We start from the raw sequence: 72,089 nt of genomic DNA, 5'->3' as shown, positions 1-72,089 counted from the left end.
TGGTTTCCGACACTTTGTTGCCAACATAATGAGCCAAACCGGCGCAGGACATGGTGGAATTAGAGGCCTTTTTCACTATATGCCGCCTATCTCGACCGGTCAACTTTGTTTTTTGGAGCCCTTTATAATTTTTTTTTTTAGTTTTCTTTATTTTCCAAAAAATGGCGTACCACATTTCGCGATCTATTCATTTTCGTTGCGATTTGGCTCACATTAAGGCCTAAGTCCAAATATGCAAGAATTTTCCCCATTTCTTCATCCTTTAGTGCCGATCCACGGCCCATTTTAGTTTTATTTAATCAAAAACAAGAAAGGAAGCTAGCTTCGGCAAGCCGAAGCTTATATACCCTTGCAGTCATCAAATATGTCGAACAAAATGCATAAAGGCTAAACAACATCAAGGCTTAGACGATTTTTCTTTTCATTTTCCATATTTTCGACTATAGATGATATGGGAGCTATATGATATAGTTGTTCGATTTTGACCAAATTTAATTCGTTATTCAAGAGTTGTTAGAAAACTTTGTATTTTTTTCAAAAAGCATGCTTATCTAATAAAAAACAACGATGTTATCATTATATTTCCGTTATTTCGTTATAGATTTTTCGATCTTTCCTATGGTTGCTATCCGATATAGTCGGCCGATTTTTATGAAACTTTTTTTCAGTATAAGAGTTGTTAAAAAACCTGATATTTAAAAAATCATGCTCATGGGATAAAAAACAACGATATTATAAATTTATTTCCATTAATTCTATATAGCTACCTATATGATAGAGGTGTCCGATTTTGATCAAATTTAATCCGAAATTCAATAACAGTTAGAAAACGCCATCTTGAAGAAATCAAGTCGAACTGATAAAAAACCAGTCTTCGTCTATCTCTCGTCGCGAGCAGTCATCTTTCGTCGTTAGCCGATACCTTTTTTCAAAAGTGGTTCCCGAACCTTCTACCACGTGGTTCTCTTCGTGCGCAGACGTCAGTGCCTGTTTTCTTTCGTGGCCTCGTTCCACACGGTTATCCGCTAAAATAGTTCCTTTATATTTTTTCTCCAGTGCCAGTTTTCAAGCCTAAACTTAACAGTCTCAAGCTATTGAAACCATGCCCCCTGGGCCCCCAAACTTAGGGGATAATCGCTTTGCATGGCTTAGCGATAGCCCCAAATCAAAAAAAAAAAGACCTTTCCAAAAACTTCAAGAGGTGTTCCCAAAACTTCCCGAAACAACAAAAGAAAATCCAAAGTTTATCATCATATCTTCCAAAAACACAAGCAAAAAAATTTCCGAGTTTTCTTGCTTTGCTGTTAACCGTGCGTTAAATATTATAAGCAAAGAAATTCTGTCCATCTCCACTCTTCGGGATGGCAACCTTTTAATGCTCGTTAAAAACAAAAACGCTGCCGGTAAATTCACGAAAATAAATAACCTAGCAGGATTATGCGACATCGAGTGCAAATTACATGAATCCCTCAACTTTGTTAAGGGTACCATCTACGCCCCTTGTCTAATAAACATCCCCGAAGACGAAATTGTTAAAGAACTGGTCAGCCAAAACGTTCACTCGGTTTTCAAATTTACCAGGAAAGTTGACGGGACCCCAAAACCCTCTGGAGTTATTCTTGTAACCTTTGATCTCTACAACCTACCCAGCAAGCTTGACATTTCATGGCACACCGTCAAGGTCAGGGAGTACTTCCCCAACCCTATGAGGTGAAAGACCTGCCAAAAACTGGGTCATACAGACAAATTTTGCAAAAACTCTCCTACTTGCGAAACATGCTACTTTCCCCCCATACCCCATCCCCTTGCTCACGAACCCAATGCGCAAACTGCTTAGAAGAGCATGCTTCCTCTGCTCCCTCTTGTCCACGATACCAACAACAAAAAGAACTAATAAAAATCAAAACAACAAGAAAATGCAGTATAAGAGAAGCTAGATTACTTCTCAAACAGCAAAATCCTTCCATAATTACATCAACCAACTACGCACGTGTTCTAGCCAACAACGGCCCTGCTAACAAAACAAACGACCATAGCAATGCTCATCTAAGCACTGCCAACCAGTGATGCCAATTTGTCCTTTTTCCGGACAGATCTGTCCTGTTTTTAGCCCTTCATCCGGAAAAAATTGAAAATCATCCGCATACCTGAAATCTGTCCTTTTTTAGATTTTTCATCCGGAAATCTGTCCTTTTATAAAATCTAATATTATTTACTTTCAAAAAGGGTAAATTCTGCCTATTTTAAATATATTTTCAATAAATTCTAAGATTAAAAGCAAAATAATTTCACAATATTCCAATATTCACCTAATAAATTGGGAAAATATTGAAGATACTTCAACATTTTGGTCAGAAGGGAAGAGGTATCGGGATTCTGCAGGCAACAACCCCTATGAGGACCTCTCAGTCTGCTTTCATTACCATGGTCAAATGCTGAGGTAGAGAGTTTTTAGCCAAGTAAACTTGGTGAAAACCAAAATTAGGTACCGTTTGGAGGTAGATTCATTAAATGCCATTTTGGCAAACAGGTAAATATACATACATATATTTTCAAAAGCTTACCGCTTATAAATACATGTATGTACATGTGTTCTTTCTTGAGATTTGGATTGCGTCGTCATAAATTATGTTGTCATAATTATAACTTGCCTGCAAAGTCTCTCCAATTAATTGGCTCCATGCCTACTTATGAGGACAGCAATAATGACGAAGGAAAAAAATCAAAGATGCCTTAAAACTATTAATTTAATAATAAAAAATAAAATTACTGTAAAAAAACTTTTTGTCCTTTTTTTTTATCCTTTTTATAATATTTTCATCCTATTTTTCCCGTTTTTTTTCTCAATCTGTCCTTTTTTTTCGAAAAAATTTTGGCATCACTGGTCTGAGGTGTCTCCTTCACTGCGTTGCAAACTTCTGACTGAAATTATAATACCCTTTTGCTCTGCAAAAGTTATTAGCTTTTGAAAAAAATTTCGATTTTCGCGCTTTTTTTTCTCACTAATTATTTTCAATATTTTTGGATAATTCTAGTTTATTAGTTAAAGGAAATGTTCCTATAAAAAAAACTTGATGACGATTGGTTAACCCCAATTCAATTACATCCGTAAGGTCCGAAAACGTGGTTCCGAGATAAACGCGTGTTGGAATATGTTATCAAAACCAACATGACAAATGTGGTCACACTGCCTAATCCGTTTCTTTTATGAAGTTGTCGATATTTCTGCTTTAATTCTCTCTCTTCGTTCTGATCCCTTGAACTGGCTGGTTGTGTGCGCATTGAAATAAATTGAATATAAAATCAAAGTGAATATAAATACTGTCTTTTATTTAAAACAAAATACTATAACATCCAATAGGTTATGGGCCCAGTCCCCACATAAACAAATGATTGTTTGATTCTTGTGAAAATCCACATATACACATAGATAATTCTGCAGTTCCTGTGAAATATAATATTCCTGTGAAAAATAATAGCTTTGTGAAATATAATAATATGATGAAATATAATATTTATAATTAAATAAAAGATAATATAATATTCTGTTGAAAAGAACAGTTATAGTGAAATTCAGACATACACATTTGCATCCTTCAATTCTTTTTTCGTTTGTGCATTTCTTGTGTTTCTAAGGAAAATAACAGTTTTTGTGAAACTTACACATAGACATACACTGACGAGCAAAACTGTAACACGATTTCATTGTTTCAACTTCAAGGGTCTGTAAATTTTTTCTAATGCACGGATTTTGAAGATCTTAGTCTTGTTTTGTAGGTTATATAATTTACTACTATTAAGTAAAATTCAAAGCCATTTGATATCAGTAAAAGAAAATGACGCGCCAAAGTGTAAAAAAAGTCAAATGTTACAGTTTTGCACTCTGGTTATTTTTTTTAAGAAATATTTTTATTAAGGGGTTATATACCTTTTTCACCAGAGAAATACATGGTTTTTATTTATTTTTTTTAGCATGTTACCATTGTTTTATTTAAATTCAATAAAAATTTTATCAAAGTACGTGTCCTTAACTTAATTTGTATAAAATTTCGAGTGAAAATTTTGAGTATTGTGGAAGTTATAGTCCTTCCCGCAGAAGTCCTTTTTTCATTAGAGGCTTGCGGTGAGCATGAAAACAAGAAAACGGCTCAACTTAAAAAAAAATGAAAAAAAACTACGTTAGTATATAGTGTTACCTAGTTCGTGAACGAAGGATTTTACGAAAAAATTTTTTTACAGTTACAGCGATTGTTTTTTCAAAAAAATCGATTTTTCGAGGTCTAATAATTTAGTTTTTCGCCCCAAAAAATAGAAAAAAATTCGAAAAAAAAATCCTTCGTTCACGAACTAGCTATTGTATCTACAAACAATCCCCCAAAATTTCAAATCGATCGATGTAGTGGTTACCGAGATATCGTGCTCACCGCAATGACCTTTTCTCAAAAATGCGACTCCGAGATAATCGCGTTTAAAGTTTTAGGTGGACATTAGGTAGTCATGTTCACCGTGCGCTATGAACGGCTGTATCTTAGGTTCTAGTGCCCCGATCTCTACAAAATTTTGCAGAAAAATTGTTGAAAGTATGTACATCAAAAAAAATAATAAAAAAAATTTTCGATTTTTTGAACTTGAAAAAGGTATATAACCCCTTAATGATTTTTTAATAGTGAGTTCACATCTCCTTGGACTTTTTTAGCTCTTCTATGCGTCTGGGCATATTTTGGGTATACCGTCGTACCATTTCCGGGGGAATATTATTCCATACGCCCTGTTACCGCTCTCACAACTCCTTCATTCCACTTGGAGGAAATGCATATTTCTCCAGCTGCGATTTCACATGACTCCACAAGTCTTCTGTTGGATTCATGTCGGGAGATTGTAGTCGCCACTTCATAGATTAAAATTTCTGTTTTGAAATCCAAATTTTTACCAATATGGACGTGTGCTTGGGGTCGTTGTTTTGCTGAAAAACGCATTTTTCGGCAGAAATACCCAATTTTCCAAAATTCCTTTGGAAAATTTTCTTGTAAAATGGATAGATATTGCTCCTTTCGCATTATTCCATCGATTAACAACAAGGAACCAACTCCATTTAAATTAATGCACCCCCATTACTACATTAGTAGTAAATTATATAACCTACAAAACAAGACTAAGATCTTCAAAATCCGTGCATTAGAAAAAAAGTTACAGACTTTTGAAGTTGAAACAATGAAATCGTGTTACAGTTTTGCTCGTCAGTGTACATACTTCGTTTTTTTTTCTCAGTTCTTGTGATTCTAAGGAAACCCTGCAGTTCTGGCTGTCACCCGGTGTCTTTTGGCATTCAAGCAATCAATGTGTAGGAAAGGAAAAGGGATATTCCTAAGTTTCCCCCTCTTTCTCACTCTTCGAATACGATCTCGTTGCTTCCACCCGACGGCGGCCCGACTCCAAATTTGTCTTCTATTCTTTCGTTTTTCTAATTGCACTGTTGTCATTCTCCGTTAGAAACAAAAAATTGGTTTTCGATGGAAAATACGGCTAAGGGGCGCTCGACTTATGTATACTCTTTTGATGTTAAAGTTCTTAAAATATTAAATATAATATATATATAAAGTTATATACAGATATAATATATTTTATATATACAACATTATTTAAATTATTGAACCAGGATAACCATAACATAACATTAACTGCAAATATAGATATAATATAACTCGCGTGTCATTTATCGTCGGTTATACCCAAAAAAGAAGGGTATACTAAAAGGGTGCAAAATAAAATTGAACTGCTCATTCTTTTGCGTTGTGCGATGACAGTTAGTTGTGAAATTACTTAATTTGCGCAACGGGCAGCGGAATTGTTTAAAAATCATGTAAGTGTCGTTAAGATTACACAAATATTATGTCTTTTACTACAAACTTATTTAAATCTTTTTAGGATTCAGCCTGTATGTACGGTAAAATCGTTTGAAAGGTAAGTTTGCTTTAAATTAAAAAAAGTAATACATTTATAATATGTAATAATAAAAATATTTTTTGTTCCATAGATGGACGCAAAACAGCCGTTGTCCTGCAAATATTCCACATAAATGGTAAACAAAAACTTTTTAATTTCATATTATTTATGTACTTATCTCTTATGTTTCAAAATAAGATTAATTAATAAAATAAAAAAAAATATATATATACAAGTATATTGTTTTTCATATGAATTTGGGGATGACATTTTAGACATTGCCATAGATGACAACATTGCCTCCACGTCAGCAACGAAAGCATCAATAGCTTATACGAATTTTCTCCATACAAAATTCGTATAAGCCATCGATGCCACGTTCGATGAATCGGACAAAATGGTCATCGAGAGCGGCATGCATGTCAAATCCTTAAATGCTATACAAGAGCTTTATATGAAATGGCACCAGTGCGGCTCCAGGTGCTTCGGACACTCGCATCAGTGGGTAGTCGTACATGTCATCCACGACAAGGCACTTTTGGAACTGCAGGGAAAGTACAGTTCTTGTGAAATTCACTTATACACATATTCTTATTTTTTTCTCTTCTTACTTCTTACTTCCATTATTGTAATTCTGATAAAATAAAATAGTCCGGTGAAATCTACATACACAAGTTAAAACAAAAAATATACAGGCAGGCTCCGGTTTTCACTTTTTTTTCTCGTTTTCGTTTTTGGGCGAAAACGTACGTTTTCGTTTTAGGTGCTCCGGTTTTCACAAACTTTTTGTCATCGTTTCGTTATCGGAATGGTTCAAACAGCTGACTTTTTTTGGTCAAAAGTAAACAAACCCTTTTATATTTTCAATTGCCTGTTTTGAAGCCAAAAGAAGGCAGAAATTGATTGATTTAAGAAAATCGAGACATTTTAGATGCAGCAAATGAGTTTTTAATATGTCTGACGATCGGTAAATTAAGTTGTCTTACTTACATTTTTAAAAGTTCAAATAAGCCTCCATCAGAAATCAGCTGTTTCCCACAATAAGGGGCTGCCACCTTTTTTGCAGCTTTCATTCCACTATTCTCAACAACTTTTTTTCTGCACTTTTGCCATTTAAGAAATTAAATTAATCATATTTATTTATAAAAAGCTTATTTAACTTTTCTTTACAAATATTTTTTTCTTCGTTTTCATTTTATAATTATTTTTAAGTGGTTGTTTTGTTCCACTACAAGTACGGCTGCATTGACGATAACTTTTGGCAGTAGATTTATCGGCCCCTTAGCAAAACGAAAATTGTTGTTGCCGACGGCAAATATTTTATGTATGAAATCAAGGTGGGGTCAGAAAATAATTATTTAAAAAATAAATACGAATTAGATTGACCTACTGATGATGTGAAATGAACATCAATAGACCAAGGAGTCAACTATTTTTTTCCTTTTGCATTTAAGAACCGATTTAATGTAGAAAAAGGCATTTACTTTTCATTTCGACAAAAAAAACTTGCCCGTTTTTGAAAACGAAAAAGTCTTGTGAAAGTGAAAACGGGAGCACCAATTTTCGTTTTCGAAAACGAAAACGAGAGAATCTTGTGAAAGTGAAAACCGGAGCCTGCCTGATAATTAAATAAATGGATAAAACAAAGAATAATATTAAAGCGTTTGATGGACAAAAATATGGAATATGGAAATTTCGAGTTAGAGCTCTCCTGGAAGAGCTAGAGGTATTAAATGTTATTGATGGTGTAATGCCGCACGAAGTTGACGATAATTGGTTAAAAGCAGAGAGACGTGGAAATGGCACAATAATTCAATATTTAAGTGACTCATTTTTGAATTTCGCGGAAAGTGACAAAACTGCACGAGAGATTTTTAAGAGTTTAGATGCTACCTATGAGAGAAAAAGTCTTGCATCGCAGTTATCGCTTCACAAGAAACTATTATCTCTTAAACTTAAAAGTGAGATGACACTATCGAGTCACTTTATAATATTTGATAAAATAGTCAGCGAATTAATGGCCGCAGGATCCCGAATTGATGAAATGGGAAAAGTATCGCACTTATTACTGACCCTGCCATCTTTATACAACGGTGTAATCACTGCCATCGAAACACTAGCAGTAGAAAATTTGACATTAGCATTTGCAAAGCACAGATTGTTAGATCACGATTCTATGATAATGCATACAGGCAGTTTTTATAATAGAAATAATGTTAGAAATGGACCGTTTAAAAATAATTACAAGAAAGGAAAAGGATTTTGGGCGTAAACAATTTAAGAAAACAAATATTAAGTGCCACTATTGTGGAAAAGACGGATACGTTAAGAAGGACTGTTATAATTATAAACGAATAAATTCAAGTAAAAATAAAAATAAAGAAAATGAAAAACAAGCACAAGTCGCCACAACTCAGCCTGGTTTTGCATTCATGTTAAAACGTGCGAATCAGAATCTGGCTAATTCCAATAAGAATATCAGTTTCATATTGGGCTCTGGAGCCAGCGATCATTTTGTGAATGACGAACACCTTTTTATGGATTCAATCCAATTGGACCCTCCAATCAAGATTGCGGTGGCAAAGCAAGGAGAATTTAATTTCGGTCAAGCGACTCCAAGAGGCTGGGATGACTGTGGAATTTAACAATAAAGGTATGAAAATATCCAAAAATGAATTGATAGTTGCTGAGAATACTGGTATGTACAATATACCTATTATAAAATTTACAGCATTTACATCAAATATGCAAAATAAAATTAAAGATCAATTATGGCATGAAAGACTAGGTCATATAAGTGAAGGGAAATTTTTAGATATTAAAAGGAAGAATTTCTTTAATGATAATAAACTTTTGGACAAAGTTCAACCTGTTACAGAAATATGTGAAGCTTGTCTTAATGGGAAGCAAGCCCGATTACCTTTTGCAAAATATAAAAATAAAAGTTACATTAAATGAGCACTTTTCGTAATACATTCAGATGTGTGTGGCCCAATCACTCCTACTTCAATTGATGACAAAAATTATTTTGTTATTTTTATAGATCAATTTACACACTATTGTGTAACTTATTTAATAAAGCATAAGTCTGATGTATTTAACATGTATAAAGATTTTGTTGCGAAAAGTGAGGCACATTTTAATCTAAAGGTTGTAAATTTATATATAGACAATGGAAGGGAATATTTGTCAACAGATATGCGGGAATTCTGTGTGCAGAGAGGGACTAGTTACCATCTAACTGTACCATATACACCGCAGTTAAATGGAGTTTCGGAGAGTATGATTAGGACTCTCACAGAAAAGGCGCGTGCTATGGTAAATGGTGCGAAATTGGAAAAAAGCTTTTGGCGTGAAGCTGTGCTAACAGCCACCTATCTAACGAATAGAATTCCAACAAGGGCACTTGGTAATTTGGGGAAAACCCCATATGAAATGTGGCATGATAGAAAACCAAATTTAAAACATCTTAGAATTTTTGGATCAACAGTTTATGTTCATAATAAAAATAGAAAGAGGAAATTTGATGAAAAGTCATTTAAAACTATACTTGTTGGTTATGAAGAAAACGGTTTTAAATTATGGGATTCAAATAATGAAAAATTTATTATTGCAAGAGATGTAATAATTGACGAGTCAAACATGATAAATTCTAGAACTGTGGTAAACGATACTGAATTGCCGAATGAAAGTACGCAATGTGGTCAATTTAACTTCCCGAATGATAGTAAGGAAGATGATATCCTGAATGAGAGTAAGGATAAATCAAATAAATTAAATTTCCTGAATGATAGTAAGGAAAATAACCATACAGTCCTGAATGAGAGTAAGGATAAATCTAATGAATTAAATTTCCTGAATGATAGTAAGGAAAAAAAACCATACAGTCCTGAATGAGAGTAAGGATAAATCTAATGAATTAAAATTCCCGAATGATAGTAAGGAAGATGACCATGCAGATGTCCTGAATGAGAATAAGGAAGTTGACCTGAATGAGAGTAAGGAGAACAGCAGCAATATTAGCCGGAATGAGAGTACGGAATCTAGAAAATCCTCAAGAAAATCCTCTTAATACTGATGACAATGATAGTGTAGAACAACTTGTTGAAGGTACTACTAGACGTAGTAATAGATTAAAGAACTTGCCAAAAATATCTTATAAAGGTATATTAAATGCTCAAAGCATTTCTAGTGATATTCCAAGCACATTCAATGAGATTCAAGATATAAGTGATAGGCGTGCCTGGGAAGAAGCTATCAAGGTAGAATTAAATGCCGATGAATTAAATAATACATGGTGTATTGTTAAAAGGCCTGAAAATAAAAATATTGTTGACAGCAAATGGGTATTTACTTAAAAATGCGATGAATTTGGAAACCCTGTAAAATACAAGGCAAGATTAGTTGCACGTGGGTTTATGCAAAAATATCAAATTGATTATGAAGAAACTTTTGCGCCAGTAGCTCGAATCTCGAGTTTTTGTTTCATAATGTCAATGTCAACTCAATATTGCTTTAAAGTACATCACATGGATGTGAAAACCGCTTTCCTAAATGGAACGCTGAAAGAAGAAATCTACATGAAAATTCCTGAAGGAGTGGCATGTAGTAATGATAAAGTATGTAAATGAAATAAAGCAATATACGGATTTAAGCAAGCAGCGAGATGCTGGTTTGAAGTATTTGAGAAAACCCTAAAAGATTGTGGATTTGTAAATTCACCAGTTGACCGCTGTATATATATTTTGGATAAAAAAGATATCAAGAATAACATATATGTATTACTATATGTAGATGACTTGGTGATAGCCACTTCAGATATAGAAAGGATGAATAGTTTTAAAGCATATTTAATGAAAAAGTTCCGAATGACTGATATGGGCCAAATAAAGTATTTTATTGGAATGAGGATAGAAATTTGTGAAAATGAAATATATTTAAATCAATCAGCATATATTAAAAAAGGTTTTAAATAAATTTAAAATGGAGGATTGTAAAGCAGTCAGTACTCCGCTCCCAAATAAACTTAATTATCAATTATTAATTTCTGAGGAGAAATATGATGCACCTTGTCGCAACTTAATTGGTTGCTTAATGTACGTTATGTTATGTACAAGGCCAGATATTGTCACTGCAGTAAATATTTTAAGTCGATACACAAATAAAACAATGCAGAATTATGGCAATGCTTAAAGAGAATTTTGAGGTATCTTAAAGGTAGCATTGAAATGAAATTAATTTTTAAGATAAATATAAAGTACGAAAGCATATTTACAGGTTATGTTGATTCTGATTGGGGCGGTAATGAAGTCGATAGAAAAAGTACAACAGGCTTCTTATTTAAAATGTTTAATTCCAACTTAATCTGCTGGAATACAAAAAGGCAGAATTCAGTAGCTACTTCGTCAACTGAAGCAGAATATATGGCTTTGTTCGAAGCTGTCAGAGAAGCCCTATGGTTAAAGTCTCTTCTAGAAAGTGTTAACATAAAACTAGAAAAACCAATAAAAATATTTGAGGATAATCAAGGTTGCATAAGTATCGCTAATAATCCCTCATGCCATAAAAGATCAAAGCATATTGATATAAAATATCATTTTTCTAGAGAACAAGTCGAAAATAATATTGTTTCTATTGAGTATGTACCCACAGAATATCAAATCGCTGACATCCTAACAAAGCCGCTGCCTACCGAAAAATGCAACACCCTAAGAAGCAAAATGGAACTAATTTAAATTAAAGCTCAATATAAAAGAAGACAACATTTAAAAACAAAAAGGAAGGAAACAAATAATTATATTCATTTCACATTTATGATTTAACATAGCTTAAATGATTTAATATGAAGTTTTTTTTGTAATCAAAATGAAATGTTACCCAAGTTTAATTTAATTTTTATAATTTTGTAATCTTATAGATTAAGAATGATTTTATTGGGTTTTTCTGGGTTTTCCCCAATACTCGCAGCAAATGCTGAATCATTTTATTGTAACTCCCTTTTTTTTTTTTTTTAGTAAAAAAGTAAAAAGTGTAAATTTATTAATTAACGGGTATACTGCTACCTATGTGGTCACACTGGAGGATAGACGTCAAATAGAAATTAAATCGAAATTAAAAATAATTTTTATTACAAAGTGGCTTTTAATAAGTTCCGGTGGTGTCCTAACTAGGAAAAACGCAAAGCAAAGGAGAAGGAACGTGAGTTTACCTCTTGCACACGCCTCGTGTGCTATTTGTTACGTTTGGACGCTGTCTAGTGCAGTGTCGGCAGACGTTTAACTACAAAATCATATCTGTAGTGGAATTAAGACTGCTTTCTGTGACCGTTTGGGCAGAACGACACCCCTTCACTGCGCGCAGCCGCACAAAAAGGAAAACTAACAAATGGATAGCAACACACCCTCACATCCGCTGCTCTTGAAAGAGCTGACTGGATTCGAGAAAATGAAAGAAGTCGCTGGCCAATCTCCAGCGGAACTTCGAGCTATGCTCTCCGGAGATTTGTCTCGACGGCATTTAGACAGCCTACCGCAACTAAACGTGGATGCTTTTAAAACCAGCCCAGCAACACCCGCTACCAACACCGTTAATGCTACAAGTGCCACCCTGCAGTTTTGGCTGTTCACATGTGAATTTTTGCAATTACCAATCATGTGTGTAGGAAAGGGAAAGGGATATTCCTAAGTTTCCCCCTCTTTCTCACTCTTCGAATACGATGTCGTTGCTTGGCAACGACGGCGGCCCGACACCAAATTTGTCTTCTATTTTTTCGTTTCTCTCATTGCATTGTTGCCATTGGAATGCATTTACAGTTAGAAACACAAATTTGGGTTTTCGGTGGGAACCACGGCTGAGGCATGCTCGGCTTATGTATACTTTTAGGTTTTAAAGTTTTTTAACATAATTTACTTAAAATAAATATAATTGTCTGGGAATAATATTTAAATTAAATTTGTTAGTCAAATTATAAATCAATATTAACTAATTTTTTTTATTTAAAAAAAAGACATTTGTTAAATGGTTTTATAATTCGACTAATTAGTTTTCCAATATTAGTATTAAGAATCTTGCCCTTTTATTAATTTAATGCCAGCAAGGCACGCGCCAAAAAGTCTAAGACGAAACAAAAGGGACGACGCAAATTAAGAAAAAAAAAAACTGACCTGCGTCATTCTTTTGCTTTTCGTCACCGTAGCGGTTGTCCTGGATTCATTGTGAAATTAAAATGATTTAATTGTGAAGTGCTTTTGCTAAAAGAAAACCAGGTAAGTGCTTGAATTATGTTTAAGACCTTTTTTTTTTAGTTATTGAAAAAACCATAAGGCGCTGCAGGGCTTTTAAAAAGTAAACAAAGTGAAATTGAATTGTGCTTAAAAAAAACATCCCTCTTATGTGCGCCGGCGTACAGTTAATAAAGTGGCCCAATTCTAAACTGGGCCCAATGCAGTTTAAGCCAAATCGACGCCTTATGGGTTTTTCTTTGCAGTAACTGTACGCATCAATTTATAAAACAATGATTTTAATTATGTTCTTTTTATTTCCTTAGAATGTCAGAGCAACCAAAAAAAATTCGCCGCATTGACTTTTCCGAGTCGGGTGAGTATTAATTCCATTATACAAAACTTATACTAAAATATTATTTTACTATTCACAGATCAGCCATCCGTATCTCGTGAGTTTCATGATTTTTTTTTTTAATTTTTGATTAACTATTTAAATTTTTTAACAGAGTCATGTGAAGAAAGAATGATCCTGTGCGAAGGAAGGATACTTTCCGCATTAAAAGGTATTAATTGCTATATATATTAATATATATAATCCTTTCTAAATAAATTTATTTACCATTTCAGAACAAAACATCTATCTTGCGGAGCAAAATGCGGCTTTGCACCGCAAGATAGATCTTTTGGCCGAGAAGCTGGCGGAGACCACCGCAGTGGTTAAGATGAAATTGAAGGTCGAAGAAAAAACGGTAGAGACAGGGGTTCCCTTCCCCCTTAAGACGGAAGACGACATAGAGCTCTTCGAGAGCTCTATGACACCTGAGCTTCGGGAGTTTTACGTAAGTTTTTTAATACTGCAAGAGTAAAGATTTTAACTTTTTATCATTACAGAAAGCAAAAATAACTAACTTCGCGAGGAAGGATAACTTCGCAAAAGTTTTGCGAAAAATTATTGATGATGGCTTGCTGCCAAATTTTAATTTGGACGGCACAAACTTGAAAAAGAGGTTTAAAAACTTTACAAACCTCTTTGCTATTTTAAAAGGTAAACAAACGAACAATATTTTTCATTTATTTTAATAAATTATTCGAAGCAGCAATTTTAATAAATATCTTTTTATATTTTCAGACGTCTCACAAGAGGTATTTCCCCTTGAGGATGGCGAAAAAATAATTAGAAAGGCGATGCAAAACGCCAAAAATAGCATTTGCAAAAAAAATATTAAAATTAATTTTAATTTAAATAATACTTTTTAATAATAAAAATGTAAAATTATAATAATAAAATAATAATAATAATAAAATAATAATAAAAATGTAATATAATAATAATAGGAAAATAATAATAATAATAGTAAAATAATAATAATAATAGTAAAATAATAATATTTATAATAATAATAACAACAATAATAAAAATGTAAAATAATAATAAGAATAATAATAGTCATATAAATAATATTTATAATTAAAGAAAAATGTTTAAAAACTGTATTAAAAATGTGTTTTTTTTAGTCATTCCTCTTATGAAAATAGGTATGACTTTCCAAAAAAATGTATTGGGGAATTCATATAGGAAATTGTTTAAAAATTCATCGACGAATTCCCAAAGGGCATCCTCGCAAAAGCTTTCGAGGAAAACCCCGCTTCCACTTCCGCTACGAATTCCTCTATGCCTTATACAATTTTTTTCCCATACAAAATTCGTATAAGGCACCAAGGAATCGTTCGATGAAACGGTCAAAAAGTTCATCGAGAGCTGCACCTATGAAGAAAACTTGAATCCCATACAAAATTCCTCGCGCAATTCCTCGGTGCGGGCATACCTTCGTACCCCGGTTCCTCGGTGCTTCCTCGCGGATTTCATATAGGAAAAAGCTATTTTGGAACTGCAGGGCAGTTCTGGCACTACCACATACACCGTTGCAGCCTCGCCACGTATCTCTACAGCAGAAATGAATTTGGGAATTCAATTCTCAACGGTACCCGCTGTGGAGTGCTCATTTCAAGCACCAAGTGCTTCTCTACGCAGGAAACGGAACCCTTCAAACTGCAGTAAAGAGCCAGCTGACATAAAGAAAAGCAAAGCTAATGTCAACAATGTTGCTGATTCATGTCAGGCTTCGACATCCAACGGACTGCGCAACAACCGCTTCGCACCGCTAGCTGAGAAAAATAGCTCTACTGAGGAAATGGAGACAAATGAGGAGATGTTCGATCTCAATAGCCAAGCGCGAGGTTCAAGCAAACCGGATCTGATGAAGCCTAAACCTCCGCCCATAAGTGTTTCAAAGGTTACTAATATTCTCACTCTAGAAGGAACCTTAAATAATATTGTAACTCCCAGAATGCACACCAGCACTTATAAAAATTTGTAATGTTAATTTTGAGGAGGGCGTGTTGGAATATGTTATCAAAACCAACATCACAAATGTGGTCACACTGCCTAATCCTTTTCTTTTATGAAGTTATCGATATCTCAGCTTTAATTCTCTCTCTTCGTTCTGATCGCTTGAACTAGCTGGTTGTGTGCGCATTAAAATAAATTGAATATAAAATCAAAGTGAATATAAATACTGTCTTTTATTTAAAACAAAATAATATTATTAATATTAGCATAAGAAGCATAATAAATTTAATAAGAATAATAAGTTTACCTGAGAACTGTTTGATCTATAGCTAGATAAGTTTTATTTTATGTTTATATAAACTAATATTATTGGTGGACTGGATACAAAAAAACCTAAAACTACTCGTATATAAATCACAAGAGCAGACATTCATTTGTCGTTTTTTTAGCATAACAAGTCATTTTAAAACAATAATGCAAAAGTAATTTCTAGCTCACAGAGCGACTTCATAATAAAGCGGGATTAGCATTTCACAAATAAATACGAAAGAATGAACGCGCCGTGAGCTTTTTGTTGCACATCGGGCACATGTGCATTGACCTTATAGCATCTTGAATACATTCTCGACAGAACACGTGACCACATTTGGTTGACACTGGTTCGCGCTTGGTCACACTCTCCATGCAGACTTGTAGGAATCCTCCCTCTGGGACAACTCGAGCTCGGGTGGAGAAACTTCGTCGACATCCACGATCGGATAGCTATCGTTCCTTTGGGAAAGGCTACGGCGACGAGTCGGAACTGTAAACGAGCCATTCGATGAAGCGTTCGATTGACGTCTTCTGGGTCCGTCTGGAGTGCACAAGTCGATCACAGCTTCGGGAGCCCGATTTCGGGCTGATCGATTTGCCGGTGTAAGCTTACTCACTAAAGAAAAAAAAGCAGAACAGATAATATTATTAGAACCTAGGTAGGAAACAGCTATAAAAACTTTTTGGACTCACTGGAATTCCGGCGACGGTTACCACGCAGTATAGTTGGTGTTGAGGTTAATGTTAGTAAGGTGTTGTTGTCAGCTGTGAATTCCTTCACAGTAGTGATTTATTGATGTAGTGATTCACACTGTGAATGTAGCCCAGATGTTATCCGAAATAGATCGCCGTAGGTTAACAGCATTTTTGGTTTCTTTAACAATTAATTAGTATTCCTTTTAGTAAAATAATAAATAAAATATAAATTCTACTGGACAGTTATGCTCAACACCAAATTCGGACACACATCAATCAGTGAACCATTTTTTTGATGAAGAAGATGAATTGCTAAACGCTTACTTAGAGCAAGGGATCAAAACGGAAGTCAGCAGTACATTCGACGTCTACTCAAAGATTGACAATCTTCAACTTCCTTTCCAAAGAATCGATGCAGATGTTCTCAAATTTTGGAAAGGAAAGCAGTACACTGACCAGGAGCTGTATGCACTAAGTAATGTTTGCTTTGCTGTGCCACCAACTCAGGTATATATATACAAAAGTTATAATAAATTAATGTTTACAGTTTCATAAATTTAAATGTTTTCTAACAGGTGACGATTGAACGAGCATTTTCGACGTTAAGACTTGTACTTACAGATTATCGAAATCGACTAAGTCAGGAAGTACTAGAAAATATTCTGCTGGTCAAATTGAATCCAAGCTTTCTGGACTCAGCAATTGAAAACTTATCTCTTTTTGAAGATGACGAAGATGATTGTATTTTATGAAAAAAATGAATAAAAAAAACAAATTGCCAAAATTTAATTATTAAACGTGTATGTTCACATATTAAAAAAAAATACATTATAATTTTAAATTATTCTTCTTCTAATCGAAAGCAAAATCAAAAATTTTCAAACGACAGCAGTCGCTAGCGACTTTCAGAAGTCGAGCAGTTGAAAGCAGCAGCGTCAAAATCAAAAATCAAAAGCAACAATAAATCGGATGCCTCATTTTTTGAGCCTCAACTGCTGACGACTTCCGAAAGCCGACACCTGCAACAGCATCGACTTTCGGCTACGATTAAAAGCAACAGCAAATCAGTAGCAAAAAAACGAGAAGCGGGGCCTGCTAATGACTTTTGCTTTTTGATGCTTTCATGATTTGGGCCTATGCTTCGACTGCAACTTCTGATTTTTACAAAAGCAGAAGCAGAAGCAATCGCTTGTTTTGGAATGTTGCTCACAGTCGAAGCACCGAATAGCTTATATTTTGCTACTTCTGCTAACTCGACTGCAGTATTTTAAACTCTGCAAACGGTCATTGACATTGACAAAATAGGTATTGACATAGACGAATTGGCGGAGGATGCTTTAGAGTATATAGCAGGTTTCATCATAAAAAAAAATTAAAAATTAACAACGATATCTCGTCGCCAAAATTTACATATGTGGACTAAGTGTCGCGTGGCGGCCTTATAAGCCATCCCAACAATTTTTAAACGAGATAAAGAAAGAAAGATAATGTAAGGGACAAATTGTTAAAGGCTGCTGAGCATTTAGAAATTAACTTAGATATAAAAAAGTATTATTTTAAAATTCTAATTTTTTTTAGAGTTAAAAAACTTAAAAAAAAACTAAATGTTCAAAAACAAAAGCAAAGATTAATATCAAACTCAAAGCTCCTCAAAATAAAATTATAAAAAAAAATTCAAATGTTTCTATATTACAGTCAATTTTAAACCCCATGCACAGCATATGGGATAAAGAGCACACTCTGTTTCTGTCTCTTTCGCACTTTCGGGAAAACACCCTCTCACTCGCACTCATTGTAGTGCGCAATAGGGAAAAAAAAGCCTACGAGACTACCTTGTACTTATTGTACTATGCATTGGGCCGAGTCCTCCCCAATGCCAGCAGTCCGACAACATAAAAACCGATTGCTTGTCGTTTCACAACACTTAAATATCTGCGATCTCTAACAAAATTTAAACAAACCAAAACATAAATAAACATTCAATACAAGGCGACGGAAATTTGCATTTTTCGTGGTCATCGCACACTAGTCACAATGCCCAATATTTTTACATAACCAATTTTTTTTTAATTTACGAATAAAAAACATTTAATCTCCTTAGAATATACGTTGCATTTAAAAATCCCAATTTCGTTACTGAAATTGCAGCCATGCTAAATTCGGTGCCCCTGAAAGTCAGCTGTTTGTGGATCAGAAACGTTGACTTTTTGGCGCGCTAAAAAATAGCACATTTTAAACTAAGATTGTAAAAGTTCTACTTAACATTTTAAAACAAAGTAAAATGGAAAATATTAGTGGAGGTATGTAAAATTTAAGTTTTTAATGCAATATTTGTTTAATGGATGTGTCTTTGTGTATATGTTTTATTTTAACCTAGCATTTTTCGTGTTTCGTGGAATAAAAGTAGGTTAGATTGTGCCGGATTATAATAGTACCTTGTGTATCTAGTGCGGAAAGAACGAGATTACGCTCGTGAAGTTAGCGCCCGAGCGCAGCGAGGGCAGCTATACACGAGTGTGATCTCGTATTTACCGTACGAGATACACACGGTGCTTTTGTCCATAAACCCGTTAAATTTGGCATTTTGAGTGCAAACTGCCGATTACGCACTGGTTATGGTAAACAGCTGAAAACATCGACTTTCCGCACGGAATACAGGCACGAAAAATGCCAAATTACCGGGTTGTATGACAAAATAAAATTTATTTACAATAAGATGACATAAACATTTTTTTCTAGTTTTTGCTCCATTTTACAAAAAAATCTTTTTGCTAGACAACATACATAGACCTAAGATATGCAGAAATGCCAGAGTATTGGCTGGCACATGGACCCGAAACCGAAAGCCTTTACAACTTTGTGTTGCAGCATCGAATTGAAAACTTAATGCAAAACATAGAGGATCCTTTGAAAAAGAGGATTAAGAACTTTGTTGCTTATGTTGATGCTGAAATAAAAAAATCGGATAGTTCCAAGGTTTTAGGCGCAGAAAGAAAATTTTCTTGCATTACGTTTTCAGGCGAATTTTCAGCCATCAGATTATATATTAGGTTGTTTGGTAATGACATACCGGTTTCTTTACTGATTTTTGACGACGATTTTAACATACAGTGGTGGCCGTAAGTATTTTGTCAAAATAAAAGTGAAATATACTTGAAACCTGAACTTGCTTCTTTTAACTTTTGGTATCAATGGAAAAGTAATTCAAATGCCGTTTGAATGATACCATACTTTTCTCAACTCATTCGATATTTATTGAAAAGGGCCATTTTAAACAAAAAAGTAAAAAAAAAAAAAGTGTGATTATTCGGCTCATGGTAAAATTATACAAGGTAGTCCCATGGTACAATTATATAATTGTACCATGGGTAGTCCCGTCGGCTTTTTCTTCCCCCCTATTGCGCACTACAATGAGTGCGAGTGAGAGGGTGCTTTCCCGAAAGTGCGAAAGAAACAGAAACAAAGTGTGTTGTTTAACCCATATACTGTGCATAGGGTTTAAAAAGACTGTTATATGACAATGAGTATTAATTGTTCCGTAATTTTTGGTTTTTACCCAAGGCTGCCCTTTAGGACTCGCTCCCATATTGTTACCCTTTCAAAAAAATTTTTTGCAATATTACATGTTATGAATTGTATGTGCTTGCTGCAATAATTGCAACAATTATTTTTCATAAGGACACAAGGGTTAAAGTTTTAAGAAAAAATCGTCCGCGTACGACCTCTCTCTTCGAAGTCCCGAGCGCACTGAACCATAGGGGGAAAGAACCCGAACGATTTTGCAGCCGACGGGACTACCTTGTATAATTGTACCATGATTCGGCTGTTGAGCGCGTACGAATTTTTTTCATTCAGCCGAAGCCGTTCTCTGCTATGGACGGTTTCCGTGCTTAGTTGCAGCTCCTCTGCGATGGTACTAATAGTCACATGACGATCTCGATCCACTATTTCCATGATTTTATCTGTATCAACGGTCACTGGTCGTGGCTTGGGTGTTCGTCGGTTTGAATCGAAAGTTTGTTATCTCCTAAGACAGCAATAATCTGTCTGCGAGATTCCGCAGCAGTATTTCCCTGTGCGAAATAAAATTTCGAAATTGCCCGAATTTCTGCGTTTGTGAACTGCTTTCAGTCGATTGTATTTTTTTAACGTTGAAGCTCATGTAAACAAATATGTCATTTTAAAGGTAATGCCAATACCTTTCAAACGATATACAGCATTGCCAGATAGGATTATATTTGACTTCACAAGCGAAGCGCGAAATTTGTATGGAAAATCCGGTATGTCATTACTAGAGCTCGGATAGTCATGCAAATGCATGTTGCATGCATATTGTGCATATTTCATTCCTTAGAGCATATTTTGATCGAAAGTGCATGTTCGAGCATATTTTAATATTTCATTCATCAAAACGGATAATAATTTAGCTGTGACATATAAAAATCATTCTGATAACAACAAAAAACTTAATACATTCTATTACAAATCTATCTAATTTTGTATAAGATTATTGCGTGGAATTGAAAGTAAATGGACTTTCACGTTGTTTATTTTCATCAAATGATCAACACTAGGTACATTGATAACTTATTAATGGATTCTCAATGACTAATCATAATAAACGCTTTATTATATTCTTAAATTATCATTTGTCTCGTGGCATTCAAAGTTATCGGTTGTTTCGAATCAAATTTATATTGCGTATGAAAGTCGAACTTCCCAAAGTATTTCGGTCTGATAGGTTAGTTTTATTTTGTCCATTGTTGAGTCAATAAACTGAAGCCTTCCAAAACCTGCAGCCGACATACAGGCCCACACCATTACATGGCCACCGCCATGCTTTACCGTCGCCTTCAGGTTTTTTTCTTCGAGCTCTGTATTGGAATTCCTCCACACATAAGTTTGCCCATCGGAGCCAAAAATGTTGAATTTGGACTCATCTGCAAAAATAACGTCGTTCCAAAACCCTATGTCCTTTTTTATGTGCTCCTTTGCGAACTTAAAGCTGCTGTCTCTATTTTTTTTATTTATAAACGGCTTCTTGCGAGCAACTCGGCCATTAAAATTATGTTCCCTTAAAACACGTCGAACTGTTTGTGGGCCAAATTTTTTGCCGATTATGTTTTGCATCTCATGAGCTAATTTTAGCGCCGAAATCCTTGGATCTTTTTTAATTTTCCTTATAATTTGGCGTTCATCCGTTTCGGTGAAAATTTTATTTGGCGCTTTTCTGCCCATGTCTTCCACGCGGTTTTCAAACACGAATCTGTGGATGATGGCTTTAACAGTACCATCTGGTATGTTCACAATTTTAGCGATTTCTCGCCGGGAAACACCGTTTTTATGGTGTCTAAGGACCAATTCCCTCTGTTCGATGGTTGTGCGTTTTCCCATGGTTAATAAGCGTGCTTTCTTGACGAAATCGAATTAAAAGTAAAAATCCTATTTGCGAATACAATAAGCAAAGAGTAACAAAAAAAATAACCGTTAATTTACACTTCTTGGTAGAGAAGCTGAGCATTAAATGCAATGCACTATGGGCAACAAGTCTGAAATTTACGCATAAAGTTAAAGTTGTTATATTTTTAATTTACAAAATTGAATGTATTTTCCAGTTACACATAAACCCCTTGATTTGGTTCGCAGGTTTTTTTGGAGCTTAAATATAGCTGGAGTCAAAATTCCGAAGTATTACCCAGGTATGTAGATTAAACTTTGCGTGGTAGTTTCTAGATGTTCTATGTGTTTTGTTGTGTCTGTTCAATTGTTGCTGGTGTATTTTTATAACTACAGTCGACTCTCGTTAATTCGAAACTCGAGGGACTCTTGAAATATTTCGAATTAACGAGTGTTTGAAATATCAAATGGTTCGAAATTTGCGAGAGAAAATAAATAAAACTTCGAATTATTAAGTTTTTCTTAATTTTTATTTATTAATATAAAAATGATAAGAATTAAGAGGTACATTCGTGTACGTATGTACATGTATTTGTAATGAGAATTAATTTATCTTTCGAAAGAACTTTGTTATACTGGTACAATTCTGCTACTCACACTGCTCAATAACTTTTTTTTAAGAGAAAAAGTGCCTGAAATGCTTTTTCATCACTTTCGTTTTGTGGACATAAGCTTTATAAGGTATAAAATGAGGATCTTGCTTCTTAACTGACACCTCTGCCAAAGGTTCTTTATACTTTTTAGGGCTCATAGCTAACACTAACTTTTAATATGCATACTAACAAAAGAGTAACAGCAACTGAATAAGTACACAAACCAATTCGAAAGAAGTGTGTGCGACAAATGGTCAAACTACATAATCAAAACAAAAACAAAGGCAAGTTTGAACTTGTCCCAAAATTTCCGCCTTTTTTCTCTGCAACTTTGAATTGTCGAGTGTTAGACGCTGATGACTTCGAATAAACGCGTGGTTTTGTTAAATATCAATGATTTTTTCGTTCGAATTACCAAGTGTATGAAAATGTATTGATTTAGTTCGAAATATAAAGAGATTTCGTAGGGACCTCGTGATAACTTTGAATTATAGAGAGGTTCGAATTATCGCAGGTTTGAATTAACGAGAGTCGACTGTACATAAAATTAAACAATTTTAGCTGTGTTCCGTGAAGTGTAACTTTTTTGCCGCGAGCTCCTGCGAGCAACTAAAACTGGTATGTTCTTCGTAAAAATATATAGATTAGGGCGTAAATTATTTCCTTTGCCCGTTTTTGCCCCTTTTCGAAAAAAATGCCATGTTGCAGCCGAACATGAGTTTCGCCGCTTAACATTGCTCAAGATTTGGGAGAGCAATGGACGTGGATTTTAGAAAGAAAAATGTAATGTGAATGAAGTCAGCAAGTCAAAGGTTAACGAAATCGAGGAAAAAGTTAACACATTCATATCACACATCAAAAAATATTTGCCCAAATGCAACCGAATGTTGTCTAGATTTAAGGTTCAGCACTCAGCATGGCTTTCGCAGACAATTATTATAACAATTGAGCAACAGCTTACGGATCCATCTCCATCTAAAATGGGAAGGCCAAAACTAAGTTATGAACAGGCTGGAATACGATTGAAACAAAAGTTAGCAAACGATCTTTCACCAGAAATAGATTCAACAGATCACTTATTACATGCGGCTTTTGTTTCAGCGAAGAGGGATAGAGAGGAGGATCTGCTTAATGCATTAAAAGGTGTCAGAGAACAACAGACAGGCAACGCGACTGGAACTTTGAAATCTCAGGTTATTATTCCACTTACCCCTGATGAAGCATTCGCATTTTTGTTGAAAAATTGACTTACTAAACAGCAGTATATCAACATTCATCATGTAAATAAAGTTTGCGGTTCCGACATTTTCCCCCATATTCATCACTTCAACAAGTCAAAACAATTTGCAGACCATCTCAAATAGAAATTTCGGAAAGTCTTGCCCAAGTTTCAATGCAAAATATTTTGGACCATACAGCAGAAAGATTATTGGTTATGCTAAAATATGTTATATCTCAAATGGACAACATATCATATTGCACTTTAGTAGCAAGCTACGGATTCGATGGATCTACAGGTCAAAGTTTATATAAGCAGAAGTTTCAATCAGAAGAGCCTGCTTCCCTAAATCTATCCCTATTTGTGACCACAATGATACCTCTACAGCTGATAGATGCAAATCAAAGAATTATTTGGAATAACAGAGGACCAAAAATGTTGAATTTGGACTCATCTGCAAAAATAACGTCGTTCCAAAACCCTATGTCCTTTTTTATGTGCTCCTTTGCGAACTTAAAGCTGCTGTCTCTATTTTTTTTATTTATAAACGGCTTCTTGCGAGCAACTCGGCCATTAAAATTATGTTCCCTTAAAACACGTCGAACTGTTTGTGGGCCAAATTTTTTGCCGATTATGTTTTGCATCTCATGAGCTAATTTTAGCGCCGAAATCCTTGGATCTTTTTTAATTTTCCTTATAATTTGGCGTTCATCCGTTTCGGTGAAAATTTTATTTGGCGCTTTTCTGCCCATGTCTTCCACGCGGTTTTCAAACACGAATCTGTGGATGATGGCTTTAACAGTACCATCTGGTATGTTCACAATTTTAGCGATTTCTCGCCGGGAAACACCGTTTTTATGGTGTCTAAGGACCAATTCCCTCTGTTCGATGGTTGTGCGTTTTCCCATGGTTAATAAGCGTGCTTTCTTGACGAAATCGAATTAAAAGTAAAAATCCTATTTGCGAATACAATAAGCAAAGAGTAACAAAAAAATAACCGTTAATTTACACTTCTTGGTAGAGAAGCTGAGCATTAAATGCAATGCACTATGGGCAACAAGTCTGAAATTTACGCATAAAGTTAAAGTTGTTATATTTTTAATTTACAAAATTGAATGTATTTTCCAGTTACACATAAACCCCTTGATTTGGTTCGCAGGTTTTTTTTGGAGCTTAAATATAGCTGGAGTCAAAATTCCGAAGTATTACCCAGGTATGTAGATTAAACTTTGCGTGGTAGTTTCTAGATGTTCTATGTGTTTTGTTGTGTCTGTTCAATTGTTGCTGGTGTATTTTTATAACTACAGTCGACTCTCGTTAATTCGAAACTCGAGGGACTCTTGAAATATTTCGAATTAACGAGTGTTTGAAATATCAAATGGTTCGAAATTTGCGAGAGAAAATAAATAAAACTTCGAATTATTAAGTTTTTCTTAATTTTTATTTATTAATATAAAAATGATAAGAATTAAGAGGTACATTCGTGTACGTATGTAACAAACAAAAGTTAGCAAACGATCTTTCACCAGAAATAGATTCAACAGATCACTTATTACATGCGGCTTTTGTTTCAGCGAAGAGGGATAGAGAGGAGGATCTGCTTAATGCATTAAAAGGTGTCAGAGAACAACAGACAGGCAACGCGACTGGAACTTTGAAATCTCAGGTTATTATTCCACTTACCCCTGATGAAGCATTCGCATTTTTGTTGAAAAATTGACTTACTAAACAGCAGTATATCAACATTCATCATGTAAATAAAGTTTGCGGTTCCGACATTTTCCCCCATATTCATCACTTCAACAAGTCAAAACAATTTGCAGACCATCTCAAATAGAAATTTCGGAAAGTCTTGCCCAAGTTTCAATGCAAAATATTTTGGACCATACAGCAGAAAGATTATTGGTTATGCTAAAATATGTTATATCTCAAATGGACAACATATCATATTGCACTTTAGTAGCAAGCTACGGATTCGATGGATCTACAGGTCAAAGTTTATATAAGCAGAAGTTTCAATCAGAAGAGCCTGCTTCCCTAAATCTATCCCTATTTGTGACCACAATGATACCTCTACAGCTGATAGATGCAAATCAAAGAATTATTTGGAATAACAGAGGACCACAATCTGTAAGATTCTGCAGGCCAATTAAGATTGAGTATGCAAAGGAAAGCCATGAAAAAATTTTATGAGAAAAAGAATGTTTGGATGTGCAAGTCGCCGGTCTAAAGGACTTTATATATAGAAAGGAAGGCAAGGAAGTTGTCATTACATATAAAACTCAAATGACGTTTATTGATGGTAAAGTACTGAACGCTTTAACTGGTACGTCATCAACTCAGTGTTGCCCAATATGTGGTGTCAATCCCACAAAGCTTATCAAAACCTCTGATTTCCTTTCCGAATGTTTTAAGCCAAGACATGAGACTCTAAAATATGGTGTAAGTCCATTGCATGCCTGGATTCGATTTTTAGAATTTGTGTTGAACGTATCCTATAGGCTTAAAATTCAAAAGTGGCACATTAAACAGGCTGACAAAATCGAATTTGTCTCGGAAAAAATAAATTCGTGAAATGATGTGGACAAAAATGGGTCTACATATAAGCAGTTCTAAACAAAATGGAAGTGGGAATAGTAATGATGGAAACACAGAGAGAAACACACAAGAGCCTTTTCGGATTATGGAATGTTTTCAACAATTACAAGCTTTGATAAGAATATTTTATACAATTTCACCATAATTTTGGTAACAACTTCATGCGAGCATTCTGTTGATGTTGAGTAATTTAAGGTTTTTTGTGAAAATACGTTTCTGTTATACATTAACAAATATTCTTGGTATCCTATGTCACCGACGCACAGTGGTTGGGCTTGTACTGAGCCGCGGCCATAAATACTTCTAGTTCAGGTATTGTAACGAAATTTACACCAAAATGCTAAAGAAATATTTTAAATGTATAGTATAAAAATTCTACGTCTATATCATATAGCTGCCATAGGAACGATAGGATAGAAATAGTATATAGCATGAAAAACTTTTTTGTTTTTCAAGATATGTAAACCAAACTTACAGATTGTATGCCTGGACCAGTTTTATATATACTTACCAAATATAGTCCAAATCGGAAAACTATATCATACAGCTGCCATAGCAAAAATTGTAAACACAAATAAATACCAGTTTCAAGTAATATTGAAATACTTTAATAATAAGACACTTTTGTAAACAAATCAGGAGCCATAACAAATAAAAAAAAAATAAAATAAAATAAAAAAACATTGTTTAAATCAAAAAACAAAGAAAAACATAACAGTTAATCAAATTCTTCTAACAAATCTAACGTTGATTTCATTAAATTGGATTTAAATTTGCAAGGTAATTTCCTTAGTCCTGTAATAAAAGGATCAGAAGACAAAAGTAGTTTATTAATTAAATCCGTTTTTGTGACAGTTCGAGATATTTTTCGTGTGTTCTGCTTTCTATATAGTTTTATGTCTTTGTTTCGCGACTCTGCAGCTTCTTCCAATAATTCTCCAATTGAAACAAGAGCATATGCAATCAATACGTTTTGGTAGATGGCTTAGCCCGGGAATGCAACCGTTGTTTTCAATTTGCTCTTGTATAACTTCAATAATTTTTTGTAATCTTCCAGCGTTGGTGCCACCTTCTGCACACCAAAGATTAAAAATAAATAGTCGTGTAAATAGACACTTATGGGAATCTCCTAAAAAGTGAATTTCAATGAAATAAATAAATACAAAAATTTCAAAAAAACATTACAAACACGAGCGACGAGGACAAAACAAAAGCACAATAAGGAAAAACTTTCCCTTGGCAACGCTAGATGGCATCAGTATTTTTCCTATTATATAAACATCGGCAAATTTCTGCAGCTGATTTTAGGCATGTAGTACCCTCAAAGTCAGACGAACACATTAACATATATACTATTTGTGGGATTTTGTGGGATCACAACTAAAACTTTAACTAAACATGAAAAAGACGTTCACAAAATAGTCAAAAAAGGGATAATCGATCTAAAATACAGAAATAAAATTTAATTAGTCAGATAAATTTCATAAAACCAATTTTTTAAAGTTAATACCTTAATCTTTAAAATGCATTTTAAATACAGTCGAATCCCGATAATTCGTACCCCGCTAAATCGAAAATCGCGATAATTCGTAAAAAAAATTCTGTTCCCTTGAAAAAAAATCCCTTAAAAAAAATCTCGATAAATCGAATTCCCGTCTAATTCGTAAAAAAGTGATCCCCTTGCCATTTCGAATTATCGGGACTCGACTGTAATTAAATTTGGTGAATTTTTGCGAACGTCCGACCACTTTGAACTTCACTTTTGTTTTGACGAAAAGCACTAAAACGCAGCTGCAGCAGCAAAATTGAAGACGTGTTCACACTTTGCATTCTATTTTTAGAATGTCCCGTTAGATTTCCGGAAAAAACTAGCTTGCAATGACAAAATATGGACAATTTAGAGACAAATTCTTTACATTTTAAATACAGTCGAGTCCCGATAATTCGAAATGGCAAGGGGATCACTTTTTTACGAATTAGACGGGAATTCGATTTATCGAGATTTTTTTAAGGGATTTTTTTCAAGGGAACAGAATTTTTTTACGAATTATCGCGATTTTCGATTTAGCGGGGTACGAATTATCGGGATTCGACTGTAATTATTTTTAAGTCGATTTTTCGATTTATGGCCTACGGGCGCAACCACTGTGCGAAGGTCCATAAAATACTTGTTCATGCCTGGCAAATAATGAACTCCTCCTTAGTTTCGGTGGGATGTTTAGGAGAAAATGCTTCAGAAGCAAGAAATAAATTTTATAAAAGCGACCGGAAATCTCATGCTCGAAATAATAGCCGATTAAACAATGGCAGATGTTATTTATAGAGCTATGGATTCTTCTGATCCATTAACATCTAGCATATGTTTAAGCAAAAGGCAAAAGAAATTAAAAAAAAATTTTCCGCCAGAAGTAATAAATCTTCTACAACCTCCTTCTGACCCGAACTGCAAAATAATTTCACAACTGGAAAATGTGGATTCGGACTTTGGCGACGATTCTGATTAAAATTTATATATAATACTAGATGATGAAGAAAAAGAGACATATGGTTAAATAAAATTTCACAACATAACCTTAAAAATTTTTGGTTTTTTATTGTTTATGGGAAAAGGCGTGGCTTAATTTAAAAAAGAAAAAAAAAAACGAAATTCTACATTAACATTTTACATTCTTATGCCAAATTTGAAGCATCTAGCTTTAAAATTAGACTTTATGCGTAAATTTCTGACTTTTTGCCCATAGTCCAAAAAGTTGTTGATTAAGTTAAGTTGAATAATTCTAAAATCTTTTGTTATTTTAATAAAATTTAAGTTCTTTGTTGTTTCTATAATACCCACCGAAAAACCTGCGTTTTTATTTTTTTAATAACTGTTTTAGTTAAAAAGTTATTCTAACTTAAATTTTAATATACAAGGTGGGTCAAATAAGCTGTGAGCCACTGTATGTACATACCCTTGCAGTCATACAATAGGTCGAACAAAACCACATCAAAGCTATGCCGATTTGTCTTTTAAGTTTTTGCCGAAATGCCTATTACGGTAAAAAAAAAAAACATCCGAAGTGCGCCAAAACGCTTTTTGCACTTAAAAAATGAATGTCAGAGCTGCCCGAAAACGCTTTTTGCACATAAAAAATCAATGTCCTCATTTGTTTTACTTGGTCAAAATCATTATTATTTGTTCATCAAAATTTAAATATTATTAATATTAATAATACTAATATTAAAGTCAAATATTATATATTTAAGTCAATCAGCATATTTATAAAGTTTTATTGGGTTGGCCAGAAAGTAATGTCGTTTTTTTTAGTAATCGTTTTTAATCTAATTTATTTACGACTAATCGAGCACCAGGGTCACACTTTTTAGTATCTTTTTAAAGCTTATTGTCTTAGGTACTATTGACGAAAATTTGGTAATTATTCGATAACATTTGTGGAAGCTATAGCAAATTAAGCATGGAGGACCAAAGTGAGCATTTTCGGCATATATTGCTTTTTTACTTCCAAAAAGGAAAAAAGCGGTCGAAGCTCGCGAAAAATTGTGCGAAGTGTATGATAAAGATGCCATGAGTGATCGCCAATGTCAGCGCCTGTTTGCCAAATTCAGGCTTGGAGATTTTGGAGTTAAAGGCGCCCCACCTTCTGGACGACCATCGGCCGTTTTTGACGAACAAATTCAGGCTTTGCTGGATGAAAACCGGCATTATTCAACGCGGGAGATGTCAGAGAAGCTCAGTGTGTCGCATCCAACGGTTGAAAACCATTTGAAGAAACTTGGCTACGTAAGCAAGCTCGATGTTTGGGTTCCGCATAACTTAAAGAAAATTCACCTAACTAAGCGTATCAACATCTGCTATTCTCTGCTGCAACGGATTAAAAACGATCCTTTTTTGAAGCGGATCATTACTGGGTTGTTTACAATAATGTCCAACGAAAAAGACCATGGAGCAAGAAAGATGAGCCAGCCCAAGCCACATCAAAGGCCGATATCCATCAGAGGAAAGTTATGCTGTCTGTTTGGTGGAATTGGAAGGGTGTAGTGCACTTTGAGCCGCTGGGACGGAATGAAACCATCAATTCAGATGTGTACTGTCGCCAACTATCCAATTTGGCGGAAAAAATTAAAGAAAAGGAGCCGGCACTAGCTAATCGTAAGGGTATAATCTTTCACCATGACAACTCTAGGCCCCACACATCTTTGGTCATTCGGCAAAAATTAACGGAGCTGAATTGGGAAGTGCTACCACATCCACCTTATAGTCCGGACTGAGCACCTTCAGATTACCATTTGTTTCGCTCTCTTCAAAACTCTTTGAATGGTAAAAACTTTGATTCAGATGAGGCTGTCGAAAACCACTTGTCTCGATTCTTTGCTGGAAAAGACCAAAAGCTCTTCGAGCGCGGAATTATGCAGCTGCCCGAAAGATGGTCATTAGTGGTCGAACAAAACGGCCAATACATAATTGATTAATTATAAGTCCTGATATAAATAAATCATCTTTGAAAATATTGAAAAAAAAACGACATGACTTTCTTGCCAACCCAATAAATAAATTTAAAATGGAGGACTGTAAAGCAGTCAGTACTCCGCTCCCAACTAAACTTAATTATTAATTATTAAATTCTGAGGAGAAATATGATGCACCTTGTCGCAACTTAATTGGTTGCTTAATGTACATTATGTTATGTACACGGCCAGATATTGTCACTGCAGTAAATATTTTAAGTCGATACACAAATAAAAACAATGCTGAATTATACTTATAAAGGATTTTGAGGTATCTTAGGGTAGCATTGTAATGAAATTAATTTTTAAGAGAAATATAGAATACGAAAACATATTTACAGGTTATGTTGATTCTGATTGGGGCGGTAATGAAGTCGATAGAAAGAGTTCAACAGGTTACATATTTAAAATGTTTAACTCCAACTTAAGGGGGAAAAAATTAGAAATTTTTTTTTTTGGCTTAATGTACTCTAAATATGTCTGGGAATAAGCCTTTAAAAGCATAAATAAAAAATTCTCACACCGTTGTTTTTGATCAGATCGACTTGATTTCTTCTAAATGGCATTTTCTAACGACTATTGAATTTCGGAATAAATTTTATCAAAATCGGATAACTCTATCATATAGCTGCCATAGGAGAGATCGAAAAATATATATATAATTAATTAATCCCACGAGCATGATTTTTTAAATACAGTAGAATCCGCTTATAGCGACTTTCAAGGGACCGAAGATTTTTCGTCGTTATACCCGGAAGACGCACTAAGCAGAAGGATTTTAGTTTATAAGTCTGTATAGGGACCAATCAAGCCACGGAGTTTTCGTCGCAAAAACCGGACGGACACTATAAGCGGAGTCGTTATAACAGGATTCTACTGTATCAAGTTTTTTAAAAACCCTTAAAATCAGAATAAAGTTTCATAGAAATCGGACACCTATATCTTTTAGCTGCCATAGGAAAAATCAAAAAATCTATATAGAAATAACGGAAATAAAATTATAACATCGTTGTTTTTCATCAGATAAGCATGATTTTTTATATAAAGTTTTCTAAGGACTCTTGAATTACGAATTAAAAAGTTCTTAATCCTCTTTTTCAAAGGATCCTCTATGTTTTGCATTAAGTTTTCAATTCGATGCTGCAACACAAAGTTGTAAAGGCTTTCGGTTTCGCGTCCATGTGCCAGCCAATACTCTGGCATTTCTGCATATCTTAGGTCTATGTTGTCTAGCAAAAAGATTTTTTTGTAAAATGGAGCAAAAACTAGCAAAAAAAAGGTTTATGTCATCTTATTTTAAATAAATTCAAGAACAAAAAAAAACCCGGCACAATCCAACCTACTTTTATTCCACGAATAAAATTGTTTAATATACAACTTTACAAAAGCACATACATACAACAAAGACACATTACATTAAACAAATATTGCATTAAAAACTTAAATTTTACATACCTCCACTAATATTTTCCATTTTACTTTGTTTTAAAATGTTAAGTAGAACTTTTGCAATCTTAGTTTAAAATGTGCTATTTTTTAGCGCGCCAAAAAGTCAACGTTTCTGATCCACAAACAGCTGACTTTCAGGAGCACCGAATTTAGCATGGCTGCAATTTCAGTAACGAACTTGGGATTTTTAAATGCAACGTATATTCTAAGGAGATTAAATGTTTTTTATTCGTAACTTAAAAAAAATTGGTTATGTAAAAAATTGGGCATTGTGACTAGTGTGCGATGGCCACGAAAATGCGACGGAAACGTCGCCTTGTATTGAATGCTTATTTATGTTTTGGTTTGTTTAAATTTTGTTAGGCTGCAAACATAGTGCGCGCTGAGACGAAGATTAAGATGAAAACGAAGCTGAAGACGAAAAACAGTGCAAAACAATTTATATGAATTCGCTCGTCCGTAAGACGAAGACGAAACGCAAGCAATCAGCTTCAAACGGTGCAGTAGGGGAATGTTGTCAGGGTTGGGCCATTTTTTGACCTATGTCCATAAGTTCTGAACGAATGACAATTCAGAATAAGTTTATACATTTTTGGAAAGGTACAAGCAAGAGAAAGTGTTCACCAATAAAAAAACAAAAACAAAAAAAGTTATAGGCGTTTGAAAAAAAAAAATGTAGTCAGCCTTGGGCCACCTTCAGAAAATCGTTGACAATATCGTAACATGGTGGATTAAAATTGAATTCAGGTAAATCTGACATTATTTTGTTTATTTATTTAATTATTTGGGATATTACAGTCAATATCAAATTATTCAGAGTTGTTTTTTCGTTTGTAGCGAGAAACACTAAAGAAAAAGATAAAAATGATTCATCTTCTTTCAATCCATCGAAATATTTTTTTAAGGAAATCTATTTAATTTATTTTGCATATTTTTGCTACAAAAAACTTAAATATTACAACAAAAAATCGAAAATACACGAATAAAATGTAAAAATTATGATGGCCCAAGCCTGATTACAAGAGTGGCCCAACCCTGACGACAAGCGGTATTAATCTATTATGGTATGATATAGCCAAACTATGTATATCTATCAATGAAACTATATCTTAGTATTTTGTAGTATAACACCTATATAACGTATTTTTATGCTCACTTTGCGGATGACACAATGCTAATGAAATTAATTTTTAAGAGAAATATAGAATACGAAAACATATTTATAGGTTATGTTGATTCTGATTGGGGCGGTAATGAAGTCGATAGAAAGAGTTCAACAGGTTACATATTTAAAATGTTTAACTCCAACTTAAGGGGAAAAAAAATTAGAAATTTTTTTGTTTCGAAAAATTTTTTTTGGCTGAATGTACTTTAAATATGTCTGGGAATAAGCCTTTAAAAGCATAAAGCCGTCCGATACTTTTTATCAAAGTAATACGCAATTTAGTGAGTGCGTGTCAATGGCTGAAATGGAACATAGTAAACTTTAAACGCTTATACTGATACAGGGGCCGACGCAGAAAAAAATTTTGGGGGGTCCGATCGAAAAATGTTTGTTGTTTGGGGGGTCCGATCAAAAATTTTTACGTTTGAGGGGGTCCGACCAAAAAAATTTTTAGTTTTTATAGTTTTTAGTTTTTTTAAGCCGTGTGCTGTAAGGAAATTTGAAAAAGTCTGAGATTTTGGGGGGGGGTGGGTCTGGGCCCTGCGTCCGTCCCTGTACTGATAAGTCGAGTTTTCAAAGTCGCCGTGCAATGTACAGGTCAGAGATTTTATTTAAATCGAATGTGGTTTTTTGCATTATGTTTGAAATGATTCTCCACAACATGAATATAACGGTTTTTCATATATGTTTGTTATAACATGTTTTTTTTACGAACAAAGTCGAAAAAAAGTGTTTTTTTAAACATTTTTTTAACCTCAATTTTTTTTATGTAAAAATTTTTTTTTTTTTAAATAGGAAATATTTCATGTTGTGCGCTGTACCTTTAAGTTTAATGTCCAATTGCTGTTTTTTGTTTAAGACGAGATCCTGGACCTGGAGACTGCACGGTGCAAAGTTCATACCTCAAAACACGACTCTACATTACACTGTGCGACAAAAAAATGTTTAAGTTGATTTTTTCTTATTTTTCACTTCTACTTATCAAAATAGGAATATAAGTTTGTGGATTTGTTAATATCAATAGCCAATCAGCTTTTACGCACACTCAAATGTCCCAAAAACGCGCGTTTTTGCATATTTCATAGCGTTATAATCACATATTGGGAAAATATTTTTTCACCGTTATAAGCGTTCATGCAAGTTTAATATCTATTAATTAAAATGTATTAAGCAAATATACCGTTAGGCTTTTATCACAATGCTTTAAAATTTTTTTCTCCCAGCTCTATACTCTGGGCGACTACGTATGGAACTTGTTACGCGAGGATACCCCTGAAAAAACAAAAAAAAAAAAAAATCAGTAAAGCCGTCGAAAAAACTTCTATGGTTCACGTTTAATTATATTATAGGTACAGCAAGATTGTATACTGGGTTTTTCCCACGTCCCCAAGTTATATTTATAGCCAAATTGTCGTCTATGAATGACTTAATGGCTATTCTGGTGAATGATGGGAAATCAATCCCACCGATCCCTTAAAGCTTTGATTTCTGAAAGAAAGTTAAACATGTTTTTAATTGTCACCGCATATAAATTTAAAATAAATTACCAGTTCTGCTCGCAATTGGTCATCAACAAATAAATTCCTATCGAACTCTTTAAATTCGGAAAGGGAATTAAATGGTAAACTGCCCAAAAGCTTGCTTTGGGGCTCGACGACGGGTGACGATTTCAGTTGGCGAACTTCGCCGCGAAGCATAATAACCTCTTCGGTTAATGTTTTTATAAGAGTTTGATTTACTGCATCCCTTCGCATGGTATCGTCCAACTCCCTTATAATCGCCTCCTCCCTTTTCCGGCAGAATTCTAATTCCTTTAAAATTTGTGAAAAAGGGTTCGTTGTATCTAAAATTTTTAAAGGTTAAAATACAATTTAAAGAAGTTTTCTTGAATTTGTATTGAAAATAAAATGCACTTACTACGTGGCACAGCTCCCATATTGGTATAAGTTTTCCCTGTTAAAAAAGATAAATTAGTCATACATTACAAAAAAAAATTTATTGATAAGTAATAAAATCTTTGAAATTTCAATTAATGTTTAATTTTATTAGTTACCAAATGAAATTAATTTTGTGTTATTTTTTTTATCTATGAACTTACCAGTGTTTGTGTTTGGCTCCATTGTTTTGGTTGGTATCTAAAGAAAATAAAAAATCGCGTATGTATTTCTTGTGTTTTTAAATATTATTCCCTTGTTTTTTATGTCTCCAAGCTTAAAGAGGATTTTTGTGCCAACTTTGATGGTATCTACTTTAAATATTCCAAAATTTGTAGAGTCAAATGGGTTTTCAAAAGGAGCCTTTAAATTTTGCATTATTTAACCCTCAAATTGCGGAACATTATTTACGTTTTTTATTTTTTCGATTTGAATAACATTGCCCCCTACGTAACAAATGTTATTAGGTGCAGAAACTGCAAAGTAAAAATCGTCAGTTTTTACAAATGTGTGGAATTCTTCATTTGCTATTGCCAGACTAAAAACTATATTTGAAGTTGTTCTTTTTCGTCTTAGAGTGTAACTTTTTTCCACTTGTCGATTGTATATTTGCGCTGCTGCGTTATTTGCTTTTTTTACTTGTTTTTTAATTATCTGCAAATAATTTTCAAAACGAAAAGCGCTAATGGATTCTAACGATCCGAACAACAATGCGTCTTCATGAATATGATGTAAATAATGGAAATTACACGTCATAAAACTTATGTCATACAGTGGCACCTTTTCAATTATAAAACTTACAAGTAAATTTCTTGCAATTTTATTTTTTTTCTACAGCGATTTTGTCATCTAGCAAAATTCTTATTGCAAGAGACAATTTTAAAAAATGGCTGTATCTTTCTTTGGACAAAATAGATTCTAAAATAAATGGGCCATAATACAACAAAAAACTTCGCAATTCGGTAGCCTTAAAACGGTCTAACTCATCTAACGACCTAGATTTTCTGTTAAACTCGTATGGGCAGGACTTGTTTAAATTTTTAAACTCCGTGGACAATTGTGAAATTTTCCAGGAAGTCAAAGAATATTATTCACCTTTTTTTTTACCCAAGACTTTAAAAGTGTCCTGACAACTCCTAGGCATACCACACGTACAGGGTGGGCCATTTAAATTTGACCCATTTGGCAACCCTGTAACTTTTGACAGCGTCGACAGATCGTCAAATGTCATACCACGTTGGAAGCGTCAGTCGAAGACAATTGATACCATGGAACAATACACTCCAAAGGAACGCGCTCAAATTGTTCAGCTCTACATTGAAAATAAATTCTCAATTGTGTTAACCCAACGTGCGTTTCGTAAAATGAATAAAGTTAAAAGTGCTCCAGTTAAAAACACAATTAAGTCTTTGTACGCAAAATTTGTAAATACCGGTAATCTAAGTAATGCCAGTCATGTATCCAGGCAACGAACAAGACGTTCTAATGAAAATATCGAAGCTGTACGAGCCAGTATTGATGAGACTCCTACGACATCGACTTATCGACGATCTCAGCAATTTCTGATGCCTATTATTCGTGAAAATGTCATGGATAACTTCTGGTTTAACAGGACGGGGCAACTTGCCATACAGCTAGAGCAACAATCGATTTATTGCGAACATTGTTCCCTGGGCGGTTGATATCGAAAAGTGGTGATTTTGACTGGCCCCTAACATCACCAGATTTGACGGCACCAGACTTTTATTTGTGGGGTTATTTGAAATCCAAGGTATACGCTAATAAACCAAAAACCTTAAGTCAACTAAAAGACAACATTAGACGTGAAATAGCCGCCATATCGTCTGAAACATTGACCAAAGTCATGGAAAATGCTGAAAAAAGAATGCATTCGGCTGTCAGAGCTAAAGGTGCCCATTTACGTGATATCATTTTTAATAATAATTTGTAAAAAATCTCCTTGGACCAAAATAAATGATTTTTGGAATAAAAAAAAAATTGTCCACTTTTTTGGTTTTTGTTTTAAAAATCAAGTGGGTCAACTTTAAATGGCCCACCCTGTATATAACGCTATGCTCGCTAGGGGTACCTACCCTCATGTGTGGAAATCTGCCATAATTATCCCTATCTTAAAACCTAACAAGCCAACACACGAAATAACATCATTTAGACCTATTTCTTTACTCCCATGTTTAAGCAAGACCCTAGAAAAAATGTAAGCCAAAAGGTTAATGTGGTTTATTACTAAATAAAAACTTATCAGCCCCCACCAAACAGCTTTTAAAGAACAGCATAGCACTCTTGATTCCCTTCTGCATCTCCACCATTACGCATCGTATGCCCTTTTAACCAAAAATCATGTTACCATATTGGCAACTGATTTTGAAAAGGCTTTCGATCGAGTGGGAGTGCATACAGTATTGGATCAACTTTTCCGGTGGAGGGTAGGTCAAAAGACCTTTAACTTAGCGAAGGCTTTCATGTCCAACCGCTTTATTCGAGTAAGAGTTAACAACACTCTATCTAAATTCTATATTCTCCAGAATGGCATCCCACAAGGATCGCCCCTCTCTGTGGTATTGTTCATGATTGCCTTCCAGTCCTTAAATAACATAATATTAAGACATAAGAAAATTAAACAGTCAATTTATGCAGACGATGCCATAATTTTTAGCAAATGTAAGAATACTAATACACTAAATAATAAATTTAAAGAAGTCCTTAATGAAATCCAAATCTGGGGTAACACCTCCGGTGCGACCCTTGCTGTAAATAAATGTAAGGTTTTTCATATTTGGGACATTCTTTTTACAAATCGTACGGATTCGAGAAAATTTTTTTTTTTCATATCTCAGAATTGAATGAAAATTTTTTTTCAGCTTTTATGGAAGATTTTATTCGACACGTGTAAAAGGATTTTACTCAAAAAAAAATAGTTTTTCATTTATTTTTTGACAATTGATCAGCGACTCACATTTAAACAACACTGTAGCAAACTTAGGATTAAACTTATTAATAGACTTAACATTATTAAATTCTTAACATCTAAGCGATCTCTCATCCACCGGACCACACTAATACAAGCGACAAGGGCTTTGTTGCTGTCCACAATTGATTACGGCCTCCCCATCTACGGCTGGTGCGCGCCATCCAACTTAAGCAAAATCTTGCCTCCTTACCATGCTGCCGTCAGGCGCAGCATTGGCGCATTCCCAACTACCCCAACTAAATGCATCCTTGCCGAAGCAGGATTACCGGACATTAAAGACAGAGTCGCGCAAACTACCTTCAAATTAGTTCAAAAACATATGTGCTCATACAACTCTATTCTGCTGAAGGACTATGAAGTTGCCTTAAGGGGGGGTAAGGTTTTAAATAAAGGTTTAACTCTGTCGAGTTTTTTTTTTTTTGTTCATAATTTTGATTTCGCAATGACAAATTAACCGATTTTTTCCCAAAAAATTGTGTTTTTCACTTCAAAGTCTTCGAAAAAATTAAAAAATTGCAATTTTCAAAAACCCTTCACAGCGTTACCTGGGGCGAATTATTATCTAACGAATAAACTTTCATTTTTTGATTTCATATGATTCAGCACCGAGTTATGAGGGGCACCGCAATTTAACTTTTTTTGGCGACACGTCCGGACAATTGCTACCATTGCCATATTTTTAAATATTTTTTTGTAAAAATTTGATAAAACATTCTTCTAATGTCATACTTTAATATACCGTTGGTTGAATAAATAAATTTTAACTGTGTCGTCAGGAAAAAAATCACAAAAACATGGCTTTTTTCGCATGATTTGACCTTACTAAAACTAGTGTGACGGCCTAAAAAAATGGTGATTTTTGGGAATTTTTATAAAAAAAACTACTTGATCAATTCTTTTCAAATTTGCAGAATATATTTATACACGGTTTAAGAATGTATAGTGAAATTTTTAAAGAAAAAAGTTAAATATTTTTTATGTTATAGTCGATCTCCAACGGCGCTAAAAAAAGTGCCTTAACTGCTGCACTGATTCCGGCCCTCTCCGTGGACGAAATCAAAAAATGAAAAATTCTCGTTAAACTAGATAATATTTTCCATACTATAAACTACGATAAAAAAATATCAAAAAATGACAAAATGGCAGCGTTTAAAAAAAAAAATCGAATTTTAACCAAAATTTTGCCGAAATTCGATTTTTGATCGGATCAAAAAACCGATAGTTCATGGTACGTAGAACTATATAAAGAACATGTAAAAAAATTTGGTAGTGATCGGATCACTAGTTTTTGAGTTATCACTGCAGCAAATTTGGAAAATGCTGTTTCGAGAAAAACGCGTTTAAAGATAAAATGATCGTTTGCACTGTTATAAGAGCGGCTGCTCTTTAAATTGTTATAACTCAAGAACTATTTGAGATATCGATTTTAAATTTTAATATGTTATTTTTAAAGGTGTAATCTACCGAAATATGAAAAAAAATTTTTTGATTTTTTTAAAACTTCACACTAGTTGTGCCCCTTATAACACCGAAGAAAGTTCAAAGTCCAATCCACGATACGAAGATGCGTAATATATATAAAGAAACACAACATAGGATCGCCTTATCGTTGGAACAAAGTCATTCCACCCCCTCCGTGGAAATTACACTCCTTCGCCATTGACACAACACTCCATTTTTTTTTTTTTTTTTTTTTTTTAATTACGGTATTTAATTATCGGACCTTCTCTCAATGAGACTAACGACAAGTATTCAAATCTTAGCCTAATACATATAATTAATTAATTAAAATTAAGATTAAGTTTTTTTTTTGTGGTAAAACGGCCCTAGCTATTGTTGCTGGGTGGGGAGGTCTCTTCGCCGGACCCCACGGATCCCACGTTTAAATCCTTGTGAATATTTTCATTTCGTATGTACCACGGTGCACCCGTTATTGTTCTTAGTATTTTTGATTGGGCTCTCTGGATCACTTCTAGGTTAGCTCGGAGCCATACTTCCAAATTGGTTTGAGAACTACATTGTACAGAAGTACCTTGTACTCCAATTTAAGCGGAGAGCGAGCATTTATTAGCCAGTGTAGGCTTCTTGCTTTTAATTTTAGTTGTGTTCTCTTGGCTTCGATGTGCCTTCTCCAGGTAAGCCGTCTATCAAGGTGGACTCCAAGATACGTTACTTCCGTTGTTTGTGGAATATGGATGTTGTTCAGAGATGGTGGGGGGCAAGTTTGTCTATTAAGGGTAAAAGTAACGTGTTTGCACTTTTGCTCGTTAACCTTTATGCGCCAATCTGCTAGCCATTTCTCCAAAAGCCCGAGATGAGCTGATAGATTTTGCGTTGCTCTCGTGGGGCACTTAGATCGACTTAGAATGGCAGTATCATCAGCAAATGTTGAGGTTATTGTAAGGCCGGTTGTCGGAAGGTCTGCTGTGTAGATTAAATACAGCGTTGGTCCAAGCACGCTTCCTTGAGGTACTCCAGCTTCGATTGGATGGTAATCGGAGAGGAAATCTTTACACCGTACAGCGAAACTTCTATGCACAAGATATGACTCCAGTATTTTGTGGGTGTTCTGTGGTAGCAAATTTTGAATTTTATAAATCAAGCCGTCTAACCAAACGCGGTCGAAGGCCTGGGCGACATCCAGAAAGACTGCGGAACAGTACTCTCGACTTTCAAATGTATTTCGTATCTCTGCGGTTTTCGGTTCACTTGTTCAATGGTTCCGTGTTTCTCGCGGAAACCAAATTGGTGGCTTGGGATGGCATTATGGGACTGCAGGTGTTCTTTTATACGATTCAGCAGAAGCTTTTCAAATATTTTTGATAGGCACGGCAGAAGACTGATTGGCCTATATGATGAAGGCTGGGACTTGTCCTTTCCAGCTTTATGGATCATAGTGATAACGGACTTTTTCCATTGTTGTGGATAGTAGCCCCATTTCATCATGCTGTTGAATATGGTGGTAAGAAGATTTACTGCACAGCTTGGCAATTCCATAATCATTTTCGGGGAGATTAGATTTTCCTGAGCCTCGATCACTCTTGTCACTTCTCTTGGTTCGAATGCGATAGGCAGGGTAGCCTCTGGAGTGATGATTGTTGGGAGCACAAAGCTGTTTGTTGATGGAAGCGGTTTGAAGACGTTTTCCAGATGCGCAGCAAATACATTCGCCCTCTCTTCGTTGCTGCGAGCCCACTCTCCTGTTTGTGTGTGTAATGGCGATTCGCTTTCGGTTGGTGGACATATACCCGATTTAGCTTTCCACAGTGGATATCGTCTGCTGTTAGGGGAGAGATTCTGCAAATAGAAAAATTGAGATCGATTACTTTCATCTTCTAGGGCTGGGCGTAGAAGATAGTTGGCTGTTTTAAGCTGTTTTAAGTTTGAGGCAGGCGATCTGTGGGCTTGCCACTCCCTCCGAAGCCTTCTCTTATTGCGTAGCAGTTCGTTAATATGCCCAGAAGCTCGACTGTTGCTAAAATTAGAATTAAAATTACAAGCCGATATAGTAGGTGTGGAGCAGAGAACTGCAAAAATCACTATTTTCTTGATTTAATCATACGGGAACTTTTTCAATCAACTCAACTCACTGAACAAAACACAGGGATGAGTAAAAATCAACTCATTTTGCCGTACACGTCATTCTGATTATCTTGAGTCTTCGGTTCAAAATTTCTCACTCAATTCAACTCACTGAATAAAAAACAGTGATGAGTGAAAATCAACTCATTTTGCCGTACGCATCATTCCAATCAAAAAAACAAGCATGCTATGACTCATATTTCATTTTTGCAATTCATCATTAGTTGCACTTTGTCATTTGACTGATATGGAGGGTATCTGTTCGGAGCAGACAGCCAGCACCTAATTTTATGCACATAGGTGTAGGGAGTTAGGAGCCGCTCTTAAAGACTCTCTTATGTTTGTTATCTGCATTATCTATAATCATCAAAGCGACGGTATAAAGAAGCCGCGCTTTCGGCTTACCTCACCTCAGATCAAGCATCAACTCATCTCGCATACATTGTTCGCGCAAACATCAAAAAACGAAAAAACATAAAGGTTGCAACTCCAAAATAAACATACTTTAATTAACTTAACCTACTCGTGCGTTATTTAATTACAAGGGTGGCATATTGGTTGTCTTCCCCATAAACATTTTGGTGACCCCGACGTGATATTCGTTCACGTAAATTTCGTTTAAATCGGAGTCTGCAACTCAGTTTTCGTTCGTTTTAATTTCGCTTAAACATTTTGCCATTTGTCGTCGTTTGCGGGCATTCGGTCATAAACACACAAACGCGCATACAAAGTGCATTTAGCCGGGCGTTTGATTTTGTGCATTTCGAGCTGTTCTTTCGCTTTTGCTAATCGGGCAAAAACTGTGAACAAATAACAACAACAAAACAAAGTTCCCTAACCTTTCGGTGACGCTTGGTGCTGTAAATTTTCGCGCTTTAAACCACAGGGTGTTGTGTGCAAAGCAAACTCTATAAGAAATTACTTTTTGCTTTTTATTTTTTTTGTGAATTACTAAAATGCAAAATTCGGTGAACGATAGTCAGCCCCAAAATGGCCCAAGTGAAATTGAATTTTTTCGGGCCAAAGTGCAATCCATTTTGCGGCAAGTCAACGCGCTCAAAAATTATTTAGTGGCCAACAATATCGACCAATTCGACGAAGCCGATATTCATGCGCGGTTAAAGTGGATCGAGGCACAGAACTTGGCGTTTGATTCCGCCCAGACAGCGCTGGAGAGGCTGGACTTTGCCGAGCTTACGGGCGACACAAGGATGGAGTTTTCAGGAGTCGTAATGGATGTGGAGGCTAAGCTTAATCGAGGCTTGGCGGCTCAGCGAAAATTGCAATTTGCTGGAGCCACAGCTGCCAATTCGACAAGTTTTGAATTAACAAATAATCCAGATTTTTCGTTGCGGTCTAGGAAGCCTCGATTACCAGCGTTAGAGATTGCGCGGTTTTATGGATCCTACTCCGATTGGCCGGACTTTTTCGCCACCTTCAGCACGGTGATCGGAAATAATGAGGAGCTGACTGGAATCGAAAAATTGCAATATTTACGGTCTAGTTTAGGCGGCGTGGCTCTGGAGACCATACGCTCGCTAGAGCCTTCGAACCAAAATTATGAAAAGGCTTTGCATTTGTTAATAAATCGCTTTGATAATAAAGTTCTGCATTTTCAGGCACACGTGAAGGCGATATTTGGGTTGAAGGGTGTCGAGGAGGGATCAGCAACGGGTCTTCGGGAGCTCAGCGACTTCATAAATTCACATCTTCGAGCAATACGGACCTTGGCCAGTGTGGAACAAATTTTAGACGGATTTCTTATTCACATCGTCGCTCACAAGCTGGACCAGAGGACTCTAGAAAGATGGGAAGAGACCTTGCCCATCGCTGAGCTTCCAGCATGGACTGCCATGGAGTCGTTTCTGGAGAAGAGGTGCAGGATGATGGAGAACCTGGATCAAGCCTTGGTAATCCAAACACCAGGCCAACAGGTGGGAAAAAACTTGCACAGATATCACTCAAATGCAATTCTTGCCTCTGCTACGACCCTAAATTCTACTGTATGCCTGTTTTGCAATAGTAAGGACCATTTCCTGCCGAAATGTTCGCGATTTTTAAATTTGAGTCCAAATATTCGATACAGAGAAGCAAAGAAGGTGCACCTTTGCCTAAATTGTTTGCGCAAGGGACATAGTTTGCAACAATGTAAAGCTTCGCATTGCAGACATTGTCGGATGAGGCACCACTCATTATTGCACATGGCCTCGGATCCCTCAAGTTCGAACTCAATGGCGTCTCCATCATCCGACCCACTCCTGAGCTCTCAGACAGTACCTTCCGCTTCATCTGCATTAGTTTCGCGCTCACATTCGCATTCTAATCAACATTTGGCAAACCCTCCACCCAGTGCCTCAAATAATATGCCGACGGAATACGTGTTGCTTCCAACTGCCATAGTTTATGTTAAAAACAGAGTTGGTGCTCTCATGCCTTGCCGAGCCATTCTAGATTCGGGTTCCCAATTAAATTTCATTACTTCGCGCCTAGCTAGCCAGCTTAATTTGAAGCACAGGCGATCGCTCACACTCGTTTCTGGAATCGGAGAATCTTCCATGAGCGCTGATAGGGCAGTTGATATTCTAGCGCAGTCACGGGATGCAGGCTATCGTGCAGCATTCACAGCTGTAGTGACTCATAGTATCACTGACTATCAGCCTCATTTTGACATAAATGCAGCAGGATGGAGAATTCCAAAGAACATTTCGCTCGCGGATCCTCATTTTAACGATTCACAACGTATTGACCTCTTAATTGGAGCTGGTCTGTTCTTTGAAATAATTACTATGGGGCAAATTCATTTGGAAAACAACTTGCCAACACTGCAGAACACCAAGCTTGGTTGGATCGTTTCTGGAGGGATGTCAAGCATTCCAAATCATAAGTCTGTCTTAGCTGCCGTTATTAAGGATCCAGTCAATCATTCTGATGATGAAACGCTTACTGCTATTGTAAAACGATTTTGGGAAATAGAAGACGTTAGCTCAGCGAAGCCAGTTGTGTTGCCTGAGGACTTGCGGTGCGAACAACTTTTTAAGGAAAACTGCACTAGGCTTGAGAATGGTCAATACTCTGTTCGCCTCTTGTCCGCTTCAGGATTCGAATCTTTAGGTGATTCCTATTGCCTGGCTCGTCGTCGTTTCAAGAGTTTGGAAGCTAAGCTAGATAGAAACCCAGCCCTGAAGGTTCAGTATTCGTCCTTTCTAAAGGAGTATATAAACTTAGGACACATGTCCCTCGCAGCAAAGGATCCAACGGTACCGCAATTTTTCTTGCCTCACCATTGTGTACATAAGCATGAGAGCACGAGCACAAAGCTTCGTGTCGTCTTTGATGGGTCTGCTAAAACGACTTCTGGTACGTCCTTGAATGACTTACTTCTCGCAGGGCCGACCATTCAGCAAAAAATCTTTAACATATTGCTTCGCTTCAGATTCTTTAAAGTAGCTCTTTGTGGAGACATCTGCAAGATGTACCGCTGCGTACGTGTTTCGTACCCGGATGATTTTTTGCAGTGCATCGTTTGGCGAGAAAATTCATCGGATGAGTTGAGTGTTTACAAGCTAAACACGGTGACCTATGGAACAAAGCCAGCTGCCTTCTTGGCTATAAGAGCCATGCATCAGCTCTCTTATGATGAAGAGGAATCATTTCCAATTGGAGCAGAGATTGTTCGTAGAGATTTCTATGTCGATGATTTAATTTCTGGGGGCGAAACGATTGAAGAGGTGAGAGAAATTCGTCGTCAGGTAAAGAGTCTATTGTCGCGAGGACACTTTCCAATCCGCAAATGGTGTTCGAATGAGTCAACTGCCCTCGAAGGAGAGTCGGACTGCGATAAAGAGCAGCTTATTAAATTTCACGATGGATCAGATATCGCCAAGGCATTGGGGCTAGCTTGGGACCCTTCTTCTGATCAGTTCCTGTTCAATTTTTCTCAGATATCGTCAGGTCATAGAGTCACCAAACGGATCGCATTGTCAACTATAGCCAAATTTTATGATCCTCTCGGGTTAATAACGCCAATCGTTACCAAATCTAAAATCTTCTTGCAATCTCTATGGAAGTCTAATGTGGATTGGGATGACGCATTGCCAGAGCCCATTCTTTCGTCATGGGGGGAGTTGACCTCTCAGTTGTCGATCGTCCAGAACTTGAAATTTCCACGATTCGTAGCGCGTCCGCAAGCGACCATCCAGTTGCATGGATTCTGTGATGCTAGCACAGCAGCTTATGGAGCTTGCCTATATTTGCGGTCGGAGGACAATGAAGGCACAAGAGCCTATCTACTCTGCGCCAAGTCGAGAGTAGCCCCGTTGAAGGCCTTAACAGTTCCAAGATTGGAACTTTCAGCAGCACTTTTATTGGCAGAGCTTATCGTAAGCGTCAAGGAAACCATAGATCTCGATTGCGCCTTTCATTGCTGGTCTGACTCGTCTATCGTGTTGGCGTGGATTAGGCAGCCTCCTAGGGAGTTCAACGTGTTTGTATCCAACCGAATCGCAAAAATTCAGGAGATGACGAAAGGAATGTCTTGGCATCATGTTCCAACCAACCTCAATCCGGCGGATGTCGTGTCGCGAGGCTGTACCCCTAAAGAATTGCTGGAGCATTCTCTTTGGGCTAATGGACCTCCATTTCTTTTGCAGAACTCATCGGAATGGCCTTCCTTGCTTGATGTAGCAAAGGATCTTCCAGAGCGTCGTGCCGCGACTCTAATTGGAACCGTGTGCGTTGACATTTCTGTTAACTGCAAATTCCTTAACACGTTTGATAAGTTGCAGCGTGTATTTGCGTACGTGTATCGATTTATTTCGAATTGCAGGTCCAAGCCTCTACTCTCAAATAGCCATCTTTCCGTTGAGGAGATCAACTCGGGGACCGTACTTCTTCTAAGGAGCATCCAGCAGATTCACTTAGCCAAGGAGTATGGAGTTCTTAGCCAGAGCAAGCCGTGTCCACAGAAGAGCAAACTGATTTCGCTGAGGCCAATTCTTGGCACCGATAGATTACTTCGCGTTGGTGGAAGACTTCAAAACGCAAACTTGGACTATGATACGAAGCATCCGATATTGCTTCCCAAGGACCATCCAGTCACCAAAGCAATTATCGTGTATTTTCATAAAAAATACATGCACGCAGGATCGCAGGCGTTGCTTGCCACATTACGACAAAGATATTGGCCGATTGGAGGTCGGAAGTTCGTGGCTAGCGTCATCAACAAATGCGTTAGATGCTTTCGGATGAGGCCTGTGACTTGGGAGCACGTCATGGGTAATCTTCCAGCGAATCGAGTTCAACCTAACCCAGCATTTCATACGACAGGAGTCGACTATTGTGGGCCATTCTATCATAAAGCAGAGTCCCGGAACAAGGCACCGCACAAGTGCTACATCGCCGTCTTTGTCTGCTTTTCCACGAAGGCCGCTCACTTGGAAGTCGTCCAGGACCTCACAACAGATTCCTTCATAGCAGCTCTGAGAAGGTTCATCAGCCTTAGAGGCAGTCCGCGAACTATCTGGAGTGATAATGCGACCAACTTTGTCGGCGCCAAGAGCGAGTTAGGCGAACTGAAGGAATTATTTTTGAGCGAGCAACATATAGCTTCGATAGCTTCTTCGTGCCTAGCGGACGGGATAGATTGGAAGTTCATACCTCCGCGTGCTCCACACTTTGGTGGCCTATGGGAGGCCGCTGTCAAATCGGCCAAGTTTCACTTCTACAGAGTCGTCGGTCCATCCATCTTATCCCTCGATGAATTAAGAACTCTTGCTTATGAGATTTCTGCTATCCTTAACTCACGTCCCCTCTGTCCAATTTCAGAAAGCGCTGAAAGCCTCGAGGTGCTAACGCCGGCGCATTTCTTAAAGGGTTCCAGCTACACCAAATTTCCTGAGCCGGATGTCACGCATCTCCTTCAAGGCCGCCTCAGCAGATGGCAAATTGTGACCCAAATGCAGCAACTATTCTGGAGAAGGTGGAGCAGCGAGTATTTATCACTTCTTCAGGAAAGGAGCAAATGGCGTTCCGAAGGATCTAACATCAAGATCGGAAGCATCGTGTTGCTGAAGGAGGACAACATTCCATCATTGAAATGGCCACTTGGACGAGTTGAGGAAGTCATTCCCGGCGAGGACGGCGTCGTCAGAGTAGTTATGGTCCGTACAGCTACGGGCATCATCAAGAGAGCCGTCGCCAAACTGGCCGTTCTGCCCGTCGATTCCCAACAAGTTGGAACCGTGCCTCTTCCAACGGGGGGAGTATGTTCGGAGCAGACAGCCAGCACCTAATTTTATGCACATAGGTGTAGGGAGTTAGGAGCCGCTCTTAAAGACTCTCTTATGTTTGTTATCTGCATTATCTATAATCATCAAAGCGACGGTATAAAGAAGCCGCGCTTTCGGCTTACCTCACCTCAGATCAAGCATCAACTCATCTCGCATACATTGTTCGCGCAAACATCAAAAAACGAAAAAACATAAAGGTTGCAACTCCAAAATAAACATACTTTAATTAACTTAACCTACTCGTGCGTTATTTAATTACAAGGGTGGCATATTGGTTGTCTTCCCCATAAACAGTATCATTGAAAAAATTCGCGCAAATGAATACCAATTGGCTGCCCGACATAAGGGTAAAAGCAATATTTGGAGCATATTGAGAGAAATTGTTAAGGAGGATGGCGTTGTTCTGGATGGTTTTTTATATTGCCAATCTTGTCATAATCTGGTGAAATACTCACCGAAGCAAACATCAAATTTAAGCCGACACAAATGTTGCAAGTTGCTTAAAGAGTCAAAATTGTTGACTGCAGCGAAACCAGAAGACAAGAAAGATGCTATTGACGCATGTGTGGAATGGGTGACACAGGATTGCCAACCCTTTTCAGCAATCAATGGCAACGGATTTAGGAGCATGGCAAAGTTTCTAGTCAATATTGGTGGAAGGTATAAGGAAGGAGTTGATCTTGATGACCTGCTGCCAGATGCAACAACGGTGTCTCGAGCTACGCAAAAGTTGGCGGATGAGAAAAAAAAAATTATTAAAGATGAGATAGCCGAAGTTGCTAATAGTGGTGGAGCAACTGCCACAGTTGACTTGTGGACGGACAGTTACGTTCATCGCAACTTTCTTGGTGTCACCTTGCACTACCAAAAAGATTTTAAATTGGTAGATCTCATCTTAGGTGTTAAGTCAATGGACTTCGAGCGTTCAACTAGCACAAATGTTTTAAACAAGTTGAACACTTTGTTTGCTGAATTCGGCATAAATAATTTGGACCAAATGAAGTTCGTCACCGATCGAGGCACAAATATCGTCAAGGCTTTGCAGAATAATATTAGGTTAAACTGCAGCAGCCATTTGCTTGCAAACGTTTTGGAGAATGCGTTTAAGGAATCTAACGAAGTTGCTGAATTGGTAGAGATGTGCAAAAAAATTGTCAAATATTTTAAGAAAGCTAATTTCCAGCATCATCTACAAACATCTTTAAAAAATCAATGCCCAACAAGATGGAATTCGAATTTCACAATGTTTAAGTCTATTGTGGACAATTGGTTCAACATAAATGAAATTCTAAAAGAAAAACAAGAAAGCCAACGATTGTTGCTTATAAACATATCAACGCTAAATCAATTGGTAGACTTATGTAGCGATTTCGAGATAATTTTTAAGAAGCTTCAATTCTGCAGTTCTCCATCCCTGTGCTTTGTGATACCGTCAATTGAAAAAATGCGGCATATTTGCTCGCCACAAGAGGAAGATGTACCGGCACTGGTAACATTAAAAGAAAAGATTTCTAATAATGTTGAGAAAATTTGGATTCCAAACATTTGTGTGTGGCATAAAGCTGCTTGTTTTTTGTTTCCACCTGCGTTACAAATGCAGCCTAACGACAAAGACGCAATACAAAAATTTTGCATATCACAAATTAAGTACTTGGACGTTCCATCGACTAGTTCTGCTCAAATTAGCCCAAGCACACAAAACGGCGATTTTTTTTCAGAAATTTCATTTGAAAGCTCAACTTATTCAACAAGTTCACAAGCAGACAAGGAGAGTTTTTCTTTTTTTTCCCCAACCTTATTAAAAAGTCGACACCGAATAGCTTCAAAACACCTGAAGATGAGCTGGAAAGCTATTGCAAAGAAATGGTTTATATAGGAGATGATTTTGATGTTTTAAAGTGGTGGAAGGATAAAGAGCAGACATATCCCAGACTTTCGAAATTCGCACTTAATGTCCACTCAATGTCGGCAAGTAGTGCTGCTGCAGAGCGCGGATTTTCTTTGGCTGGAAACGTAATTACCGAAAAGAGGAACCGTCTTTGCCCAAAATCTGTTGACAACATTATTTTTTTAAACTCATATTATAAAGCATTTGAACATTAATTCTTTTTTTCGATTTTTTAATTTTCTTTAGTATGTAAACAGTGGCGGATTTACCGAGTAGGCAACATAGGCAGCTGCCTAGGGCGGCAAATTTTTAGGGGCGGCAAATTTCGACTGTTAACACTACATAAAATACTACTTTTGAAAATAAGGCTTTGTTGTGTAAAAAAAATCATACGAGTTGATTTTTGTGAGTTGAGTGCTATTCTTGTTCAAAAAAATGATTGTTGAACCGAATTAGTAGCGCCCGAAATCATTGTCCTGAACACGAGCCGAACGATTTGGAGTGAAACAAAAAATCGCTCAGACCCGAGTTGATTTAAAATCTACAACGAAAATGTGAGCGCATGCTAGTTTGATCGGCTGATCCGAACAGTGTGATTATTCGGCTGTTGAGCGCGTACGATTTTTTTTTCATTCAGCCGAAGCCGTTCTCTGGTGTGGAGTGTTGAGCAGCTAGTGACATAACAGACACTAGTGCTTCGACTGAGCTATCAATCTCTTCTTTTTGGTACATGTTTGGGAAGCCATCAATATGGGTACTTACATACTTTCTGTATTTAAGCCAATCTGTTTTACTGGAAGTTAGGAGATGTGTTTGTTTAAAAAGCTGTGGATGGTCGTAGAGAAAAATTAAAATGGGGGAGTGATCCGATGAAAGATCTGATAAGTGTTCCACATGAACATGTCCTCTAGGCACTCTTCTTGTGACGGCAAAATCCATCAGGTCAGGCTTCTTGTTAGGATCTGTTGGCCAATATGTAGGCTTACCTGGAGAGATAATGTCAAGCTTGTTTCTTGGTGTTATTATGGCGTTATACAGCTGTCTTCCTTTCGGATTGGTGAGTCGAGAGCCCCAATGGGGGTGTTTCGCATTGTAATCACCAGCCGCTATAAAACGGTCACCTAATAGGCTAAAGAACTGTACAAATTCATCTTCGGAAATGGAAGAGCGTGGTGGGCAGTATACAGCGGATAGGTTTAAGAAACCGCTTTGGGTATCGATCTGTATTGATGTAGCTTGAAAAAAGGTTGTTGCGAATGATGGCAACTCATAATGCCTAATGCGTTTCTTGATCAGTATGCCAGTGCCGCCATGTGCCTTACCATCAGGATGGTTGGTTTTATAAAATGAATAGCCATTTAGGTGAAAGTAGTTTTTGTTAGTTAGGTGAGTCTCTGATATAAGCATGGCGTCAATGTCATACTGATCTAGGAACTGCAAGAGCTCATATTTGTGCTGAGAAATGCCATTCGCATTCCAGAAACATATTTTTAGGGTACCCATCTAAACCGATTTTTGTTTAATTAATAGCTCCAAAAGGAGATTTTGAGAGCGCATAAGTTCCTGCAGCGTTTGCTGTATTGCTACCATTGTGTTGGTTATAGTTACCAACATTGCTTCTACGCCATTAGGCAGTTGTGTATTTGCATTCGCATGTTGGCCAGTAGTTTCTGGAGTCTGGTTCAATATTTGTTGCCGCACTGTATCAGCAGTGGTTTGCTGAACTGTCACCTTAGATACTGTGGCGTTCGCCCCGTTGTTGTTACTTAAAGCCTGTGCAAAAGAGACTCCCGGGGTCGTGGTCGTTGATATAAATGGAGAACTGTTTCGGGTTACAGGATTTCGAGCTGCAGTTATGTGTTGGCCTAGTCGACTTTTCAACTCTTTGTAGACAGGACAACCTCTGTAATTTGCAGTGTGGTTTCCCCCACAATTACTACATTTTATTGCAGAATGGTTATCCTTATTTAATGGGCAGGCCTCAGTTGAGTGTGCATCTCCGCAGGCAACGCAGACTGCACGTAGAGTGAAGTAAGTCTTCGTATGACCGTATTCCTGACAATTCATACATTGCACAGGCCCATTCCGCTTGTGGGGCTCATCCACGGTGATCCTACGGTGCAGCAGATATTGAAGCTTGTAAATTGGGTGGACTTCATTATTTTTTAGTTTCAAAATTTCCGGCTCCAACTCTACCTTGAACATTGGCTGTGGAACTTTGTTTTTATTTAATATATTCATAGCCTGTTTGACATTAAAGCCCTTTTCTTTAAGTCCAGCTATTATCTCATAAGTAGGGACTGTTGCTTCGATGCCTTTTATAACTACTTGTAGTCCTTTGCAACTTTTAAGTTGGTAGGTGTAGTAATTAATTTTTCCGTTGTCAAGGTGTTTGGCAACAGATCGATAGTCATGTTCGTTGTTCACTTGTATTTTTGTTTCATTAATGTTTCCCCTTTTTAAGGATTTAACGTAGAAATTGTTTGCTCCTATTTGATCAGTTATTTTTTGACCAATTCAGAACAATTTGCCTGACGTACAAAGATTGGTGGTGACCTTAGTTGCTTGGTCTGAGGTTTTGGAGCGGTTTCATCTTCCTTTGGGTCACTCAAAATAGAAAATCGGTTTCTTGTTAGTGCATTGTTAGGTGCAGTGGCTTCAACTTTCTTGGTGACTTTTGATGCATTTGTTTTTTTGGCTGCATGTGGGCTTAATTTTCTCTTAATTTGCACGTACCGATCGATTCCGGTTTGAATTAACGATCCATTAACATTTTTGATATTTTTGGGTTGGGTATTGGCAACACTCCATGATTTCCAAAAATCAAAAACTCCAACCACAACGTTTAAGCAGCTATTTGAAGAACTTACCCACAAATACTCCGATATGAAATGGCTTTACACCGATGGCTCAAAGTCCGACGCCACAACCACCTTTGCAGTAGTTGACCATAACGGATTAATTGTTTCATGGGGTCAGGTACCTCACCACTTCTCAGTTTTTACTGCGGAAGCAGTTGCTATTATGAAGGCAATTAAATTTGCTATCGGACTTAAGGGAAGTTATGTCATCTACAGTGATAGTCTGTCCACCCTGCAAGGAGTACAAAACTTCTGCAATAATAATAACCTTTTATCGGAAATTTGTCACCTCTGCATCAAAAACAAAGGCAAAATTAAACTATTATGGGTTCCGGCTCATATAGGAATAATTGGGAACTTAGGGAAATTAGCCGGACGGGCTCCGTGCCACACAATCATACCTGGAGTACAACAGGACATCTGGAAAAACATCAAAAACATTTTGCTGAATATCGAATTGGAAGACTGGTCGACGTTTAACCACTGGTATAAACTATTTAACCCTGACAAGAAAGAAATAAATACCGGACATACTAATCTCACACATAAGCAAATCCTTAATGGGGAAGGTCGGCCAAACTGCCCTAACTGCGGAGAAGAACTTTCCGTAAAGCATCTGCTGGATACCTGCCGACACTACCAAAACATTAGAGCTAACCTATTCGGTCTTACCCCGCCATCAAATCTATTAACTGACCTTACTGCTACTAACTCCAATCAATTATTATCTTTCCTCCGGTTATGTAAAATTTCACAACAAATTTAATCACCCCTATGAATTTTCTAATATCACCTCCCATCAAATGTAAATAAAAAATGCAAATGTAACAAAATTTCTTTTAAATCTATTAACTGACCAAACAGCTACCAACTCTAAATTAGTATTAACTTTCTCACGGATATGTAACAAATATTAATGTAACAAAGTTGTCGAGTCGATGGCCACAGTAGCTAGTTACTCCTTTCTCTAAATTAGTTAGTATATTGTAAATGCGTTTTATGTATAGTAGCTAATAAATAATAATAATAATAATTTTGTATTTCAGCACAGACCTTTAGTCATCCAGCAGATGATAATTTAAAAATTTATGTGTTTTCGGATACACCTCACTTAATTAAGTTGATCCGAAATCACTACGTCGACTCAGGATTGTACATAAATGGAAAAAAATTGACTAAGGCGACAGTCCAACAGGCTATAAACCACTGTGCCAAGTCTGATTTATCGATTTTATTTAAAATTACGCAAGACCACATAAATGTAAGCTCAATCGCGAAGCAGAAAGTAAAATTGGCAACACAATTATTTTCAAACACTACCTCAAGCTCCATTACGCGTTGCTATTCGTTGGGATTTGATGTAGACAACGCGTGCGAAACCGCCGATCTATTCAAACTTTTGAATGATTGGTTCGACGTTTTCAACTCCAAGTTGTCCACATCAAATTCCATCAAAACAACGCAGCCCTATGGAAAAGACCTCGTCATCCAAAGAGAAGTTTTGGCCAAAATGTCTTAGATTATGCGCACGGAGATTGTTGGAAAACCGTACAAACTTGCCTTCCAAAAAGGCATTTTGGTCAACAACAAATCTCTTGATGAGTTATTTGACCATTTATCGGAGAGATATGGAATGAAGTATCTTATAACTAGTCGTCTTAACCAAGACATAGTTGAGAACTTTTTTGGCGCCATGCGGTCTAAGGGTGGACTTCATGACCATCCGACTCTACTCCAATTTAAGCATAGATTAAGAAAATTTATAACAGGTATGACAAATCTATTATAATCAACTAATAAATGATAAATAATGTAGTATACTCTAGTCACCCTGTACATATAACTGTAACATATTCTAGTCACCCTGTACATATACATAAGCTAGTTTTGTAAGTATTAGTAATAAGCAACTCTTTATGAAAAAGGAGACAAATAAAGATCAGTTCAATGAGAGCACCGAAAGACAGCGGTTGTGTTTGTTGCTACAGCGTCAGAAGTGGGCGCAAGCCCTCGTGCCATCAAAGTAAAATTTTAAAGTTTAATTTAAAACTAAAAACTCAGTATGGATACGATTTGCCACAGTGACTATTCACAAAATGAACTTCGTGAGTGGTGTAAAATGTTAAATTTGCCCACACACGGCAGCAAATGTGCTTTAGCTGCACGGATAAATGAAGTTGATCAACATAATCGTGGAGAATTTCCCAAAAACAATAGTCGAACGCCAAAAAGTGTTTTAAAAAACATGAAATTTAAATCACCTAACGAAGGCACAAAAGAAAAGCAACAGGAACAACCCGAGTGCGCAAAAGAGACGACAGAAGAGTTTCCAGAATGTTCGACGAACGAAGCAGCAAACGAAACGGCGATTGAGTGGCGCCAGGAATCTACAATTGACGAGTCAAACGAAGAAGAACAACAACAAAAGAATACAAACGAAAAGGCAAACGTGCAGAGACAGGAAAAATTTACAAATGATCTAATGGAAGCGTCTGAAGACGAACAACAAAACAAGGAAGCGAAAATGAACGAAGAGCTGAACTGTCTAGAAGTTTCTACGCAGTTAAAAGAAGAGCAAACTTCAAGAGAAATCGACTTGCTGCGAAGAGAAATGGAGCTGCTTCGGTTGGAAAAGGAATTGCTACAAAGAGAAAACGAATTATACAAAAAGATGAGTGAGTCAAAACCACCGTTACAAATTGAGAAAGATGGTGAAGTGTCACTTCAAAATTTAAAAGAAAAGCTCCCAGAATACGATGGTGAATCGAATGTTAGTGCCTGGCTCACGCGCATAAGAGTATTAAAAGCAACATACGATCTGGCCGAAAATAGAGTGCGTGCGCTTGTCTTTAATAAACTAAAAGGAGCAGCACAAGTCTGGTTACACACAAACACAGATTGCTTGAGTGAGCCAGTGGACATACTGCTGGCGACTATGGAAAAAATGTTCGCTCCAAAAGAAAGTGCTATTGGGATGCGCAAAAAGTTCGAAGCCCGCAAATGGTGTGTTGGAGAGCCTTTCTCCAAGTACTTCAAGGACAAAATGATGCTCGCCGATGGAGTACAACTTTCTGAAGACGAATTGATTGAGTACGTAATCTATGGCATTCCTAACGATCAGATTCGAACGAGTGCATACATAATGCGCTTCAAAACAAGAGATGACTTGCTGTCCGCGTTGGTGAACGTGGACCTACCGGTGCCACGTAGGGTGGCGCACCCCAGTGCCCCTACTCGAGATGAGAAGCCAGCTGTCCGCTGTTATAACTGAAACTGTGTTGGCCATGTGGCGCTGGACTGCCGCAAACCCAAACGTGAGACTGGTGCCTGTTATGTTTGCGGCGAAATGGGCCATTTGGCAGCGGCCTGCGCGCAGCATAAGAAGAAGAAGAAGGACGACCCTAAAGATTTGAAAAGCCTTGGCTATGTAAGTTATTTAAGTCTCCAAATTGAAGGTAGTACTAATGCTAAGTTTTTCATAGAATGCCTCATAGATTCGGGAAGCCCAGTAAGCATCATTAAAAGATCTTTTGTTCCGGCCAGTGTCAATTTGAATTCTGCACCTGAAGCCGAGTATTTTGGTTTAAATAAAAGTAAACTGATTGTCTATGGAAAAATTTTTGTAATCATTGAAGTCTTTAATAAAAACGTACGAATAGAAATGCTGGTTTTTTCCGCAGAATCTATGAGCAGCCCCGTTTTGTTGGGAAGAGATTTTCTTAAAGTCAGTAGCATAGAATTAGTATGCACTAAAAATGAATTAAAACCAAGAAATGAATTCAAACAAATACAAGAATTGCAAATAGAAACTGATACAAATTATATTGATAATTTTGAGGAAAAACTACTAATGATTGATTATGAACCGAATGAACTAACAACTGCAATCAATTGTGAAAGTTTAAGCCTTAAGTATAAAAATCGACTTGAACAAATTTTTTTCTGAATGGTATGTCAAACCAGAAAGACCAAAAGAACCCAAAACAAAATGTAAATAGTAGTAAATGATCCTAAGCCGTTTAGCTGTAGCCCAAGACGGTTGTCCTATGCAGAGAAAAATGAGCTTCATAAGATTTTAGATGAGTATCTGGAAAAGGGTTACATAAGGCCTAGCGAGTCTGAATTTGTGTCACCAATTGTATTGGTTAAGAAGGCTACAGGTGAACTCCGAATGTGTATAGATTTCAGAAAGTTAAACAAAATGACATCCAAGGATAGCTACCCCATTCCATTAATAGATGATCAGTTAGACCAGTTGGCTGGTAAAGGCTGGTTTACTAAACTTGACCTTAAAAATGGTTTTTACCATGTTTTTATGGAGGAAGATTCGGTGAAATATACTTCGTTCACCACGCCACTAGGGCAATTCGAATTTTTGAGGATGCCGTTCGGGTTAAGGAACGCACCTTCGACTTTTCAAAGATTTGTGAATAAAATTTTCAGTGATTTAATTAAAGAAGGCAAAGTGATAGTATATCTAGACGACATAATGATAGCTACTAAAGATTTGGATGAGCACTTAGAAATCTTAAAAGAAGTTTTACACAGAATGACAGAAAACAAACTGGAACTAAGGATAGACAAATGTGAGTTTTTAAAAAAGAATACGAAATACTTAGGGTATACTATTGACGGAAGTGGTATAAAGCCAGATGAAAAAGGTATTGCAGCAGTCAAGGGTTTTCCTATACCAACTAAAACGAGTGAAGTGCAAAGTTTTCTAGGACTCTGTTCCTATTTCCGTAGATTTATTGAAAATTTTTCAACGATAGCAAAACCCCTGTACGATTTAACGAAGAAAAGTAAAAAGTTTAGTTTTGGAAAGGACGAACGGGAGGCATTTGAAGAGCTCCAACAGAAGTTGATTGACTCTCCAATACTCGCTCTGTATAGCCCCAATGATGAAACGGAGTTATACTGCGATGCTAGCGCTTTAGGTTTCGGATCAATTTTAATGCAAAAGAAAGAAGATGGCAAATTCCATCCAGTGTTTTACTTTTCCAAACGAACTACTGAATTTGAGTCGAGATACCATAGTTTCGAGCTTGAAACACTCGCTATAATCTCGCCCTGAAACGCTTTAGAGTATATTTACATGGAATACAATTTAAAATTGTGACAGATTGCAATTCGTTAGCACTTATGTTGAACAAAAAAGATATAAATCCGAGGATCGCAAGGTGGGCGCTAGAACTTGAAAATTATGACTACAAACTGGAACATAGAGCTGGTGTAAGAATGCAGCATGTGGATGCTTTAAGTAGGTGCACAAATATTATGGTGGTTGATACAAATTCGTTTGAAGAAAATTTGATAATATGTCAAGGGAAAGATCCAGAGATAGTAAAACTTAAAGAAATGTTAGAAAATACAGAGCATAAATTCTATGAAATGCGCAATGGTATCGTATACAGAAAGCATAGTAGTGGGACTATTTTATTCTATGTGCCTAAAGATATGGAGACGCATGTTTTGTTCAAATACCATAATGCATTAGGCCATGGCGGCATAAACAAAGTAGTAGAAGTGATATCTAAATCATATTGGTTCCCTAAATTGAAAGAAAAAGTAGATTCGCATATTAGAAATTGTTTAGAGTGCATAACGTTTTCGGCAAAACATGGGAAACAGGAAGGTTTTGTTCATAATATCCCTAAGGGTACTGGACCGTTTGAACTCGTTCATGTGGATCATTTTGGCCCACTTACAATACAAGATAATACTAAGAGACATGTTCTGGTCGTGATCGATGGGTTTACAAAATTCGTAAGATTATTCTCAGCTAAAACGACTAAATCAAAAGAAGCTATAATAGCTCTCAAAAACTTTTGTAGGGCATATAGCAGGCCAAAATGTTTGATCTCAGATAGAGGTACGTGCTTCACATCTAGCGAATTTGAAAATTTTTTAGAAGACAGAAACATACAGCACATAAAAATCGCGACTGGTTCACCTCAGGCAAATGGACAGGTGGAAAGAATAAATCGCAGTATTGGACCAATGATCGCTAAACTTATGAACTCAGAAAAAAACTTTGAAGATGTGTTAGAAGCAACAGAGTTCGCTCTAAATAATACAGTGCATAGAACAATAAATGAACACCCTAGCGTTATGCTGTTTGGTGTTGAACAAAGAGGGAAACTAATTGATTGTCTCAAAGAAAGTGTGCAAGAGTTAGGAAACAATGTTAGGTCTATTGAAGATATTCGAAGTAGTGCTCAAGAAAAAGAAAGAAATTTACAATTATACAACGAAGCTAAATCTGAAACGTCAAAAGCCAAAAGAATATGAACAAGGAGACTACGTAGTCGTAAAAAATTTCGATGCTCATGTTGGAGTTTCGAAAAAACTAGTACCTAAATACAAGGGTCCGTTCAAAATAATTAAAGTCTTAGATAACGACAGATACGTGGTTTCAGATGTTGATGGATTTCAGCAAGCAAGAATACCATACTCAGGAGTATGGGCGGCAGCCAATATAAAACCGTGGTTGGAAAGCTCGAATGATAGGGAAATAGTTGAGAAAACAGATATCTTAGACATGAATGAAAATGATAGACCTAATGAAAATGATAAAACAAATGAAAAATGTAAAACAAATGAAAATGGTAAAACAAATGAAAAATGTAAAACAAATGAAAAATGTAAAACAAATGGAAAATGTAAAACAGAGGTAAAAAACGATAAAACGATAGAATCAAATGAAAAAATGTCAAATGCAAACAGGAAAAAGAAATGTATAAAAGAACAAACACACATGTATTGTACAAGAAGTAAAACGAAAAACAAAAGTTAACAATTGGCCAGGATCAGGAGATCCTTAATCGTCAGAATGGCCGAGTTGTAGTATACTCTAGTCACCCTGTACATATAACTGTAACATATTCTAGTCACCCTGTACATATACATAAGCTAGTTTTGTAAGTATTAGTAATAAGCAACTCTTTATGAAAAAGGAGACAAATAAAGATCAGTTCAATGAGAGCACCGAAAGACAGCGGTTGTGTTTGTTGCTACAATAATAATAACAGTATTAATTGTCAAATGTTTAGCTCTTTGTTTCAGAAATGTGATCGTTAGTAAGTCTTCTCCGTCTACTGTAGTCGGTGTTTTGTTCATGTTTTCCTTTAATTTTATTTAATTAATTATAGTTCTTATACTTAATTTAGCAAAAAACACTGAATTGTTATCGAGCAATGGCAATGTGGACGAGGACAACACCGATAGTTGGTTAACTCTCAATTTTCAAAACCAACAGACACCGAAAAAGGACGAACTTGATGATTTTAACTTGGACAACCTTGAAGCGGATATTGACATGGACCAAACGGTCATTGACATTGACAAAATAGATATTGACATAGACGAATTGGCGGAGGATGCTCTAGAGTAAATAGCAGGTTTCATCATAAAAAAAATTAAAAATTAACAACGATATCTCGTCGCCAAAATTTACATATGTGGACGAAGTGTCGCGTGGCGGCCTTATAAAGCCATCCCAACAATTTTTAAACGAGATAAAAGAGTAAGAAATTATATTTTTAAAATTATTTAAGGATGAATTTGAAGTCAAAATTAATGTAAGGGACCAATTGTTAAAGGCTGCTGAGCATTTAGAAATTAACTTAGATATAAAAAAGTATTATTTTAAAATTCTAATTTTTTTTGAGTTAAAAAACTTAACAAAAAACTAAATGTTCAAAAACAAAAGCAAAGATTAATATCAATCTCAAAGCTCCTCAAAATAAAAGGAGGCGATAGGGGCGATCCCCCGGTATCCGCCACTGCATCAGATGATGCGCTGCTGTTGGAGGAAAGTTTATTTTTAAAATTAAAATATAGCAAAAAAGTGACTGAAAGAATTCAACCAATTAATTTGGGTAGAAAGGCGTTCGGCGAATTTCATCATTTATTTAATGAGCTGCAGAAAGATGAAAAAAAATTGTGGAGTACACCAGAATGAAAATCAGCACATTTGATTACATTCTGTAAAAATTGAACCGCTAATTATTAAAAATTGGACAAATTTTAACAAAACCCCAATTATACCTGCAAAAAGGCTAATTGTAACGTTAAGGTAGAACATTATGCAAAATATATTTATTTTCATTTATTATTTAAATTTTCATTTAGTTACATGTTTTTTAATTTTTCTTAGGGATAAAGCATTATCGGAGTATTGAGTTGGCGAAGATTCAAATACAGTCGGTGATCAGGGGCGGACGCAGAAAAAAATGTTGGGGGGGTGGTCCGATCAATTTTTTTGTTTGGGGGGGGTGTCCGATCAAAATTTTTTTTAGTTTACATGGTTGAAAGACCGTGTGCTGTAAGGGAATTTGAAAAAGTCTGGTTTTTTTTTTGGGGGGGGGGTCCGGACCCCCCGGACACCCCCTGCGTCCGCCCCTGTCGGTGATGGTAGAGATATGTTGGAAGCCTGGTTTTGGAGGTTTTGAAATTGAAAAGAGCGCCCCAAATTGTTCGCATAATTATAAACTGATTTTTGTATGTCCATTCTGCATAAAAGTTTCGTTTCCGGATCCATTTTTCTAACGTGTGGCAATAAGCTCATAAAAAAAGCCATATCCCCATCGTCAGCTGGAATCTTGTTTTTATTTTTCTGCTCCAACAGCTCCAACTTCTTTTTTTCTATATTGAGGATTTCACCCTCAATGTTGTTATGGCGCCGTTTAAGATTCCTTGGAGTATGTTTTGGGGTGGACGTTTAAACTTCAAAAGTACTCAACAAATTTTCTTCATCATATTGCGGCGCCTCTTTATCTGCACTATGCATCTCCTCTACATCTGCACTACTAGAATCTTCGCCAACATTTTATCCTTAACCTCATGGGTTCTGGGGTGACTTAAATTTCCGGAAGACTGGCGGCACTTTATCTGGTCCTTTATAAAATTCATCGACTCAAAGTGAATCCATTGAGAACATATCTCGTTGAGGGTATCAGGTCCAGCGTCCCCAGAACGTTCCGGTGGAAATTTCCTCAGTTCAGCTCGAAACGTGTCCCTCAACTGTTTCAATTTTTGAAGTGAAAACTTCTTTAGCGGCGCTGAGCACTTTTTTGTATGGGTAAAAACTTTCAAACTCGCGTCAGAGTCCCGTTATGCTGATCGAAAAAGCGTAAGATCGTGGGAAAGGGAGAGGAACTAGTATCTCCCACTCTTTCTACCGCGCCTGAGTCATGGTACAATTATACAAGATAGTCTCTTCGGCTCGTCAGTCCCCTATCGACACTACAATTAGAGCGAGAGAAAGAGTGTTTTCCTACGAAAACCCGAGCGTTCGGGTCGATAGGGGAGTAAACGCGAACAATTCTGTAGCCGTCGAGACCTTGGTACAATTATACAAGGCATGGTAGAATTATACAAGGTAGTCTCGTCGGCTGCAAAATCGTTCGGGTTTTTTCCCCCTATCGACCCGAACCCGTAGGAAAACACTCTTTCTCTCGCTCTAATTGTAGTGTCGATAGGGGAAAAAAAAAGCCGACGAGACTACCTTGTACTTACACTTAAATAGGTTCGAATCAAAACTGTTTGTTTCTTACTTCAGTTATCATAAACCAATTGTATCAGTTGTAAAAATTTGCGATGATGATTCTGATAATAACGGTGGTGTAAAAGTCGTCGAAATTATGGATGGAAGTTGATTTTTCTGAGAGATAAAATTTAATGTAATATATAAATAACGATATAATATTATAAATAACAACATATAAATTGCCATATTTGTGTACGATAGCGCAATAAATAAACATTGTATTCACCTCTCTCATAAATGATAGTACTTTTATACTTATGTATGTATAATTAAACACAACGTTAATATTAAAGTTTTCACTTCTGCCGGCACTCCCGGAGTGCTACCGGTGTTTTTTTTTAAAGACATGGCTGTAAAATACATACATATATTAATATTTCAGTAGTTACGATAATAACATTGTTTCAACTTGCTTTCTTGTTTTAAATATCTCGCTACTGGCACTTCATTTAGATCTATATCTTTTAACTTTCGAATGGGTGCTTCAACGGTTCGTTCTATTGTGATAGAAACATGCGAAGCTTTGTGGACAGTTTTTCAACCTCTACATACATATGGCTGTTCCCACAGAACAAAATTTAGAATTTAATCGTCGTTTTCCAGAGCGCGAAGGTGTGTGGAATGTGCATTTGGCATATTTAATTCCAATATTATGGAAGCCAATTGAAACGACACCACCTAACGCAGAAATCATTGTTAAAGCAATTTGTATACTGCATAATACAATGTTGGATTTAGAAGATCTGGATACTCACATGGAAGAGGGAGAAAAATTTATAAGCAACAATCCAAAAAATATATTAGAAAGTTCAAAGAAAAGAGGTCGAATAATCAGAGACACGTTTCGTAGTTATGTTTGCAGCCACAGAAATGCTGATAGTATTTAAGAATTTGAATTTATAATTACCTCTTTTTGTATTAATTAATTAATTAAATTACTTACCATCAACATTTAATTCCTTTGAGATGTCGTTCCAATTTTGGTCGACAATGTGCCTATTGTGGTAAAATTTGTTCTGTTGGTCCCATAAACAACGTTTTTTGAAAACAGCTGCAATTTTAGAAAACACGTGCGTCAAGCAAATCAAAAATCAAAAGTGAATTGTAACATGCGCTGCGCCAAAGCATGGGTAGAAAGAGAGAGAAATAATAACAAAGGCAAAATAGCAAGCGATTCGTCTTCAAAATCAGTAGGGGAATTTTGTCAGAGTTGGGCCATCTCAATATTTCGAATATTCGTTCTAGTACCTTCTGTTTGTGGGTGTTTAGAAACTTCTATCGGTCACTCGAAACTTTCCACGTGACTACTTATTTCGGGATTTCATTTTTCTACGTGTCGTTGCCCTGTGAAAAATAAGTGCTCGAAAAAGTTTTTTTAACCTGGCCGAAAAGGTGGAATAACACAAGATTACAACATGTCATCCGCAAAGTGAGCATAAAAATACGTTATATAGGTGTTATACTACAAAATACTAAGATATAGTTTCATTGATAGATATACATAGTTTGGCTATATCATACCATAATAGATTAATACCGCTTGTCGTCAGGGTTGGGCCACTCTTGTAATCAGGCTTGGGCCATCATAATTTTTACATTTTATTCGTGTATTTTCGATTTTTTGTTGTAATATTTAAGTTTTTTGTAGCAAAAATATGCAAAATAAATTAAATAGATTTCCTTAAAAAAATATTTCGATGGATTGAAAGAAGATGAATCATTTTTATCTTTTTCTTTAGTGTTTCTCGCTACAAACGAAAAAACAACTCTGAATAATTTGATATTGACTGTAATATCCCAAATAATTAAATAAATAAACAAAATAATGTCAGATTTACCTGAATTCAATTTTAATCCACCATGTTACGATATTGTCAACGATTTTCTGAAGGTGGCCCAAGGCTGACTACATTTTTTTTTTTTCAAACGCCTATAACTTTTTTTGTTTTTGTTTTTTTATTGGTGAACACTTTCTCTTGCTTGTACCTTTCCAAAAATGTATAAACTTATTCTGAATTGTCATTCGTTCAGAACTTATGGACATAGGTCAAAAAATGGCCCAACCCTGACAACATTCCCCTACTGCACCGTTTGAAGCTGATTGCTTGCGTTTCGTCTTCGTCTTACGGACGAGCGAATTCATATAAATTGTTTTGCACTGTTTTTCGTCTTCAGCTTCGTTTTCATCTTAATCTTCGTCTCAGCGCGCACTATGTTTGCAGCCTAACAAAATTTAAACAAACCAAAACATAAATAAGCATTCAATACAAGGCGACGGAAATTTGCATTTTTCGTGGCCATCGCACACTAGTCACAATGCCCAATTTTTTACATAACCAATTTTTTTTAAGTTACGAATAAAAAACATTTAATCTCCTTAGAATATACGTTGCATTTAAAAATCCCAAGTTCGTTACTGAAATTGCAGCCATGCTAAATTCGGTGCTCCTGAAAGTCAGCTGTTTGTGGATCAGAAACGTTGACTTTTTGGCGCGCTAAAAAATAGCACATTTTAAACTAAGATTGCAAAAGTTCTACTTAACATTTTAAAACAAAGTAAAATGGAAAATATTAGTGGAGGTATGTAAAATTTAAGTTTTTAATGCAATATTTGTTTAATGTAATGTGTCTTTGTTGTATGTATGTGCTTTTGTAAAGTTGTATATTAAACAATTTTATTCGTGGAATAAAAGTAGGTTGGATTGTGCCGGGTTTTTTTTTTGTTCTTGAATTTATTTAAAATAAGATGACATAAACCTTTTTTTGCTAGTTTTTGCTCCATTTTACAAAAAAATCTTTTTGCTAGACAACATAGACCTAAGATATGCAGAAATGCCAGAGTATTGGCTGGCACATGGACGCGAAACCGAAAGCCTTTACAACTTTGTGTTGCAGCATCGAATTGAAAACTTAATGCAAAACATAGAGGATCCTTTGAAAAAGAGGATTAAGAACTTTTTAATTCGTAATTCAAGAGTCCTTAGAAAACTTTATATAAAAATATCATGCTTATCTGATGAAAAACAACGATGTTATAATTTTATTTCCGTTATTTCTATATAGATTTTTTGATTTTTCCTATGGCAGCTAAAAGATATAGGTGTCCGATTTCTATGAAACTTTATTCTGATTTTAAGGGTTTTTAAAAAACTTGATACAGTAGAATCCTGTTATAACGACTCCGCTTATAGTGTCCGTCCGGTTTTTGCGACGAAAACTCCGTGGCTTGATTGGTCCCTATACAGACTTATAAACTAAAATCCTTCTGCTTAGTGCGTCTTCCGGGTATAACGACGAAAAATCTTCGGTCCCTTGAAAGTCGCTATAAGCGGATTCTACTGTATTTAAAAAATCATGCTCGTGGGATTAATTAATTATATATATATTTTTCGATCTCTCCTATGGCAGCTATATGATAGAGTTATCCGATTTTGATAAAATTTATTCCGAAATTCAATAGTCGTTAGAAAATGCCATTTAGAAGAAATCAAGTCGATCTGATCAAAAACAACGGTGTGAGAATTTTTTATTTATGCTTTTAAAGGCTTATTCCCAGACATATTTAGAGTACATTAAGCCAAAAAAAAAAAATTTCTAATTTTTTTTCCCCCCTTAAGTTGGAGTTAAACATTTTAAATATGTAACCTGTTGAACTCTTTCTATCGACTTCATTACCGCCCCAATCAGAATCAACATAACCTGTAAATATGTTTTCGTATTCTATATTTCTCTTAAAAATTAATTTCATTACAATGCTACCCTAAGATACCTCAAAATCCTTTATAAGTATAATTCAGCATTGTTTTTATTTGTGTATCGACTTAAAATATTTACTGCAGTGACAATATCTGGCCGTGTATAACATAATGTACATTAAGCTACCAATTAAGTTGCGACAAGGTGCATCATATTTCTCCTCAGAATTTAATAATTAATAATTAAGTTTAGTTGGGAGCGGAATACTGACTGCTTTACAGTCCCCCACTTAAATATATAATATTTGACTTTAATATTAGTATTATTAATATTAATAATATTCAAATTTTGATGAACAATAAATAATGATTTTGACCAAGTAAAACAAATGAGGAGCGTAGTTTTTGTTTTATTCGTCGCATCAGGTCATACTATACCTTTTTGGAAAGCTCATTTTACGCGCTAACACGTGTTTGATTGATTGTCTTTTCTTTTAAGTCGTTAGTTATAGCGTCGCAATCATGGAGCAAAATAATATTTTACAGTACTACTACGATAAAGGCAAAAATGCATCTCAAGCCGCCAATAAAATTTGTGCAGTTTATGGACCCGATACAGTTTCCATTTCCACCGCACAACGATGGTTTCAACGTTTTCGTTCTGGTGTAGAGGTGGTCGAAGATGCGCCACGCTCCGGAAGGCCTGTCGTCGAAAATTGCGATAAAATCGCTGAATTGGTCGAAAGAGACCGGCATAGTAGCAGCCGTAGCATCGGTCAAGAGCTGGGCATGAGTCATCAAACCGTTATTAACCATTTGAAAAGCTTGGAGTCACTAAGAAGCTCGATGTATGGGTGCCACACGAATTGACGCGAAAAAACATCTTTGACCGTATCGACGCATGCGAATCGCAACAAAATCGACCCGTTTTTGAAGAGTATGGTGACTGGCGATGAAGTGGGTCACTTACGATAACGTAAGGCGCAAACGGTCGTGGTCGAAAAGCGGTGAAGCGGCACAGACGGTGGCCAAGCCTGGATTGACGGCCAGGAAGGTTCTTCTCGCACCAAGTGATTACCACCTGTTTCTGTCCATGGAGAACGCGCTTGGTAGTCTGAAGTTGGCCACAAGAGAGTCCTGTGCAAATTGGCTCTCCGAGTTATTTGCCAATATGGAAGCGAGATTCTATGAGAGGGGCATTATGAAGTTGGCATCTCGTTGGGAACGCGTCATCGAACAAAACGGCGCATATTTGACTTGAATCGCATTATTGTAACCAATTTTATGAACAATTGAAAATTCAATAAAAATACCGCAAGACTTTTTTTGACAACCTAATACTTTATATTAGGTTGTTTGGTAATGACATACCGGATTTTCCATTCAAATTTCGCGCTTCGCTTGTGAAGTCAAATATAATCGTATCTGGCAATGCTGTATATCGTTTGAAAAGTATTGACATCACCTTTAAAATGACATATAGTTTGTTTACATGAGCTTCAACGTTAAAAAAATACAATCGACTGAAAGCAGTTCACAAACGCAGAAATTCGGGCAATTTCGAAATTTTTTTCGCACAGGGAAAAACAGCTGCAGAATCTCGCAGACAGATTATTGCTGTCATGGGAGATAACAATATTTCGATTCAAACCGCCGAACAGTGGTTTAGGCGATTCCGAAGTGGCAACTTTGATACCGAAACACCCAAGCCTTCCGGACGACCAGTGACCGTCGATACGGAAAAAATCATGGAAATAGTGGATCGAGATCGTCATGTGACTATTAGAACCATCGCAGAGGAGCTGCAACTAAGCACGGAAACCGTCCATTGGCACTTAAGGCAGGATTGTGAAAATCGAATCGCCGAGTTTTTTGCCAGTAGGGACAAGGACTTCTTTAGGAGAGGCATATACAAGTTACCATGAAAATAGCAGGAAATCATCGAAGACAACGGTACATAGGTATAGCACTTAAATCGGACAATGCTAACTATGTTAAAGTCGTCGTCAAAAATCAATAAAGAAACCGGCATGTCATTACCAAACAACCTAATATATTTTGCCTGAAAACGTAATGCAAGAAAACTTTCTTTCTGCGCCTAAAACCTTGGAACTATCCGAGAGCTTTTTTTATTTCAGCATCAACATAAGCAACAAAATTCTTAATCCTCTTTTTCAAAGGATTATCTATGTTTTGCATTAAGTTTTCAATTCGATGCTGCAACACAAAGATGTAAAAGCTTTCGGTTTCGCGTCCATGTGCCAGCCAATACTCTGGCATTTCTGCATATCTTAGGTCTATGTTGTCTAGCAAAAAGATTTTTTTGTAAAATGGAGCAAAAACTAGCAAAAAAGGTTTATGTCATCTTATTGTAAATAAATTCAAGAACAAAACTGCATTAATAGTTTTTATAATCCGGCACAATCCAACCTACTTTTATTCCACGAAACACGAAAAATGCTAGGTTAAAATTGTTTAATATACAACTTTACAAAAGCACATACATACAACAAAGACACATTACATTAAACAAATATTGCATTAAAAACTTAAATTTTACATACCTCCACTAATATTTTCCATTTTACTTTGTTTTAAAATGTTAAGTAGAACTTTTGCAATCTTAGTTTAAAATGTGCTATTTTTTAGCGCGCAAAAAAGTCAACGTTTCTGATCCACAAACAGCTGACTTTCAGGGGCACCGAATTTAGCATGGCTGCAATTTCAGTAACGAACTTGGGATTTTTAAATGCAACGTATATTCTAAGGAGATTAAATGTTTTTTATTCGTAACTTAAAAAAAATTGGTTATGTAAAATATTGGGCATTGTGACTAGTGTGCGATGGCCACGAAAAATGCAAATTTCCGTCGCCTTGTATTGAATGCTTATTTATGTTTTGGTTTGTTTAAATTTTGTTAGAGATCGCAGATTTTTAAGTGTTGTGAGACGACAAGCAATCGGTTTTTATGTTGTCGGACTGCTGGCATTGGGGAGGACTCGGCCCAAAGCATGGTATAATAAGTACAAGGTAGTCTCGTAGGCTTTTTTTTCCCCCTATTGCGAACTACAATGAGTGCGAGTGAGAGGGTGTTTTCCCGTAAGTGCGAAAGAGACAGAAACAGAGTGTGCTCTTTAGCCCATATACTGTGCATGGGGTTTAAAATTGACTGTAATATAGAAACATTTGAATTTTTTTTATAATTTTATTTTGAGGAGCTTTGAGATTGATATTTATCTTTGCTTTATTTTTTGAACATTTAGTTTTTTGTTAAGTTTTTTAACTCAAAAAAATTAGATTTTTAAAATAATACTTTTTTATATCTAAGTTAATTTCTAAATGCTCAGCAACCTTTAACAATTGGTCCCTTACATTAATTTTGACTTCAAATTCAACCTTAAATAATTTTAAAAATATAATTTCTTACTCTTTTATCTCGTTTAAAAATTGTTGGGATGGCTTTATAAGGCCGCCACGCGACACTTCGTCCACTTATGTAAATTTTGGCGACGAGATATCGTTGTTAATTTTTAATTTTTTTTATGATGAAACCTGCTATATACTCTAGAGCATCCTCCGCCAATTCGTCTATGTCAATATCTATTTTGTCAATGTCAATGACCGTTTGGTCCATGTCAATATCCGCTTCAAGGTTGTCCAAGTTAAAATCATCAAGTTCGTCCTTTTTCGGTGTCTGTTGGTTTTGAAAATTGAGAGTTAACCAACTATCGGTGTTGTCCTCGTCCACATTGCCAGGGGCTGGGAATCTTCATCCGTTCTGGTTGCAACCAAATATGTATATACCGTCTGGAGGGTGTTTTCTCCGGATGTCTGGAGGGTCCAGCATTGTGGGGTCAACAAACTTTAAGGCCTCTTAAATGCCGCCAAAATTGTATATTATATTTATACATGTTTTAAGAATATACAGTGAAATTTTTAAAGAAAATAAATTAAATATTTTTTAAGTTAAAGTCAATCTCCAACGTCGATAAAAAAGGGCCTTAACTGCTGCAGTAATTCCGGCCTTCTCCGTGAATGAAATCATAAAATGATTTTAAGTCAATTTTTTTAAACGTCCATGAAATTGGTTTATTTTCACCAAAATCAGAAGTTTGCAACGCAGTGAAGGAGACACCTCAGACCCCATAAAGTATATATATTCTTGATCAGCATCACGAGCAGAATCTGAATACGTCTGTACGTCTGTCCTCCTGTCTGTTTCTACGCAAACTAGTCTCTCAGTTTTAAGCTATATGGCTGAAACTTTCCCAAAAGTTGTGTAGTTATTGCACGCAGTATATAAGTCGGAACGGGCCGGATCGGCCGATTATATCGGATAGCTCCCATACGAGGGAATGAAATGAAAAATTCTCACACCGTTGTTTTTGATCAGATCGACTTGATTTCTTCAAGATGGCGTTTCCTAACCACTATTGAATTTCGGATAAAATTTTATCAAAATCGAATGACTCCACCATGTAGCTGCCATACAAAAGATCAAAATATATACATATATATATATAAATAATGAAAAAAAAAAAATACAACGTCGTTGATTTTTACGTGCATGATTTTCAAAACATAGAGTTTTTTAATAACCCTTGAATCGAGAAAAAAATTTCATTAAAATCCGACAACGTTATCATATAGCGGCCTTAGGAAAGATCGAAAAATCTATATAGAATATATTATAACATCGTTGTTTTCAGACAAGCTTAATTTTTGAAATAGAGAGTTTTCTAACAGCTCTTGAATTGCATATTAAATTTCATCAAAATCGGACAACTATATCATATAGCTGCAATACGAACAATAGTCGAAAATATGGAAAATTAAAAGAAAAATCGTCATAGTTGCAATGTTGTTTAGCCTTTATGCATTTCGATCGACATATTTGATGACTGCAAGGTATATAAGCTTCGGGTTGCCGAAGCTAGCTTCCTTTCTTGTTAAACATGAAGTAGCATTTTTAAGCCATAAATGTACAAATAAAGGCCAGATGATAGTAAATTTAAAACAATAAAAAACTAACACCTGAAAATGAAGCAAAACGATTCATAGCATTCTGCAATTACTATCCCCGATTTATACCTAATTTTGCAAAGTCAGCACGCCATATTACAAGATTATCTCGAAAAACCTTACCTTTGACTGGTCAAAAGAATGTCAAACAGCATTTAATTATCTAAAAAATTCTTTTTGTCCTAGAACCCCTAAAATTGGCATTTTTCGTGCTTGTATTCCGTGCGGTAAATCGCTGATTTCAGCTGTTTTTCAGGGATGCATGCCTGGTTACCAAACCATAACCCGTGCGTAATCGGTAGGGGAGAGTGGTCCCATACCGACCGGTCTTACCATACCGACCCCCCCCCCCTCCCATGTTTCTCAGAGATGGCGATGCTAGCCGAATTGTCGGTAACGTCAGTGAAAAGCTGTTATAACACAGACATTTTGGAGATAGATAGCCAATTTGACTTCTTTTGTTTCACTGCAATTTTTCCGTTTGTTTTGTTTCAACGCCTGTGACATTCATTTTTGAGCTTTACTGAACTTGAGCTTAAATATTTTTAAAGTTTTTTTTCTCCGCATAAAAATCGGAGGGTAAGGTTTTCTGATAGTTGATAGTCCTAGCTGTCATTCACGCTATTAGAATTACATCGCTCTTTGCGTCATTAGATAATGGCGAGCAGTTAATTAGAAAAGGTTGTGGTGGTCCGAAACCGACCGCGAAGTGATGGTCCGAAACCGACCCCCATTTATTGGCAGCTTAATATGTCATAGCGTAGTTTTGA

The 72,089-nt window shown here is 36.2% G+C and overlaps 1 protein-coding gene and 1 pseudogene across 1 annotated transcript; one reads left to right on the top strand and one right to left on the bottom strand.

Moving 5' to 3' along the window:
• Positions 1-16,047: 16,047 nt before the first annotated feature.
• LOC122319876 lies at positions 16,048-35,447 on the bottom strand (annotated as a pseudogene).
• A 9,355-nt stretch (positions 35,448-44,802) lies between these two features.
• Positions 44,803-48,306, top strand: LOC122319875. The gene is made up of 2 exons (XM_043207669.1): positions 44,803-45,227; positions 45,450-48,306. The coding sequence occupies exons 1-2, from the start codon at positions 44,803-44,805 to the stop codon at positions 48,304-48,306; spliced, it is 3,282 nt and encodes a 1,093-aa protein (XP_043063604.1).
• The last annotated feature ends 23,783 nt before the right edge of the window (positions 48,307-72,089 follow it).

The sequence above is a fragment of the Drosophila ficusphila genome, unplaced genomic scaffold, assembly GCF_018152265.1.
Source record: "Drosophila ficusphila isolate 14025-0441.05 unplaced genomic scaffold, ASM1815226v1 contig_266, whole genome shotgun sequence".
Lineage (NCBI taxonomy): Eukaryota > Metazoa > Arthropoda > Insecta > Diptera > Drosophilidae > Drosophila > Drosophila ficusphila.
This window is presented reverse-complemented; position numbering and strand designations above follow the sequence as displayed.

Excerpts from the sequence above, each read along its gene's own strand:
- LOC122319875 (XM_043207669.1), top strand. The coding sequence starts at position 44,803 with ATGGGGCAAATTCATTTGGAAAACAACTTGCCAACACTGCAGAACACC. Across the intron at positions 45,228-45,449 it reads TATTCGTCCTTTCTAAAGGA|ATTCTTTAAAGTAGCTCTTT; the intron begins GTATATAAACTT and ends GCTTCGCTTCAG.